The sequence below is a fragment of the Silene latifolia genome, chromosome X (assembly GCF_048544455.1).
Source record: "Silene latifolia isolate original U9 population chromosome X, ASM4854445v1, whole genome shotgun sequence".
Classification (NCBI taxonomy): domain Eukaryota; kingdom Viridiplantae; phylum Streptophyta; class Magnoliopsida; order Caryophyllales; family Caryophyllaceae; genus Silene; species Silene latifolia.
The window spans coordinates 339,233,666-339,304,396 of record NC_133537.1 but is presented as its reverse complement, the minus strand read 5'-3'; the positions used below and the strand labels follow the sequence as shown (position 1 = coordinate 339,304,396).

General features: G+C 37.9%; 5 protein-coding genes and 4 long non-coding RNA genes across 12 annotated transcripts; 1 reads left to right on the top strand and 8 right to left on the bottom strand.

Annotated features, from left to right (window-relative positions):
* Nucleotides 1–6,710: 6,710 nt before the first annotated feature.
* LOC141622630 (protein neprosin-like) lies at nt 6,711–9,696 on the top strand. The gene is made up of 7 exons (XM_074438644.1): nt 6,711–7,371; nt 7,467–7,544; nt 7,703–7,858; nt 8,103–8,258; nt 8,433–8,486; nt 8,573–8,710; nt 9,199–9,696. Exons 1-7 carry the CDS (start codon nt 7,264–7,266, stop codon nt 9,574–9,576), a joined length of 1,068 nt encoding a protein of 355 aa, XP_074294745.1. The 5' UTR covers nt 6,711–7,263; the 3' UTR covers nt 9,577–9,696.
* Nucleotides 9,697–33,193: 23,497 nt separating this feature from the next.
* On the bottom strand, nt 33,194–35,005 carry LOC141622625 (uncharacterized). Its single transcript, XM_074438639.1, has 2 exons — nt 33,732–35,005; nt 33,194–33,441 (listed from the first exon to the last, which is right to left on the bottom strand). Exons 1-2 carry the CDS (start codon nt 34,882–34,884, stop codon nt 33,407–33,409), a joined length of 1,188 nt encoding a protein of 395 aa, XP_074294740.1. The 5' UTR covers nt 34,885–35,005; the 3' UTR covers nt 33,194–33,406.
* A 4,767-nt stretch (nt 35,006–39,772) lies between these two features.
* On the bottom strand, nt 39,773–41,294 carry LOC141622624 (uncharacterized). Its single transcript, XM_074438638.1, has 5 exons — nt 41,130–41,294; nt 40,947–41,058; nt 40,614–40,792; nt 40,421–40,541; nt 39,773–40,159 (listed from the first exon to the last, which is right to left on the bottom strand). Exons 1-5 carry the CDS (start codon nt 41,237–41,239, stop codon nt 40,025–40,027), a joined length of 657 nt encoding a protein of 218 aa, XP_074294739.1. The 5' UTR covers nt 41,240–41,294; the 3' UTR covers nt 39,773–40,024.
* A 49-nt stretch (nt 41,295–41,343) lies between these two features.
* Nucleotides 41,344–46,954, bottom strand: LOC141621019 (replication protein A 70 kDa DNA-binding subunit B-like). The gene is made up of 11 exons (XM_074437744.1): nt 46,694–46,954; nt 46,509–46,611; nt 46,304–46,431; nt 46,146–46,224; nt 45,931–46,042; nt 45,550–45,728; nt 45,342–45,462; nt 42,817–42,972; nt 41,763–42,030; nt 41,424–41,605; nt 41,344–41,379 (listed from the first exon to the last, which is right to left on the bottom strand). Exons 1-11 carry the CDS (start codon nt 46,947–46,949, stop codon nt 41,344–41,346), a joined length of 1,620 nt encoding a protein of 539 aa, XP_074293845.1. The 5' UTR covers nt 46,950–46,954.
* Nucleotides 46,955–47,399: 445 nt separating this feature from the next.
* On the bottom strand, nt 47,400–50,198 carry LOC141622622 (uncharacterized). Of its 2 annotated transcripts, none has more exons than XR_012533041.1 (4): nt 50,120–50,198; nt 49,865–50,011; nt 48,178–48,245; nt 47,400–47,522 (listed from the first exon to the last, which is right to left on the bottom strand). It is a non-coding gene; the product is annotated as an uncharacterized LOC141622622 (long non-coding RNA). The 2 variants fall into 2 exon arrangements; XR_012533042.1 differs by having other exon boundaries at nt 49,944–50,011.
* Nucleotides 50,196–54,525, bottom strand: LOC141621018 (uncharacterized). The gene is made up of 4 exons (XM_074437743.1): nt 54,507–54,525; nt 53,576–54,460; nt 50,576–53,466; nt 50,196–50,360 (listed from the first exon to the last, which is right to left on the bottom strand). Exons 1-4 carry the CDS (start codon nt 54,523–54,525, stop codon nt 50,196–50,198), a joined length of 3,960 nt encoding a protein of 1,319 aa, XP_074293844.1.
* Nucleotides 54,526–54,551: 26 nt separating this feature from the next.
* Nucleotides 54,552–64,793, bottom strand: LOC141622621 (uncharacterized). 3 transcript variants are annotated; one of them, XR_012533039.1, is made up of 8 exons: nt 64,732–64,793; nt 64,526–64,587; nt 62,995–63,118; nt 62,806–62,896; nt 62,613–62,718; nt 57,551–57,607; nt 54,694–54,818; nt 54,552–54,620 (listed from the first exon to the last, which is right to left on the bottom strand). It is a non-coding gene; the product is annotated as an uncharacterized LOC141622621 (long non-coding RNA). The 3 variants fall into 3 exon arrangements; XR_012533038.1 differs by having other exon boundaries at nt 63,009–63,118; XR_012533040.1 differs by lacking the exon at nt 64,732–64,793 and adding an exon at nt 64,681–64,710 and having other exon boundaries at nt 63,009–63,118.
* A 1,178-nt stretch (nt 64,794–65,971) lies between these two features.
* Nucleotides 65,972–67,175, bottom strand: LOC141622620 (uncharacterized). Its single transcript, XR_012533037.1, has 5 exons — nt 67,139–67,175; nt 66,758–67,007; nt 66,566–66,645; nt 66,282–66,404; nt 65,972–66,087 (listed from the first exon to the last, which is right to left on the bottom strand). It is a non-coding gene; the product is annotated as an uncharacterized LOC141622620 (long non-coding RNA).
* A 303-nt stretch (nt 67,176–67,478) lies between these two features.
* Nucleotides 67,479–68,471, bottom strand: LOC141622619 (uncharacterized). Its single transcript, XR_012533036.1, has 4 exons — nt 68,251–68,471; nt 68,097–68,145; nt 67,950–67,995; nt 67,479–67,553 (listed from the first exon to the last, which is right to left on the bottom strand). It is a non-coding gene; the product is annotated as an uncharacterized LOC141622619 (long non-coding RNA).
* Nucleotides 68,472–70,731: the final 2,260 nt, after the last annotated feature.

The window sequence follows — 70,731 nt, the reverse complement described above, 5'->3', positions numbered from 1 at the left end:
CAAATATAATGTAAAAATATTAATATTTTAATAAAAGTCTTGATTTACCTTGACCCAACGGGTCGACCTGTTCAGATCGAGTCTTGACTCCAAAATAATGGGTCATTTCGGGTTCAGGGTCAAACGGGCCGTCGCGTCGAAATTTTTGGACCTTGACCCTGAAAAACGGGTCGGGTCGGGTCAGAATTTGACAAGTATAGTAGACATCCATCAAAATCCACACTTTTTATTGGGGATGATGGTAATTTTCACCCCTTTCGTAGTAACTTAAAACCGTTGTAAGAAACACTTATTTTTTCAGGTTATGGCCTATGGGTCAAGTTCAGATCTTTACTTTGTGTGTCCCGCTGGAGTCGAGTCAGGTCCGGTATATTTTGTCATCTCTACTTTTAAAGCAATGACCATTTTTTTTATATTCTAATTATCAATTATCAAATTATCGAAATAAATAAAAACCGGGAAAGTGGTAATTAGACCCCTTTATTTTGATGAATTGTGAAATCTAATCCCTTAACTTTTCAAAAATGTGAAATTAAACCCTTTGTTAATTTTTCGGTCAATATCTCACCGGAATTTCATTTTCTCATCAATATCTCCTTCATATAATGACTTTTTCTTCCTAAGGAACACAATTGCAAATGATATAGCCAGGTATACAACTACAAATTTTCCGACTTACACAAAGAAAATAAAAAACAATGAATTGTACATTTACCAACGACTATTATGTTTATCTTTCTCAAATTATGGTACTGGAAATTCTAGTTTATGACAATCTGCAAATATTCCATTGAGGATAAGGGTAGAATTTGTATTCATAATAGATAATAATTACTGCGCAACTCCATTAATGCTTAACATCATGAGAAGCATGAACTAATTACATTCTCCATTTGTTTCAATTCCAAAAATTAATTGATAAACCTAATAGAAAAGTTAACGGTGGTGGGTATACAAGCTAACAACAATACTCACTACAAATTATTCAATCATAATGAATAAAATTAGTTTTTCAATATAACCAAGGATGAGAAAATGAAATTCCGGTGAGATATTGGCCGGAAAATTAACAAAGGATTTAATTTCACATTTTAGAAAAGATAAGGAGATTAATTAGTCCAATTAAAAGTTACGGAGTTAAATTTCACAACTTATTAAAGTAAAGGAGTCTAATTAACACTTTCCCGAATTAAAAACTAACTACATATGAGTGTGAACATTTGGGCTTACTTTATAGTGGGCTAATCATTAAGAGCCCTTTATAACATTTGTGTTGAAGTTAACCCTCACAAATTTAGCGACATGTATGATAGGGCTGACCCATAACAACTATAGCTCAACACATAAACTGGCACCTCATTTTTTTTCTTCGCTTTTCAGCAACTCTTTGGGTAGAGGTGGCAATTGGGCTAGTCGGGTTAGGTTTAGGTCGGGTCAGACAGGATCGGATTATATCGAGTCAGCCAACCTTTTTGGGCCGGGTTCGGGTCATTATCAGGTCATGTCAAAATCAATCTTTTTATCGACTAAACTAAAGCGAGACCTAGACCTATAGTCTAACCCCACCATCCTTGTAATTCGACACCCTACTTCCTTACTACATAGCTTGGTTGTACGATTAATTTGTTTGATAGGCTTAGCAGCGCTTAAGCGACAAAAGCCCCATCACTTACTTTCTAGTATCTACTGGGCTGAACTTAAGTAAGAGCCCAATGCCCCTATTTAACCATTTGTGCTGAAGTTAATCCTCACAAATCGACCGACCCATAACAGCAATAGTTCAACAAACACTCTGATAAGTGGTGTTGCACTCGGGCCGGGCTGACATGGGGGCGGAGCGAGCTCAATCGGCTAGGCCCTGAACCGGCCTGTGGAAGAGGCGGGCTGGATGATTAAATAACCTGGGTCAGCCTATGGCGGGCCGGACTAGCGGGGCTCACATAATTTTTTTTTTTAAAAAATTCCTTAAATAGCGGGCTAAGGGTGGGCCGGGCTGGATATATGGAACCCCGTCCCGGCATGTGTATTAGGCGGGCTTTGCATGTCGATGGGTGGACGGGTCGAGCAAGCTTACCCGTTCCTTTGGTAAGCTCTACGGATTGGGCTTCTCGCAATGGTTGAAAGGGGATGCTTGATTGGGCTTTCACTTGAACAAGGCGTTGTGTTGGGGTTAAGGAGTTGAGTGGTCAACTATACACAAATAGGTTCCCCAAAATCTACCTTCTTTCCCTTGTCTTCGACGATTTCTCCATCAAATGGTTCATCACTTAATAAAATGGCCTCTATATCAACCAACTCTCCCTTCAACAAGCCTAACTCACAATATAATGACTTTGATTAGGCCGGCCACTATTAGTGGGAGTTCGGAACATTATTTATAGTGAGAAAAAGTTAAAGAAAATAATAATGTAGGAAGCCAAATGAAGTTAGAACCTTAGAATGTAGGAAGCGAAATGAACTTGCTCGTATGTGAAACATATTACCATGGACGAACAAGAATAAATGGGTTCCGGGAGTTGCGAAATGAACTTGCTCGTATTTACCTTCTGCAGCAATATAGACCTTGTAATTGTATCTTGCATATTATTGGGCTGCAGAAGCATGAATTAGGACTTAATTACTCTGGTTGGCATGTACTTGCTTTATTCAATAAAATTGTACTTGTAGCATTGTTGTTGAAGTTATCTACTACTTTCTCAGGTTTTGAATTCCCCAATTGTGCAAGTTGCAGTTGGGAATCGACTTCGTAAACGGTTAGATGCGAGGTCTGTAGTGCAGTTGGTGCAGAGTTTTGACGCTCCTACAGGTACCACGGATCACTTACTATAGCTTTAGACCTTCGGATAATTCCCATGCACTCACTGTTCTTTACTATGCATTCCCATGAGTTTTTTCTTTTTCGTGGCTACGCTACTTGTTCAATGTTACTCGAGGGTTGCCTTCTTTCACATTTCCACTCTGAAGACTGCTTTGTTCTTAGGTTTATATAGATTGATTACTAGTCCTTGCAATGTATCCCTGCTACAATTCTTTCTGGGGAATAAATAACCTGTCATTCTGTCAATGATCCTTAAGTTTCACCATTCAGAATTTCTCGGGACTTTAGAAGCATAGTTGCTGAGATGCTATTATGAGAAGACAGTTTTTATGTACCTTTCTTGTCATTTGTATGCCTTTTTTTGTGCGGGGATGGGAAATAGTGTAAGTCATTGTCTAATATCGTTGAGTGTTAATCCTACAGCCAGCATCAAAATTGTTTACTTGAGTACTAAGCTAGTTGGCATTGTACGGTTTAGTTCTAAACATGTCTTTGTTCTGACAGGTACAGTTGCATACCTCGAACAGTCTATTCCGTTCCCTTAGGATGGAAAGCAGGTAATTGTTAGCTAAGTGATAGCTTCTGACTTCTTTGACCGTCACGACCTGGCTGTGCTAAATTATTTTTCTCTTGGTACCACCATTAATTTAAGTGAGTGTCTTACTGATTCTGGTCCTACTATGCCTGTATTGTAAGATTTAGGGTTGGTGGAGTGGAGGATTTGGGTATGGTTTATGGATTGGCATCTTGGTTGCATCTGGATTTTCTGTTGTTCCAGTGCCGTCGAATGTGTGGAAAAGAGAGCTTGAACTTGCTGGAGGCCGAACCAGTAAGGTAAGCCGTTTTATGTCAGTCGTAATAATTACGGTGTACTAATATACTAGCCTTGCTAAGATCTTCGTCATGCAACTTTACCCTACGTCTGGTCAATTTGTTACTCTTCACTAAATGTTGTACGGAATATCTACTTTGGTAGGACGAGAGCAGGGAGCTCGCGACACAGCTATTCCCCAGTTTGAGCACTTGAAAAGGAAAAAGAACCATGGTATAAATGCTATGTTTTAATCATTTGTTTCTATATGTCGAAGAGATAATTCTGTCCGTTTTCATAATGAGGTACCTAAATTCAAGAGTTGGATGCTAATTTAGGCCTCTACAGTGCAGCATGGTCGACCTGTTTCGATGTTTTCTGTCCGTTGCATATTTGTGGTAGACTCTTATTAGGTGTCTCTGTAGTTTAGCTATTCTGCTTCCAAGTGCTACGCATTACGCATGATAGTTTGAGAGCTTAATTGTCCCCCTCTCATCTTGTACACGGGCGTTGCATCTAGGTTGTCTTACTCTTTTTGTATCTTGTAGACGGTGCCACCTAGGCCTGGCAATCGGGCTGGGCTCTGACGAGATCTCTTTGGGTCGGGCCATTTTCGAGTTTAAAAGAAATTGGGCCTGGTTGGGTCAATTCAGGTCAAAGAGGTCTCTGCTATACTATAAGACGGTCATAGGGTTTAGGCGTTTAGTCCATGCAGAAACGAGTCGTTTAACACTACGGGATCCCAAAAAAAAGCAAGGGTTAAAAAAACTTGAAAAAATGATTTAAAAAATTTTTTTTTTTCACAATTCTTGTATAACATCGCTTTACATGCTTAAATTACATATATTCAAACGGAAAATGTACTCTGTATACCATATCAAATTATCAATGATGGCTATAGGAAAGGGAAATTTGAGTGTTGATTTTGAAAGTCGAATGAAAGTGATATAATTTACCTTAGTAATAATTAGGTTATTTTTTATATAGTAAAACTATCTCACAATGTAAGATATTCTCACGCAATAGGTGTTGTCACTTTAGTTACTAAAACCTCTATATAACATAACCTAAAATATGGTGCATTAGTACAATATCTACGATAGTCTTTATATCATATATTTACTCCGTCCCGGTCAATTGTTGTTTTTTTATTTTGGCACGAAGACTAAGGAAAGAGGAGGCCAATTCTTAAATGATAACAAATGACTAAGACACTCCAAAGTGGAATAGGACAACAAATGACCGGGACAAAGGAAGTCTCAATCAATGACGGCTATAGAAAAGGGAAACTTAAGTGTTCATTTTGAAACTCGAATATATGTGATACTTCCTCCTATCCATTATATATTTCCCTATTTTGTTTTTCGGATTATTCGGGTTTTGCTCTCATCTCTACTCCTGTCTACTTCATTACTACCTATTGTTACTAATTACCGTTGCACCAATTTCAAATCTCGATTTTTATCCCAAATTATCTTTCTGTCTATGAAATTCAATTCACATCCTTAAGATCCTAGCCCTAGCGAACCAAAAAATATTTGTCTTTCTATGACATTTGTATTTCATTTGAAATTGGTGTACGTGTAGTCCAATATGTAAGATGATTTGTTTAATGATGTACATTTTTTAATTTTATCGTCTCAATTTTTTTTAACGGTCTTTAAATTTAATAAGCGTGAAAAAATTGAAAATATCCAACAGAGGCCCACTCTATCTGCTTTACCCGGTAGATATGGATATAGAAGGATGAAAAAATATTAAATGGATAAGGATGGGATATGAATTATGGGCAAATTTGGGGGAGCGAAAGCGAAAAGGCTACAGTTACACTCGGTGTGTAGAATCTTATATACACTGCGAGTAACATTACGACATGTGGCAATGATGGAATATGAGATAGAATATTTTTTAAGTTTGATTTTGTCAAAATTTGGGAGCCAAAATTCAAAAAATACAATTTCAAATTTAAAACTTTCCTAAATTACTATATACCATAATTATTTAGATTGTTTAAGATATTACTCCGCATTTTTTTTTGAAGATATTATTTTGTGAAATTGTTTCATGTTTTACGTTTTCTTCTCTTAATAGCAAAGTTAATTGTCTCCTTCCTCCTCCCTAGTCTAAAACAATCTGTCTACTCCACGCCACCCACGCGCCGGCGCCGGCAACGTCTCATGTCGGCCACCATCTCTTGCACCAGAGGGGCCCCTCAATCCAACGGCGCACCGGCGTACCTACGACTTCACCAGACCACCGCTCACGTGGGAGCACCGTTTTACGTCTGGAAAAAAAACGCACTCAAAATGAAGACGATATTATCATCAAATGGTATTTATCTCAACCTTGATTTTCAGCTAACAATTGGCGATGAAGGTAAGAGAATACTGAAGATAGATTCATGGCCTCGTTGTTTCGAAAGCGGATGAACAATGCTGCACAATTTCACACGTCTTACGAATTTAATCACTGGTGTAGTGGTGTTAGCATTAACTTAGCAAACCATTTTTCATTGGAAAAAGCCAATACTCTAATTGAAGACTATTACATATCACTTAATCGAAATTAAATTAATGTAGTTTATTAATGAAACGGATTAATTTGACGAACTATACAAATCTTGCGCTATTATTAATCAAATTTGAAGATAGTAAAAAAATTGACGTTATTAATTGATTTTCGCAAATATTACGCTGGTAATCGGATGACTTTTTTGTTAAGATGTAAATTTAACTATTATAGTAAATATAATTATTAATTATGATACCATATAAATATATAATTAATAAAGATCTTTAAATTTTTTCTTCCAGTGACAATTTTTTTCCCTCCAAACCTCTTTATAAATTCCCTCCATAAATACAAATAGATTCCTGCACATGTCAAGTTTTAATTAGCGGTGTATAGAAGATTCTATACACCAAGTGTAACCGTAGCATCTTCCGGAGGGAAAGTGAGGGCATGACCCAAAAATTTCAGCTAAATGTAAAAGTTAGTTTCCTCTATATGTAATTTAATATTACTAGTGTAGTCTTTAAGATGATTGACTTTATTTTGCTTTTTGGTCTTTATTAACTTTAAAATATGAGGAAATTTAATGATTTGCACTTTTTTCATTGCTTATTTTTATCTATTTAAGATGTATTTTTATTTCCAGTATTCTATAGAAATATATGTAGTCTTTTGCGATATTTAACCATTTAAGTATGTCTATAAAAGAGTACAAATACGTAAGTAAACGCAAAATAATATTAGAATTGCGCCAAACAAAATTGTGCAACCCCACACCAAAATTCCTACATCCGCCCCTGATATGAATGACGACCTATTAAATGAATATCGGATTTGGATATGGCTCCACCTTATCCATATCCTACCCATCGTCACCCCTAAATAGTTTATCTTAGTCAATTATCTCGGCCATAAATAAAGATCACAAGTTAAAGGTTACAAGTTAAATCTACCGTTTATGTTTTTTAGTCTCCTATAACGGAAATTTTAGTATTTCAATATATTATTTCCCTTATTTGTTTATTATATTCCATATATACTTCTCTTGTATGTCTCCAATAAAAGGAACGTAACCTTCCTTATCATCATCATCATACATACTCGTAGAATATAATTTGTAATCATGGAACTTCAGAGAACGGCAACTATTTTATTAATCTTATGTTCGTTATTCTATAATGGAGTTTGTCGAGTACCGATCGTCGAGTCGAATACGGTGACTTCTATAAAGGTAATTTTCTTAGTCGATTCGACTATATACGATGGTTACACCCGTATTTTATGTAATGTTACTTATGTATTAGTAGCGGGTTTTATCCTTTGCAGACGAAGAATGGACAAGTTTATAATTGCATTCCATTTGCCAAACAACTTGCTTTTAGTCATTCTTCAATCAAGATTGAGGTATGTAAGCTATCAATTTTAAATATTAGCTTATTAAACTAAAAATATTATTTTATATTTTTATTAGGCAATTTTGTTGGGCCTAATTTATTGATTTAGACTTAACTATATATCGGTCTTATAGAACAATTTGTGAATTTTGTTTGTTGTATTCACAGGCTCAAAATAACATCCTTAAAATTCAAGGCCGAAATCACAGCAATTTTGGGCTTGAAGAGAGTTGTCCCTTAGGGACTGTTCCAATTTTGGACGGCATAGATGCAATCGATCAACAACAATTTATTCCTCCGTTCTTTCAGCCTAAAAGTCATTGCGTAAGACGGTCTTATAATGATAGCCTGTTTTATTATTAGATATAATTTTCCATAATTCTTTGTCAACTTTACGTTACTTTTAATATAAGAGTACATCAGTAACCTTTTTATTCATTATTCTTTTTTATATACTCTGTTTTGCTACCAAATCACCTTTGATGTCTTTTGTGAGACCGTCTCACACTTGTCTTCGATTTTGAATTGGCATTTCACATGAAAATTAATGTTATTTGTTTGGAAACAGAATGCTGTAGTACATACAAAACCAGATGCTGCCAAGAAATTCTTTGGAACCCGAGCTTCCGTATGTCTTTATAAACCGAATGTGCAAACCACTCAATGGTCGGCGGGTCGGATGAAGCTTTCAAATGGGCCGGACAGCATCGAGGCGGGTTGGATGGTCAGTTAAAAACACTTCCTCTTGCACAAACTTTGATTTAAGAAAGATATAACCGTTGAAATTGAAACAGGTCAAATAGATTAAACAGGACAAAGGCATAATACTTTGAGAGTTGAGACTAGCAAAAACAATGTTATTTAACCTGTTTTAACACGATTTTTTTGCTTGACATAGGTCAATCCTACCGTGTTTAAGGATTCCGAAGCTCATCTATATGCAAAATTTTCTGTAAGCCTCATTTTTCCATAGAAAGAAATGCTAGCTACATTATATCCTTGAAAATAATTTTTTTTGTTAAAATCATTTTCATATAGGCAGGTAGAAAAGGATGCATCAACACACAGTGTCCAGGTTTCGTACAAGTTGATACGACAGTTCCTCTAGGTCTTATTCCGGAGACATATTCTCAAATTCAGGGCGTTAAATGGACCTGGGACATAACCATCGAGAAGGTAATACTCCGTAACTAAAATTATCCGAACATAACATACACTTGTTTTCAAAGCTAACAAAAGTTGACCCGACTAGAAAAAACCCAAAATTGGGTGAATTGAGACCGACCTGTCTCGATGTTAAACCAATAACAATCTTATTTCTCACAACCCAAACTGTCATGTCGCCTAATATTCACTGAATTTGCCGGACGAACTAATAATGAATTATCTTGGTTATTTTAGCTTAATGTTCAATTAATTACACCTATATATATATACTTTAAACATGAAATTATCAATAAAAAAATAATGTCATAACCTGAACAGAGTGTGACTGAACCGAAACTGATTCAATAATGACCCGACTCGCTTTGACTCAACTCATAATTGAACAAAACCCCTATCAACCTGATTGTCACATTGTTATTGTTATTGTTATTAATGCTGCCCATAGCATTACTAACAACAATATGGTTTGCTTGATGATATTGCTAACATTATTGTAGCATCGAGACGATGGAAACTGGTGGTTATCAATTTTTGTGGGAGGCGGAGCAAAAAAGATTCCGATAGGATACTGGCCTAAGAGTTTATTCACATCATTAGCCGGAGTAGCATCACAGGTAGAATGGGGAGGGGAGATCGACAATCCCGGAATAAAAGAACCGCAACCTGACATGGGCAGTGGGAAGAAAGCACACTATAGTACAAAGTTATCCGCATTTTTCGAGAAAGTTACCGTTGTGAGCGAAAATTCACAGACTCTAGACCCTAGTGATACCGAAAAATATGAAGATTGTATTCCGTTTTATAACACTTTAGATGATGGTAACCAAGGTAGTTATTGGGGCCGTCTTATGTACTATGGTGGCACACATTGGTGATCGATGTCTTAAAATATCGGTTTATGTTAATAAAATGATCGATGATGAATTGATAATGTCCTAAATAAGTACGGAATAATATTATACAGAGTATTATCTTACAAGATGTCCAGAATCATCAAATAACTGATCTCAAATGGGTGAAGGGGTTGTTCTAACTTAACTAAAGGCCTCGTGTTTGAGTTCTAGATATTCAAAATTGTTGAAACTCATGAGAGAGCTTTATCATCCTACCCGACTTGAATCCGGACTAACCGGATGGTCTACATAAAAAAAATATATATCTTATTTATTAAAGCAACAACCACAGAGCTGAGGTGTCGCTCTGTGGTTGAAAGTCAATAGGTCAAAGCAATTTTTTTTGTTTCCTTAATTTCAGCACCCACATTAGACAACCTAATTAATTAGGCATAATTTGATACTTGCTTTCTCTCTCTTAATTCTTCAATGTTCAATTACAAAATAAATCAGCTTCAATAATATGACTTTTATACAGTATTACATATACAAATATTAAATATAAAAGGTTAGTTTATACGATTTTGTGATTAGAAATTTCAAGATATGGGTGTATTCAAAAGGCAAAGTTTTGGAAAACAAAAGTAATATTTTTGACCCAAGTTGTAATATTGCTTGACAATTATTTTTTATGTTGTATTCATGTAAAAAGCAAGAGGATTAACTTAATATTTTTTTAGAGAAAGCAAGAGCAATAATCAAAAACTCAGAAAAAATAGGAGAGGTGAATTAAACATTTTAGGAAGTACAATTAAACAAAAAAAAAACTAAAACTAAAAACGAAGGAAAATCAGAGGTTTGTGAAGGACTAATGAAACGAAAATTAAATTTGATTTCCACAAACACAAACACATCTCAATGACATAGTAAAAATACCATGAAATACTTCAAAAAGAAAAAAAAAACGAAACAATTACTGTAAAAAATAGGTCCATAGTCCATACCCTGACACTATTTTTGAGAATAAATTAAGGGACGACTTTAATCCTTATGTATTTGTTAAATCTACAAACCTCAAGATTTTAGTACTGAAGGTACATGTTTAATTGGCGTTTGTCGCGGATATGAGGCGGATCGGAAGTGTGTTAATCGCATTTAAAGTAGAATATAGAATCACGATAAACGTGTATAAGGAATTTTGAGATGCTAAGGAAGTGGGAAATGAAGTTGTTATTGAGATTTAAGTGAGAAAGATGATGAAGATGGCAGATTAAAAATAGAGACATGTAAATAGTAAGAACTGGTGAAGATGAAAGGTGGCGGATGGTAGGTTAACAAATACTGTATTGGATTTTGTCTCATATTTCTAGGGTGAATGAATGATTATGGGTTTTCGCCAAATTAACGGATCATGTTCATATGTTTGGGACACGGGACACCCCAATAATTATCAAACAACTATGTATTTTACTTCACAAATTGTTGTGTATGACCATTTTATGCATAAGACCAACCCAATATTACAAAGTCCAAGTAAATTAGTGAATATAATTGTACAAAAATATTTTATTTTAATAACCCAATAATTTATTTTGATAATTTGTACATTTAAATATGTTGGTTTTCATTATAAGATATCGGGTTATCAAGATAAAGTCAAAATATACATAAAATTACATGTTATTTATGGGCTATTCTCCTTTTGGGCTAGTCCTATACTATAAGACGGTCCTATAGGAGAGTTGTTGATTTTACTTAGACCTGTGAAAAGAGCCGGGCGGGTCGGAATACGAGTCGGGCCAAAATGCAGTTCGCGTTAGATACGGGTTGAGTTAAACGGGTCACGGGTAGAGTTAGGGTCAAAATACTGGTTAAGAAATAATTTATAAGTCCTTTTTGTTACAACTATATTAAAAATATAATTATATTCATTATTTATCGCACTTTGTATTAAGATATTTATAAAAATGAAATTATTTTATAATTATTTATTATTTAATGATATAAAATTTATATTAAATTGATTTTTACATTCACTTTTTAACTAAAAACCTTAAAAACAAATTTTTTATATTTATTTTGTCAAATATAATATTAAAATATTAATATTTTATTAACGGGTCAGACCAAGTTTTACCTAGAATAACAGGTCATTTCGGAAGTTCATTCCAAGTCGCGGGTCAAGAATCACAGGTCTTTGACTCTAAAAAACCAGGCCGGGTTTATGAATCGGGTCATGTTTTAGCATGTCTAACTGTTAATGATAAAACGGTACACTTATTGAAAATACGGACACAATTAACGAGTTACTTGAAACCATGCTCGATCAGCAATAGAAGATCGTGAAAAACACATTGTTCCGGGTGTGATTACGGAGCAGTGTTGTTACCACGTGAGCTTGTTGAATGATGACTTGGCTTGACTCTTCCTTTCGGCCTCTCCTGAAACAAGGAACAAACTGAGGGCTCTGCTTGTTACCGAGCGTACTCACTCCGACGCTCAAGTCAGTAAACTTAAAGGGATTAAGTTCTATGTAACTTGGCAAAGTATATTGTAGAGAGATAAGGGAGTTTATACCAGATTATGAGTGGTTTAGGTTATATTTTGGATCCTCTTCTCAATGAGAGAAGTGGAGTATTTATAGACTTTCACCTTTTGTCACGTAGTGGCCAAGTGGCTAGCAGGTGGAAAGACCGTTCTACCCTCGGCCGATGGACCCATGGCAGGCCGGCCGAGGGGTCTTGGATATGAGTACGCGGATATGTATCCCGGTACTAGCCGTCCTAGCCGGGACCCAAGTGACAGCCGACAGTCGCACGGTTAGGGCCGATACGTTGACTTGCTGTCTTTTGTCTTTGACCTTACTCAACATGTTGACTCGGTCAGCGGGTGGAGAATATGCCCCATCAATTTGCCCCCAGCGTAGTCTATGCCGTGGTATGGGCTCCGATGTGTGTTGAGCGTATATTCTGCGCATGTTGAATTTGTCCATCGGCTTCTTCTTCCTCGGCTTGGTTCTGCTCAGGCCGTATCATACTATCCCCCCTCCACATGGATGTGTAATGGACATCAGATGTGGAAAAGAAAAATGCGATGGCTGAGACCGAGGTTGAGAGTGCCGTGTGCTTTTGATTGCCCCCAGCCGGTGCTGCCAAGCTTGGTTGAATCAGCGGGCCGTTTGGCAAGTAGATACCAAGGAGCGTTTTGAAGAAGATACGTCGATTGGCATTCTGTCAAGGAGCGTGTTGAAGAAGCTTGGTAACTGTTTGTCGATTGACATTCCATGGCTGCATGCTTGACACGTATCTCGGCGTTGATTGGTTGACGCCTCATGGGCTTTGCTCTGATTGGTCGGATTGAGTGGGCTTTGCCCTATAAATAGGGCATTTACCCCCTCATTTTGGCCTTCCAAATTTTATTTTCTCAAAAATTTCCTCTTGCTAAGTTTCTCTTTCGCAGAGTTCCTTTTTCTTTCTAATTTCTCGAAGCGTTACTCGGTGTAACATTTTCTTCCAAGGTAATCAAACAATTTCTTCAATCTTTTTTCTTGTTAAATATTCGTTGTCAATCATGTCTTCTGCCAATGCCGGACCCAGACCTCTCGCGCGGGGAAGAACCGTCGCACCTTTATGAAGAGGAGCCACTGGCCGTCGCCCCGATAGGGTTTGGGGGTCCTAGGTCGCCGTCTCCTGAAGTGGATGATAAATATCTCGAGGATTTTTCTGATGAAGATGTTGACGATGATAATGATGATGAGGCGACCCCATCTGGTTCGAAGAGGCCGCAATTCTTGGATCACGGCGACGCCTGTTCGATCAATCCTGATCGTTCTTGGACGAATAAGTTCGCTAGTTGCTCCGGCCCTGACCTCTTTGAGGATCATTACTCCTTCGGCAGGGGATATAAAATTGTTATCCCTGAGGATGGTCAGTTGTTTGTTGCCCTCCGGAGGGCCATATCGGCGTGTACATCAGACACCTGGAGTATGGGCTCCGGTTTCCTCTGAATGTACACGTTGCTGCCATAATCAAAGCTATGAACGTCGCCGTGGCGCAACTGCATCCGTTGGCCATTAGGACGATTGTGAGCTTTGTATGGGTTTGTTTGTTCAGAGGGGAGGTTCCAACGGTGAACCTATTCCGCCGGCTTCATCATCTGCGGCAATTCACCCAGGGTGGCACGGGGTGGTACAGCGTGCAGACGGAGCCGGGTTTCATTACCGTTTCCAAGTTGACGTCTTGCAAGGACTGACATGGGCGGTGGGTGTACGTCGAGGTGCCGGAAGACTATCCACTGCCGCGGTTATTCCAGAGCCGCGTCAACTTGCGATGCGAGAATATGGGGAGCGTGAGAAGTATGTCTCCCGGAAACACATCAAGATGGACGCCGCGAAGGTCTATCTTAAGGAGGACGAAAGGCGGGCGATGGGGTTGTTTGTGGCTGAGAAGGATGGCACGCCGAAGGAATGGATGCCCCCGACGCAGATCATTCTTCAGGACGAGCCGCTTTGCCGCGTTGGCCTCATACCGGCCCTCAACCAGGGTGAGTAGGGTCGGTGTGAGGCCCTTTTTGTTTTTATGCTTCTGTTTTTGAGCTTTGTTTTACTTCTTTTATCTAACTCTTGTCTGGTTTCTTGCAGACCGGTTTGGCCAGGATCTGTCTGTGGAGATCCTGAAGAGGTTGGGGCTTGACAAGGACGGGAAGGTTGTTCAGCAGCATCCTAAGGCTGATTCGCGTGATCGCAGACCGGCCCCCAACGAACTAATGGAGGAGAAGTTGAAGGCGCTGGACGTGACGGCGGCTCAAGCGCGGGTAGCTGGTAACGTGTCGCGCCGCAAACCAAAGACGACGTCTAAGGCGGCGACGGCGTCAACTCCGGCTCAGTCTTCTATCCCCGTGATCCAAAAGCGAAGAAGTGGTCATCGATGTTGAGGATGAGGAGGTCACCGTTGCGAAGGGTCCTCCTCCTTCGAAGAAGAGAAAAGAACCAATGCCCGCTACCACCGTCACCGAGGCGGGGAGAAGAGGGACTCACCACCCTTTATTTAAGAAGGTCCAGACTGGTACGGATCTAACCCATGGCTCGGATTTAGGGGGTTCTTTAGGCATTCCCGATGATAGGCTTTCTGGCATGTCAATGAATGTTGACATGGATGCTTTGTCTGAGTTTTTTGTAGATCAACCGTTGTCGGCCGTCGTTCTCACTGAACAGCAAGTGGGGAAGAAACCTGTGCAGGCTGGTGATCAAAATGTCACCGTTGACACTTCATCCCAGAAGGCTTCCCCTGCCCAGCTTGTGGCGGAAGGCACGAGGTTGTGCAAGAAGCTGGCGAAGTGGAACGAGCTGGCCGGTGCTCATATTATAGAGCAGGAGAAGGCCGTGGCTCAATCCACTCCTGAGCTTGACCGGCTTAGGCTTGAGCTTACCGCCACTAAGAAGGTGGCCGGGAAGGCGAAGCTGGATCTTCTCGATGAGCGGAGGCTTAGGGAGGATGCTGAGAAGGCGCTCTTGGCTGAGAGAGCTAAGGCCGAGTCTGATGCCGCTAAGCTGCTGGAGGAGAAAGCCAAACTTCAGGGTGCTTTTGACGCTGCGGTTTTTAGGAGGGAAGAATGGAAGTCTCTGCATTCAACTGAGGTAAAGGCGTACAAGGGCACAAAGGCTGTCCTTGCCCAAAGGGAGGAGGACATTGAGATGCTCCAAACTGAGGTCATCCCTAACATGTGTGCCCAGTACCGGGACCTGGCCGAAGAAGCCACCAGGGAGGCAATCAAGAGGCTCGTTCCTGAGGGCTCCTTCCCGTGGCAAGAATTTGACCGACTTTTGGATGAGATGGCCGATGCTGCGGAGAAGGCAACTGCGGAGAAGGCGGAGGCGGCGAAGGCTGCTCAGGAAGCTGAGGCCAAGGCGGCCCATGATGCAAAGGTGAAGGAGGCCAGAGAGGAGGCTGAAAGGGCAAGGGCACGTGAAGCTGCCGAGCCTTCTTCTGGGCCGGCCACCGAGGATGATGCTGCTGCTGCTGATGAAGAGCAGCAACAAGCATAGGGAGACGGGCGGTCGTCACCAGACTCACCTGGCCCTTCGGATAGCTTCAGCTGTTCGGGGGCCAACTATTGAGCCTTTCCTCCCTGCCATCTCTTTTGGCGCTTTCAACTCTCATGTCTGTAACCTTTTTGCTGTATCTTTCTCTTTTTGTACAACTTTGGTAGGTTGAGTTTAGGCTACCCCTTGTGGGGACGGCCGTCGTCTTTTTTCTTGTACTACCTGAAAACATTTAAATAAGAGTTTGTTTATTTTGCCTCCGGCTTGGCCGAGGTCTTATCTCATTCTCATCTGAGTTGTCTTCGTACGTTAATAGTTGAGCGCTCTTTTCTTTTTTTTCGCTTTTACCCTCGGCTTGCCCGAGGCAGCTAGAATGCGTATCTCAACTGTACTTAACGTTTTTTTTTTTTTTAAACATGTTGGCATGTCGGTCGCTTCCTCTTACGCGCACGGTCTTAGCCGAGGCGGTCAGATTTGCTATCCCAATCACCGTTGTGAACATGTTACGTATCAGCCGTTGTGTCCCCGTCATTCTTCGGGGTAACGGCCGAGGTGTTCGTATCTGTAGACGTGTTGATCGCTTCCTCTTTCACTCTCGGTCTGGCCGAGGCGTCCGATTTGCGTTTCAACAGTGCTTATACGTTCCTAAGCAAGCTGGTCGTTGTGGCGAGTAACAACTTGCTGTCGGCAAGTCGCGTTTCCCTCGTCACTCCCGACTTTGGCCGAGGCAACCGAGTTTACGTTTCGACTGCTCTACGTATCTATATACGCTTTTGTGCATGTTGGCATGTTGGTCGCTTCCTCTTACGCGCACGGTCTTAGCCGAGGCGGTCAGATTTGCTATCCCAACCACCGTTGTGAACATGTCTGTAGTGACTGCCCGGCTTAATTTGCGGCGTCTACTCTGGCATGACTATGGAGGGGACGAGTAGTTTGATGGAAAACTTAGATCACTTTTCATAATGTATAATCATGCGTCGGGGTGCCCACAATGGTTTTGGACACCTCCGCCGCTATATGAAATATTTCCTTAGATTGTCCGTGTTCCAATGGCTCATTAGAGGAACACCCTCCATGTCTGTCAGCCGGTATGTACCCGGCCTCATTTCTTCAACCACTTTGTAGGGTCCTTCCCAGTTGGCCGTCATTTTACCATGGATGTTTCCTTTGTTGGTTGCGGCTGACTTTCTTAGGACTAGATCTCCTACTCTTAAGTCTCTTTTGTGGACCCTACAGTTGTATGCCCTTCTCATTCGGTTTTGATATACCGCCAAGTTGAGCCGTGCCGTGTCTCGGCTTTCTTCGACCAGGTCTAGGGAGGCTCTCAGGCCTTCCTCATTTTCGGCTGGGTCAAAGGTCTGTGTTCCAAATGTCGGCACCAATGCTTCAATTGGCAGGACGGCTTCAGACCCATAGGCCAGGTGGAATGGACTGTATCCCGTTGCTTCTTTCTCCGTGGTTCGAAGTGACCACAGGACGCCGGGTAGTTCATCAACCCACCTTCCTTTTAGATCCCCAACCTTCTTTTTTAATCCGTTCAATATCGTCTTATTGGCTGCTTTCGCCTGCCCATTGCTCTGAGGGTGGCAGACGGAGGAGTATGCGAATTTGATGCCGAGCTCTTCTAACCAGTTCATAACCATGTCGCTCCAAAACTCTCGGCCGTGGTCAAACACCATGACTTGGGGCAATCCAAATCGAGTTATAACGTTTTCCCAAATCACTTTTCTCACGGTCGCCGTGGTCTTGGCATCTGCGACGGCCGACCCATTTGGTGAAGTAGTCAACAGCAACGATCAGATATTTTCTTCCTCCGGAGGCCGTTGGAAATGGCCCTAATAGATCCATCCCCTACTGTGCAAAAAGAAGGGGACTAAGCACTGGTTGCAGGTCCCGGGAAGGAGCATGTATCACCGGAGCATGCATTTGACAGTTCTTACACCTCTTGGTCTTAGTTCTGGAATCTTCAAGCATGGTAGGCCAGAAGTAGCCGGCTCGGAGAGCTTTGTTGGCTAACGTTCTCGCCCCCATGTGATGTCCACAGATGCCTTCGTGTATCTCTGTCAGTATTAGCTCCGCGTCGGCTGGGCCGACACATTTCAAGAGTGGCCTTATTACAGACCTTCTGTATAATTCTCCTTCGAATACCAAGTATCTGGCGGCGATCCTCTTTATCTTCTGAGACAGACTGCGGTTCCCCGACAACTCATTTGTTAGTTTGTATTTCATTATCGGAGTCATCCACGTCGTCTCGGCTTCTATGTCGCCCACCATGCAGAGTGTGTCAGTAATGCTTTTAGCATTCCTGATATCCACTAGCACGGTTCGGCTGACGTTCTTGGTGCTTGAATGGCAAGTTTTGAGAGAGCGTCGACTCGGTTGTTCTCGGACCTGGGGACGCATTGGATTTGGAAAGATTTCAGTTTTGTTGTATCAACTTTCACCCTTTCCAGGTATCTTATCATCCCATCGTCTCGAGCCTCATACTCTCCTCTGATTTGGTTAGTCACCAATAGCGAATCTGTCTTCAACACAATGTGTTCTGCTCCGGCAGCTCTAGCCAGCTCGACTCCTGTTATCAACGCCTCGTATTCGGATTCGTTGTTTGAGGCCGAGAAGGTAAACTTCAAGGCATACTCAAACTCGTCTTCGTTTGGGCTGATGATTAGGACGCCGGCTCCTGAGCTGTTCGTCGTGGAGGATCCGTCGGTGAATACTTCCCATACTCCGGGATTCGGTTCTTCTTTATATGTGCACTCGGCCAGGAAGTCTGCAAGTGCCTGCCCTTTTATCGAGGGCCTCGGCTTGTATTGAATGCCGAAGCCGGATAGCTCTACTGCCCATTTGATGAGCCTGCCGGATTTTTCGAATTTTTCCAATGCTTTCTCCAATGGTTGGTCGGTTAGGACCGTCACGGGCTGTGCGTCGAAGTAAGGTTTTAGTTTCCTTGCGGCGACGACAATGACAATGAAGGCCGCTTTTTCGATCGCTGGATAATTGCTTTCGGCGGCCCGCATGTATGGTGACAAAGTAGATTGGGTGTTGCTTTGCTTGTCCTCTTCTCGACTATTACGACGATCGACCGGCCGAGGTAACGGCTATGTATAGATATAGCGTCTCCCCAAAGATCGGCCTAGACAGGGTTGGGAGAGTTTGAAGATGAGCTTTCGATTGCACGAAAGTTGTGCTCTGTTCCTCCCCCCAGCTGAAGACTTTATTCCCCTTCAACACTTTGAAGAATGGGGTGCTCTTGTCGGCTGACCGGGAGATGAAGCGGGCTAGAGCCGCCATCCTCCCGGTCAACATCATAACCTCTTTTCGGTTTCTCGGCTCCGGCAGGTCCAGTATTGCTTGGACTTTTTCTGGATTGGCATCAATTCCCCTGGCACTGACAAGTACGCCGAGGAACTTACCTGCCCGGACACCGAAGTTGCATTTCATTGGGTTAAGTTTCATCTTGTATTTCCTTAGTGAACAAAATGTTTCGGTCAAGTCGGACAAGTGCTCGCTGTCAGACTTGCTTTTTACAATAGCATCGTCGACGTAAGCCTCGATGTTTCGCCCTTTTTGATCCTGGAACACTTTGTCCACCAGCCTAGTGTAAGTTGCGCCAGCGTTTTTCAAACCGAACGACATCATTTTATACATGTATGTGCCGTGTATGGTGATGAATGCGCACTTAGGCATGTCTTCTTCGACCATGAACACCGATGGTACCCGAGAAGGCGTCGAGCGGGCTCGGATAGTGTAGCTCATTGCGTTGCGTCTATTAAGCTATCTATTCGAGGCAAGGGATAGCAATCTTTGGGGCATGCTTTATTAAGATTTGTAAAATCAACACACATCCTCCACCCCCCTGATGACTTCTTCACCATTACAACATTAGCTAGCCACTCAGGGTAAGTACAAGGCATGATAAAGCCAGTGGAGTTCCTCATCCTCTGCTTGACAGGGCGAGCGTTGGAGAGCACGTTCAGCTTGTGAACGATGACCTCTCGGCTCACGCCTGGCATCTCGGCGGCTGAGTACGCGAAGACGTCTTTGTTTTTCCTCAGCAGGTCTAGGAGACCGGCTCTGAATTTTGGCTCCAGGCCGACACCGACAGTTACGGTGCGTCCTGGGTCAATTTCTACTTGCTCGGTCTCGGCTCCTTCTACCATGCCGACGGTGTTGGTACTCATCGGATCACCCCCCTGTTGTAAGGATGGGCTCTTTCCCTTCTCTGATTTCTTCGCCACTTTGAGGGATTGCATGTTGCACCCTCTGGCAGATATTTGGACATTGATAATTTCGTCTCTCTCGTCCTTTGAGACGAGCTTTTGTGCCTCCCCCCGGTCCGAGACATACATTAATGTCAGGGCCCGGATGGACATTACAGCATCGGCCTCGCTCAAAGTAATCCGTCCTATCAGAACATTATAGGCGGACGAACCATCAATGACCACGAACTCAGACCAAACATTTTTAGCCGCATCGGCTTGGCCGAACATCACCGACAATTTGATTGACTCCAGGGGTACCAGGCCGGCCCCAGAGAAGCTGTACAACGGGTTGGTGCAGGGGCTCAGGTCCTCAATCTTCAGGCCGAGATTGAGGAAGCATTCCCTGAACATGATGTTCGTGTAGGCGCCTGTATCAATTAGGCACCAATTTACCAAGTGGTTGGCTATGTCCAGGTGGACCACCAGCGGGTCGCTGTGTGGGGCTACGACTCCTTCGTAGTCTTTCCTTCCGATGGTCATATCGGGGATGGTGGAAGCGGGGGTCGCTGTGGTGGGCACAAAGTTGATGGCTTGATAAAGCTCATTTAAGTGCCGTTTGTGCCCATTAGCTGACCCACCGTTCTCGTTTCCTCCGATAACCACCTGGATCACTCCCATCCTCTGGGATACTGATTTCTTCTTCGCCTCGTCGGAGCTCGTTTCCGGGGTCCCAGCTACGTACTTGCCGAGTGCCCTTATTCGGATCAGCTCCTCGATGGCATTCTTCAGATGCCGACAGTCGTCGGTCTTATGGCCGGGCTGGCCGTGGCAGAATGCGGTTTCGTCACTCACAATTACCTCAGGTTGTTTTGACATCTTCTTAGCTTTTTGGGTGGGTTTTGTTTTGTGTTTTTAAGGGATTTGATTAGCTTTTAGTATCAAGTCCCCACAGACGGCGCCAATTGTTCCGGGTGTGATTACGGAGCAGTGTTGTTACCACGTGAGCTTGTTGAATGATGACTTGACTTGACTCTTCCTTTCGGCCTCTCCTGAAACAAGAAACAAACTGAGGGCTCGGCTTGTTACCGAGCGTACTCACTCCGACGCTCAAGTCAGTAAACTTAAAGGGATTAAGTTGTATGTAACTTGGCAAAGTATATTGTAGAGAGATAAGAGAGTTTATACCAGATTATGAGTGGTTTAGGTTATATTTTGGATCCTCTTCTCAATGAGAGAAGTGGAGTATTTATAGACTTTCACCTTTTGTCACGTAGTGGCCAAGTGGCTAGCAGGTGGAAAGACCGTTCTACCCTCGGCCGATGGACCCATGGCAGGCCGACCGAGGGGTCTTGGATATGAGTACGCGGATATGTATCCCGGCTGGCTAGTTGTCCCAGCCGGGACCCAAGTGACAGGCCGACAGGCTGCATCGGTTAGGCTGTCAGATACGTTGACTTGCTGTCTTTTGTCTTTGACCTTACTCAACATGTTGACTCGGTCAGCGGGTGCAGAATATGCCCCATCACACATAAATGGTTATAGAAAAGCGGTCTCCTAATAACTAGATACCATCTCATACAAATTTGTATGATCTTACCAGTGATAAGTTTATTTGTCAAAATTAATGTCATGTTACTAATCGTACTTATTGAAGCTTCGAAGTAAATCATTTTACTTTTCAATAACATAATTCGTTTCATTATTAGTAACTTGATTTTTTTTAGTAGTACAATTACTAAGGCAAAGGAAGAACTCATACATAGCTGATAAGAAGAAAGATGACATGTTAACAAGTATTTGGACGATTAATACTTTTATTTCGCTCATTTGTTTACCTCTGTTTTTGACACAAAGACTAATGAGAGGTGAAGACTATGTGTTATTGTTGTTGAATAATAAGTGCACAATATGTTACATGGACACCTAAATATGAAATAGGTATACAAATAAGCGGGATGAAAGAAGTAAATTATTAGTCTATATTTTATCATCTTTATATTGTATTCTATTTTACAAAAAAAAAAAGATCACATTTTCTTACAATATCTAATAATAACAATTTTTGAAATGACATACCCGTGTAATTTGAACGGGTTTAAGACTAGTTACATTTGCAATTGTACCAAATTGTCTTTTATTAAGTCAACGGTACAAACATTTTTATTAAGTCAACCGTACAAACATTTTTGTTGTCTAGGACTAATCCTAGACGGGGCCTAACTCTACCTCGGCGGGTGCCGGTGCAACCCGCCTGTCCCTCCCCTGCCAACAATAATATAATAGAAATCCTAGGACCACTATACCCATAACGAAGAAAATGACCGCTAGGATCACATAGGGTATCATATTAGTGTCTCTCTCGCGGTCACCTGGGACCCGGTTTGCCGGGTCGTTCTCGTCCGCCGAGGCGGCGAGTACAATCGCCGCCAATAACAATACCTGAAAAATAAATTCATAAGGTCTTTTCTAATTTTTAGTGATAATAACTTATATTTAAGTTGATAATAACTTCCATTTAAGTTGATTTTTTTTAGGAATACTTTAAGACGGTTATATAGAAAAGTTACTCGATATATAACATATGTGGGCCATTGGGCTTAAGCGCTAAAAGTTTTCACATAAAATACTCCATGTTAGGTTGTGGCCTGTAGGGTTAGTCCATGCAGTGACTGCATAAGAAGGTCGTTCAAACACTAATCCGTAATACGGATCTAAATTGATTAATAAAAGATCATTTTATGTATAGGACTAACTGAATAACAAAATGCCCACATAAATTATTTAATAATTTTTGAAAAAATAATTTATATTAATAATTTGTAGATTTAAGTATTTATCATAAGACAGGATTATTAAAATAATGTTAAAATAAGCACAAGTTTTGGGCCATTCTTCTATTGCGTGAGTCACATGGCATAGAATGGTCGTACAAGGAGTTGGGATTACAAAAACTTACATAAAATGATTGTAAATGTCTTACAAAAACTTAAAAAAAATAAAATCATAAGACAGGATTATTAAAAAAAATTCTAATTTCTAATAGTATTTCTAATATGCTATATTTATTGACAAAATATTTGGTTCGATGCTCATTTCAAGGGTTGACTCTTTATATGTATGAAAAACGACATATGCTATTGTTATTATGCTTAAATATATAGTTCGAAAAAAAAATATATATATACGTTCGCACACCAGGGAATAACCAAAAATCACAAAATCTCATACAAGTGGACAAAAGTAAGGCCCATTATACCCTGAAAGCCGATATTAGCCCGAATGGATTGGTCTTAGGCTGACCAAGCGAGCCCGTACTTGTAGTCCGAGCTGACCTGGCCCACTCAATTGGGCTGTTTTTGAGACATCCGATTAAAAACTTACAAAGGAAAATTACATTTTCCGGAAAAAAAAATCAAAAAGTCAATTAAAAACTTACAAAGGGAAACTACATCCTCCAGAAAAAAAAAATCAAAAAATCAAAGTTGAGGCTCATAAAACTGTTTGCACCTTCAAAGTTCAGATTCTGCTCTAATTTTTCAAAATAATCATTCTATTAATGTATTTTACAAACTAATAAAATACAAATTATCATTAAAGACGGACTTTTCTCTATTTCAAAACTACTAGTGGAAGAACAAGTAGAAGAGCAAGTGGGAGACAATATCCCCTAAACCGAACCACATAGCTAAAATTAATAAATTATCATACCAATTTCAAAATAAATTGTGGCGAGATAAAGATAATCAAAGATGTTACCTTTACTAGGTAGCGACAGCGTCCAACCATGGAACAAGTAGAACGAATTCTGGTCATCTTCATCGTCGAAGGCTTTCCGTAATTGCAAATATTTCAGGTAAGTAAGTATAATAAAATGAGTTAAACACTTCAACTCCGATCCTTATATAATAACAATTCACATGCATGGATTAATATGGCCTCGTTTATAGCCTATAGTAGATGTGACTATGTTAATTGCATTGATTTCCTTAGCTTAGCATGAGTGCATAAATTGGTTTTTTTTTTGCTATTTTTGTTTTGTCGTATTCTTCTAGTATTGGTCATATTTAGAAGCGGTAGAATCAATAAATTAAATTTGATCATGACGTCCGGTTGATGGTAATTTACAACCGAGGTATAAATCCGTCCAAATCAATAATTTTTTTGGGGGATGGGGGGTGACGGTGATATCCACTCTTTTGTTGTAACTTACAAGTTACAACGGTTGTAAGCAAAATTTATTGAGCTTCGGGTTATGGGTCAAGTACTCAAGTTCAGATCTTTATTTGGGTGTCAGGGCTGATATATTTTGTCATATCTACCTTAACCAATGACAATTTTTTTTTAATAATTTAATTATCAATTTCAAATTATCAAATTATCGAAATAAATTTAAAAAACTATTCTCTTCCGTCTCGGTCATTTGTTGTCCTATTCCATTTTAGATGTCTCGGTCATTTGTTAATTTATTATCCTTTCTATTTTAGGATTGTTGTTGAATAATTTGATCTTTCACACTCAATTTGGTCCACTTATCATCTTATAATTGACTTCTTCCTTTTTCGTTGGTCTTTATATCAAAACCAAAAGATAACAATTAATCGGGACGACGGGAGTAATTACATGTGGGTGGGAACATTTGGGCTTACTTTCTACTGGGCTAACCATTAAGATCCCTTTTATATCCGCGTTTGTGCTAAAGTTTAAACCTCACAAATTCAGCGTCCTACATGATAGGGCCGACCCATAACAACAATAGCCCAACACATAAACTGATACCTCACTTTTCCTTCGCTTTTCAGCAACTCTTACATAGAACGATCTTATAATATAGCACTGATCCAAAAGAGGAGTAGCCCAAAGATAATCTTTAATTATATTTATTTTTTAGTTTTATTTTAATATCCGATATTCTCGTGATTAATAGTGATGTATTTAAATATGCAAGTTATCAATATAAAATATAGTGAAAATTGTAAGTTACCACCTACTATTTCTCGTATTTTATAAAGTACCATCATGTATTTCATTTATTACAAAATACTGTAGGTGGCAAACAGGTCAATCAGATCAGTTTCGATTCAGGTTCTTTCGGATCGGGTTATTTCGGTTTATCTTTTTTTTCGATTTCAGTTCGGTTCAACTCGGGTTGGATTCAGTTTTCATTTATAATCGGTTGTAGATATTTTGGGCCGTTTCAGGTTCGAGTTGGGTCAATATCGGTGCAAACAAGGTTCGAGTCAGGTCAATATCGGAGCAGATGAGATTTAAGTCAGGTCATAATCGGATCGGATGTCAAGGGATTAGGTCTTTATTCAAAACGTTGGATATAATACGAATAATTGTTTTTTAAAAAGTAATAAATAATGTTTTTTTATATAACTACGATATAATATTAATTCATTGACGTCAAATGAGTGACACTCATGTACAAAAAGACACCCTAGATGTGACGCCTATGTACATTCGGCTCATTTTGGGTTTTAATGTTGGGTTTCTGTCATCAATGTACGGGTTGAAATCGGTTCAGGTATATATCGGTTCGGATTAAAACAGGTTCAGGTTGAAACAGTTCAGGTTCATTCGATCTGAGGTCTATTTCAGATATTACAAATTCGGTTCGATTTCGAATCAATTCAGGCCGATTCAGGTTTCGGGGGTAAAATTCAGTTATATCTTTCGGGTGTACGGTCAGATGTCGATTCAGGTATTTTCGATCGGTTTTTCGGATTCGGTATACTTTTACCAGGTGAAAATATCACCTACATTAGAGTGTATATATCCCAACTCACACCGTATTTCACACCCGATCATATTTTTACTTATTTCTTGACTCGGGTACTAACTAAACTAACAAATTAGCTTAATTAACCCTCCAAATAACACTTAAAACTCATTTATACATTTCAACTCTTTCAATCCCCAACATAAATCATTGTCTTCTTCCTTCCTATCTTCATCTTATTCCCCACGATAGCTGGTGTTTCTTAGTCATCCCCCATTCTCACATAAAGAAGTAAGTTATTCGACTTCATTTGTTTTAAACTTTTTTGGTAAGATGGTCAAAATTAGGGTCCGTTTTTTGGGTTAATTATGAAGATGATTGAAGTTCTTCTGAGCGGCTTAGCCTGCTGATGACGCTGATGCTCAATTTAGGCCTGATTAGTGATGGTGCAGGGTAGTGATGGAGAATGTTCCTAATTTGATGTTTTGATTTTTAATCTGGGAAATTGGGTATATGGTATAATGAGGGGTAGTGACTAGTGAGTTTGTTTTGATGAGTGTAAGTAATTGTTTTGGTGGAATGGTGGGGGTGTGATTTGGAGGGTTAACTAGTCTTAAACCCGTGCAAATTGCACGGGTTTGCTATTTCAAATTTGTTATTATTAAGAACGTAAGAAAATAATGAATTAGATTATTATTGTTTTGATATTCTGTGTCATAAATACATGTTAATTTAGGTTGATTATTATTACCTGCACAATCGAAGTTTAAACCATAGTACATACAATATGCTTGTTATATAAACGGTTTCAGCTACTCTCCTATAGGACCGTCCTATAGCATAGGACGGGCCCAATAGGAGTAATTAGCCCATTTGAATGGTTTTTGAGAAATCAATCGCATAGGTTGTATAATTAAAAAGAAAAAAAAAGAATTTGCTGAAATTGAAAAAGTTACCCTCCGAGCAGTAAACGTGGAGACGGATGAAGAACCGTTTTTCATCAAAATTTGTTCAACAAATGATTCAACAATCAAATTTCAAGATCGTAAATCAAAAGGAAGTGTAATCATGTGTGTATATAAACTATCGAGATGGATGAGAGGAATTGTGCAGTTGAGGAACAACAAAGTATAGATTTTCATCAATTAATGGCGATGAAGAATGTTGAAAACGCATTTGAGGATGCTGCATGCGGGTCTCAAACAAAAGCTGAAGGTAAAAATCTTCTTTTTGGTCCATTTGTTAATCAAGTTGTTTTTTTGATAATAATGTGATGAAACCAACTTTATTTAGACATCCTACCTAGCCTCCAAGTTTTAGATTGAATACATAATAATTAAAGTTGAGAACTTGTTAGGTGAAAAGCCAACATTTTAGGTCAAAAACTCGGCAATATACATTAAATCAGTTTTATTGTTGGTGAAAAATTTTTAGTGTAAAAACTTCAACTTTTATTTTCGAAACTTGACGTTCTATTTATCTGCTTGATTTAATGGTGTTATGTCATCGAAACATTTGTTAGTTTTGTACATGTTTTTAAGTTTTAATGTCTAACTCAATTTACTTGTTATGATACTCTTAATTATTGGGTGAATAGAGAACAATTAAAGTTGAGAATATTGTCATTTTTTTGTAGACTAGTTTTAAATTGCGAGAGCTAGAAACCTGGTGTTTTATGTTTATAACACGGTAATGTTTGTAAATTTTGTATTTTTAGTTTGTTGTGAAAAAGGAACCTTTTAGTTATAAAACTTCAACCTTTACTCTTGAAACTAATCGTTTTAGTTATGTTTTTGATTTAATGCTGGCCTCTTAACATGACTTTTATGTACAAAACTAACACTTTTAAGTTCTTACCGGAATGATATATTTCGTCATTTTTAGAGTACGGGGAATAGTTATACTTTGAAAACCGATAGATTTACTTTAAAAACTTATCATTTTAATTATTTTCTTAATGTGATTTGTGGCGGACATAGCGTTTTTTACTAGTTTATATACAAAACTGACCTTTTTAAGTTCTATTCCCCAAGTCAATTTATGTGTTATGATACTCTTAATTATAGGGTAAATACAAAACAATTAAAGTCGAGAACATTGTCAATTTTTTTAGCCTAGATTTAAATTGTGAGAGCTAGAAACCTTGTGTTTTATGTGTAAAACATGGTAATGTTTGTAAGTTTTGTATTTTGTAATTTTTTTTGTGAAAAAAGAATCTTTTAGGTATAAAATTGAACGTTTTATGGTAAACAAATTTTGCAGTTGGTGAAGCTTTTTTCGGGAGAAAACTTGAATTTTTACTTTTGAAACGTCATGTTCTAATGTTCTAGCGATGTTATTGATTTAATGTTAGCCTCTTAACTTAGCTTATTATTTGTTAGTTTTATGTACAAAACTGACCTTTTTAAGTTCTTAGCGGAATAATATATTGCGTCATTTTTAGAGTATGAATTATATTTTGAAAACTTATACATCTACTTTAAAAACTGATCGTTGTAATTATTTTCTAAATGTGATTTTTGGCAGCTGACATATCGTTTAATTGACTAGTTAAATGTACAAAATTGACCTTTTAAGTTATATTCTCCAAGTCAATTTGCGTGTTATAATACTCATAATTATAGGGTGAATACAGAACAATTAAAGTTCAAAACATTGTCATTTTTTGTAGCCTATCACAAGATGGAGGAAGGAGTTGAAATTGGAGTTCTATTGCTCTAAATCAAAGCCACATTCTGACTTTGCTTTGTGAGGTCTGTTGAAACATGCATCAGAGGTAGTTGAAAAGGAAATAGGTTTCATAACTGACACCACAGAACAACTCAAACATTTGAGTCGGCAACAGATGAAGAAAGGGTGGTAAAAGTGTTGGATCCTATACCACAATGGGAAGAAGCAAGAGAATAAAAGGTCATTTTAATAGGAGAAAACGAAGTTCGGGTTCAACGTTAAGAAGACATATTGAATTAAATATTGGGACTTTATTTTGTTTGGTTTTGTAAGGGACATACATTTTAAGTTGAAAACTGATTCTTTTATTTGTACTCATGTTATTTTGTTACTGCCTTCGAGTCTACAACCTAGTCATTTGTTATCCTGAGATTTAAATACTTGTCAGAAAGATTATACAAGTTGTTGTGCTGAATACTCATAAAGTTAATTTGTATGTACACATGGGTTATTATGTTAGAAATGTATCCTTAAGACGTTGCTTTTTCTTCTTCAGTTTATGTTAGATGACCTTTTTTATTCCCAAACTCATATATTTGATGTTACTAGCTCTGACTTACTAACTTGCCTGATAATTACTAACTTTAATATTAAAGTTGTTTTCAAGTTAAAACGTTATGTTTTCAGTTTTAAAAAACTAGTTTTGAATTGTGAAATGTGATATTATTAATATTAAAAAACACAACTTGTAACGTTAGCAAAAGATACATTTATAAGTGAACGGAAATATTAGTGTTTGAATAAAAATATTAGTGTTCATGACCAAAAAACAAAAAAAATAAGAATGCAAAACCAACAAAATGAACTAGACATGCGCAGAAGTACTTAGCACAGAGTCACGCTTGATCGACATCATATTTTCGCTACCCTTCCTGACTTTTTTTGGTGCGGCTACCAATTCCTGTCGCTTATTTTTCTTTTGTTTCTCAACGTCAGTCCTCATATTCCGCTTCGTATCAGTGAATTGAGCGACTTTCTCTAGAACTTGTCCTCTAATATTGTTCATGTCACATGTAACAAGCCGTGCCCAAACTGACGCCCTCGTCGTGGGCCTTGAACGAGCTCGAGCTATGGGGGTAAGGAAACTCTTGGTGCATATGGATAACTCATCTTGTGTGAGTTTTGTCCAAAAGGAACAACTTCTAAGTAATAGTCTTCGACCTCTTGTTCAACGTTGCATTGATCTTATCAAGTTAGACGGATGGACAGTACAAATTTACCATGTTTTCCGTGAAGCCAATAGAGCAGCTGACTGGCTCGCTAATGAAGGGATCATAGCCAATACTAGTGTCACATATTTCGAGCAACCTCCTGACGGCCTTCGTACGATTCTCCGAGAAGACATTCTCGATGTAGCTATTCCTCGTTTAGTTAATATCTAATTTCTCTTTGTATCGGGGCTTTGCCCCTCTTTTGCACCAAAAAAAAAAAAAAAACTGACGCCCGATATAGACGCCTTTTGAGGGACTACAAAAACACAAAATTTAACATGGTTAATGAAACACGGGTAACAAATGTCATTAAAATCTTGTGCTATCGGGAAAAAATAGTTCTACTACAAAGGAGTTTGACAACCGGACCATGAGCATAGCATTATTCGACCATAAAGCTCGGGAAGAAATAGCGAAGATATCAAGCCATTTAGCTACAGTCCATACCTCATCCCTCATCCCTGGAGTTCTCTCTTCAGCTAAGGAGAACGAAAACACAAGAAAAGCACAGCCAAAGCAACACAATACACTTCGAGCTCATATAGACAGAGTACTATAATACCTCATAAAACATACCATAACCACAGTAATTTCCCATATGCTACATACCATTTTCACTTTGGAGTAACCCCACAAGATGTGGTCGCAATCTAGGCATTGTTGCCATGTCGTATATAAGAAGTGAACAGTTTGTATTAGAAACTCGTATTCGGAAATGTATCGTTTATTATTCAGACGGAAAATTGTGTTTAATACAAAGCATATACTAAGCTATATATACATGATGCGAGATTACGTATTTACGGAAACAAATATTTGTGCAACAGCTATATTTATATACATGGTAAGGATCAATCAAGGATGATTCTCATCCCTTGATTGTGTATGTGCAACGGCTCTTATGGGAGCAAAGGACCGTTGGTCTATTACCCCCCCTCAAGTTGGCGCGTGGAGGTTCGAAACGCCCAACTTGGGTAGTAATTCTTCGAACTGAGCACGACCCAAGGCTTTAGTGAAGATATCTGCTAATTGGTGCTTAGTATGAACGTAGCTAGGAGCGAGCACCCCCTTTTGTATTTCATCACGAACGAAGTGACAATCAATTTCAATGTGTTTAGTACGTTCGTGGAAGACGGGATTGCGGGCGATGTGTAAAGCCGACTGGTTGTCACAGTGAAGTTGGATGGGACGGCTTTGAAGGACACCAAGAAAGTCAAGAAGGCCTTTGAGCCATTTGAGCTCGCAAGTAGCATGAGCCATGGAACGGTATTCTGCTTCAGCTGAGGATAAGGAGACGGTTTTCTGTTTCTTAGTCTTCCATGATATTGGTGACGTGCCTAGAAGTACGAGATATGCCGAGATAGAGCGTCTCGTAGTCGGGCAAGCCGAGTAATCAGCATCACAGTATGCTTGTAAGTTTAGATCACTAGTAGCTTTAAGGAGAATCCCTTGACCTGGAGCGTTCTTTAGAAAGCGAACAACCCGTAGCGCGGCGTCCCAATGATCCGTCGTTGGAGCATGCATGAATTGAGCAAGTATATGGACGGAGTAAAGGAGTTCGGGACGCGTAATGGTTAGGTAGACGAGGCGTCCCACAAGACGGCGATATGGTTGAGGATCTTGCATAGGTGGAGCCGTGGAGATGCCTAGTTTGTGATTTGGTTCCATAGGGACAGTTGCCGGTTTGGACCCTAGTAAACCCGTCTCTGTTAAAATGTCGAGGGCATATTTGCGTTGAGAAATAAATATCCCGGTGTCATTGCGAGCTATTTCTAGCCCAAGAAAATATTTGAGGATCCCCAGGTCTTTCATGTGAAAGCATGTGCTCAAGTAATCCTTGAATTTTTCGATTACTGCTGTATTGTTCCCACAAATGACGAGATCGTCGACGTAGATAAGAACATGGACCTCAATGTTGGTTTTAACCATAGAAAATAGACTATGATCGTATGGGCATTGCTTAAATCCATAAGAAATAAGAGCGGAAGCTAGTTTTGCATACCAACATCGAGGGGCTTGGCGAAGACCGTATAAGGATTTGCGCAACCGACAGACTTTCCCATTGGTGGCGGCCGAGAACCCAGGTGGGGGTTTCATGTACACTTCTTCGGAGAGGTCACCATGTAAAAAAGCGTTATGAACGTCCATTTGATGAAGTGACCATTTCTTTGCGGCTGCGATGGCTAGTAGAGTACGAACCGTGACTAATTTGACTGTGGGAGCAAACGTTTCATGGTAATCAATTCCTTCGATTTGCTTGTTACCCATGATAACCAAACGTGCTTTGTAGCGTTCTATCGAGCCATCCGCATTGTACTTGATCTTATACACCCATTTGGAGCCAATGGCCTTTTTGTTGGGAGGCAGAGACTCAAGTGTCCACGTGTTATTTTGTTCAAGAGCATTAATTTCGAGTCGCATTGCTTCTTGCCATTCGGGTACCTGCATAGCTTCGTTAAAGTGTCTAGGCTCGTAACCTTTGGTCACGGCCGATAAGAAGATTTTGTGGTTAGTAGAAAACTTAGCATAGTTAACAAAGTGAGTAATTGAAAAAGGAGTACCTGATGATGTCGTTGTAGCGTGTGAGGTGGGTGAGGGACGAGTGTGTTTGACGAAGTCCTTGTGACGGGAATTGGGGAACTTGACGCGGTGACCACGTCCCAAATCTGATTCGGGGTGGTGGTTTGGGTCGTTGGTGTTAGTAGCGTGGGATGGAGCCGTGTTGGGGACGGGTCCTGTAGCTGCTGGATTGGTGTCGATGTCGTGTGTACCAGCGGAAGTGGTGTCACTGGCTGGTTGTGTATTTGATGGGGTCGCGGTGGTGGTGCTGGGAGTGGGGTTAGGTTGTGCGCCGTGAGTGGCAGTGGGCGTGGTTGAGGCAGCCGTGGTGTCGGGGTTTGGGTCATTGGTGACCGTGTGTGTGTTGTTTCGAAGCAAGGCGAGCTCGTCAATTGGTGTTAGAGCATCCTTTAAAAAAGAAGTGGAGTCACTGGTAGTGTCGTGTAAATGTAAAGATTGATAGGGAAATTGGTCTTCAATGAAGACAACATCTCGGGACTCAAAATATGTCCCGGTATCAAGATCGTAAAGACGCCATCCCTTCTTTCCAAATGGGTAGCCAATGAAAAGGCATTTTCGACTTCGAGGGGCGAATTTATCATGTGAGCGATTTATATTACGAGCGTAACAAAGACAACCAAAAATACGAATATTTTCCATAGGAGGTGGTTTATTAAAAAGTTTTTCGTAGGGAGTTTGACCATGAAGGAGTTTTGTGGGAGTGCGATTTATTAAATGTACCGCGGCTAAAATACACTCACCCCAAAAGAAAATTGGTAAACTAGCTTGAAATAATAAGGCACGGGCAACGTTTAAAATGTGTCGATGCTTGCGTTCGACCCGGCCATTTTGTTGAGGCGTGTCAACATTTGATCTTTGAAAAAGAATACCATTAGTGTTGAAAAAATTACGAAGAGACATAAATTCAGAGCCGTTATCGCTACGCAAAATCTTAATTTTCTTTTGGAATTGACGCTCAATCATAGCAAAAAAATTTTGTAAGGTTTGTTGTGTGTCACTTTTGTGACGTAAAAGATAGACCCATGTGGAACGTGTAAAATCGTCAACAATCGTTAAAAAATATTGGGAACCACAGGAGCCGTTTGGGGAATATTGACCCCATAAATCGCAGTGAATCATATCAAAAGGAGCAATAGCATTGTTTGAACTTAAAGAAAATTGTTCACGAGTTTGTTTTGCTCGAAGGCAAACGTCACAAGTTTTACTTAAAAAAGAAGAAGATGCAGTACGTGAGTCTTTATTAATAAAAGGTAAGAAATGAGAAATATTTGTTGAGGGATGTCCCAACCGTCTGTGCCAAAGCTCGACTGTGTTATTGAGGCTTACAGAAAAGGCTTTGACCTCGTCAGTGCGAACACCTTTTAAGTAGTATAGTCCCTCACGTTGCTCACATGCTCCAATCGGCATCCTCGAGGAACGGTCCTGAATAAGACAAAGTTTTTGTGAAAATTGAATAGTTAGAGAATCGTCAAGAAGAAGACTTGACACGGAAATAAGATGGCATTGTAAATTAGGTGCATATAAAACATCTCTTAAAATAAGACGGGAAGAGAGAAAAATATCACCACATTTGGTAGCTTGCGTTATGTCGCCATTTGGTAAACCAACAGAGAGAGGTGCAATGTTTCGTATATTAGTAAAATGTGAGAGACATCCCGACATATGTCGAGATGCTCCCGTATCAACAATCCAAGATGATAGAGGAGTCTTACCATTGAGGCGATCAGTGGAGGCGGACTTGTGTGATTCCCACAAGTGTTTGAGCTCTACCATCTCGGCTGGGGTCATATTGTTGATGTCGAAGGAGCTAGTAGCCGGCTGTTGAGAAGGAGTAGATGACTGCCCCGCCGCCATGTGAGCACGGGGTTGTGTGTTGGTCGTGTTGTGGCGGCGTTCCTTGCCACGGTCAGGCTTGATAACCACGGGATTATTCGGGTCACTAGTGTCAACAATAATACGGTCTCGCGGTCTGTCCCCCCACCATTCCGGAAAGAGTCCGGTGACACGAAAACAAACTTTATAATTATGTCCAGACCGGTTACAAGCGATGCAACGAGTCCTGACTATGCTAGGAGCAGGTGGGTCATTACGAGGTCCCCCTTGTCCCCGACTTCCCTGATTAACGCGAGTAACGAAAGCCATGGGTTCAGGTTTGGTATCGACGCGTTGAACAGTTAAATTACGAACACCTTCTTCCTGTAAAAGACGATTATAAGCAAAATTTAAATTGGGAAGAGGATTGGTACCAAGGATGTGTGATCTAGCGTTGTCAAAGCGCTCATCGAGACCAATTAAGAAATCCCGAACCCGCTTCTTCTCCCGACGCGCATCCATAACTGTGACCCAATCACATCGGCAGGGGTCACACGAGCAGGACGGAAGAGGATCATTCTCAAGAATCTCGTCCCAAAGAGTGGTGATGCGGCCATAGTAAGCCATCAATGACTCCGTAGGACCTTGTCGACAGGCCATTAGTTCGGCCTGCAAGCGATACACACGCGCATCATTCGCCTGGCAGAAACGGTTGCGGATGTTGTCCCATACCTGTTTAGCTTCAGGTCGAAGAGCAATCTGTTTTCGAACGTCGGACTCGAGGGCATTATATATCCAAAGAGTGACCAACGCGTTTGCAGACCGCCATGATTCGAATTTTGAGTCCGAATCAGACGGTTTAGTGATTGTGCCATCGATGTATCCCAATTTACCCTTTGCGAGAAGAGCAAGCTTGAAGGATTGGGACCATTCATCATAATTATTGCCGTTAAAAGCAATTTGAGTGATCTTACTGCCGGTATTTTCGACATGGATGAGATTATATGAGGATTCGTTTTTCGAATCTTGAGGTTTTTCTGTAGAATTTGTCATGTTGAAGATGACGGCGTTTTGTGTTTTTTTTTTTTTTTTTCGAATGAAGAAACAGAGGAAGCAGGGTAATAATTTCTATAGGATTATTAACCTAGAACCTGATACCATATTAGAAACTCGTATTCGGAAATGTATCGTTTATTATTCAGACGGAAAATTGTGTTTAATACAAAGCATATACTAAGCTATATATACATGATGCGAGATTACGTATTTACGGAAACAAATATTTGTGCAACAGCTATATTTATATACTCCCTCCCATTCACAATAAACCTCCCATTTCATTTTGGCACAAAAATTAAGGAAACACACTACCCCACCATATAATTAAATTTGGACCACACAAATACACTATCCCACTATACAATTAAATTTGGACCACACAAACACTTACCAAAAAAGGAAATAGGGAGGTTATTGTAAATAACCGAAAAAGGAAATGGGGAGGTTTATTATGAATGGGAGGGAGTACATGGTAAGGATCAATCAAGGATGATTCTCATCCCTTGATTGTGTATGTGCAACGGCTCTTATGGGAGCAAAGGACCGTTGGTCTATTAGTTTGTGTACCTCCTTTTGATTGTTGTAGTTCAATTAGTTATTTCAAACGCATTTGTTTTGATGTAAAATACATCACTGTTTGGTACATTAACAATAAAAAGTTGCATTTGCCGTTTATAAGACGAAAGAAAAAGAGCGTGCTATAATATTTGAGAATGAACAGAAATTATTATGGGCATTAAAATTGAACTATAATTGAGTTTAAACTTTACTGAAACTTTTTTCGACAACGAATACCAAAATCTTGTCAAACACTTCCTACAAATCAATTTTACCAGAACTGAACATTCACTTCATAAACTCAACATTAGAATCAAGCTTTATCCCCATCAATTTCAACCCCCCTCAGCAATCATCTTATTGCGTCCTTAACCCCCTTCATATACTCCTAAAAAAATCATTCACATCACGCTCAAGAAAAAGCATTCTTACACAAGTGCATTGCCAAAGACGGTACCTTTGTACCAAATCAACCTCATGCATATAGGAAATAGAAGAAAAAATGTATGTAAAACAATTTAAAAAAATTAAACAAACCTTGCTTGATAAATTCCTCCTTTCCTGACATTGTTGGTGATTGGTAAGAGGCTATGAAGTTGCAGAGATGAAGAACACCAAATAATTGCCGTGAAAGTGATGAACAATTGTGTTGATTTTTTTTTTTTTTTTGTGCTGATGAACAATTGTGTTGATGACAACAAAAGAATTTTTAAATTTGGGAGATAAACGGTTAAGCAACTAGTGGGGTTAGTCGTGGTTTTTTTAGGAAGAAGTAAGAACAGTCTTGCTTTAGAATATGCATTAGGTTTATTTTAAAAAAAGGGATTTTTTTTGGGCTATTCAGAAATTGGGCTGGTCTTATGTTATAAGACCGCCCTATACAACAATTTGTGAAACGGTTTTGTCTACTTATACATGTCATGAAATTTCATTAAGCGTGTACAACATCATATACATATGATAAACCGTATTGTATATTTTAACTTACCCCTTCAATATATTAACTTCTGAAAATATACATTTTTGACTTATATGCAATGATCTGAACATGGGTAGATATACATTATCACAATAATAATTATTGTTATTTACATTTGGGTTGAGTCATATACTCGATGTAGGTCTGTTAAAACTTGACCCGATCCGTTTTTTTAGGATAAAAAAACTCGTAAATTTTGACTCGCAACCCAATTGTCCCGAATTTGAAATGACCGGTTATTTTACGGCTAACACTTAACCTGACCCGTTGGATTAAAGATAAATCAAGAATATTATATAGACTAGGTAGTATCCCGCGCTTCGCGCGGCCTGTTTTAAAATTTTATTATTATAATTGAAGAAAAATAATATAATTTATATATGACCTTTAATATTTTTAATAATAAATAAAAATAAATCAATTTTTCTCAAATTTAATTTTTTAGGTTTAACTTCAATGTTTTAAAATAAAATACATACCATTTTAATCTCCACTAAACTAAAAGAATAAGAAAACTCAATGTTTTTCCCGCCTAAATGCATTCTCCTATAAGTGGGCCTATTTTTTTGTCATCTTAATTCGCTATCATTCAATACATTAGTGGGCCAACGAAAAATTCAATGTATAAGTATAATTGTTTTTTCCGTAAAACAAGAAACTCGGTGGGCCCCAAACATTAATATTTTATATTAATATTACCTTATTTAATACTAATAGAATTCCATAACTGTATGCGCAATCTTTGCCACAAATAAGATATTCAGTATCCTATATTTCTATACACATAAAAGTTCTAGCTCCAAACATTATAGTGTTTGTATAAAGTATAATATAGATTATAGAGTATAATAAAAGAGTATAATTAATACAAATAAAATCTCTTATGATGTATAAATAAATTTTGATGTATCAATAAATTTTGCCTTTTTAAATAACGTACATACTATTATAACTACAACCCATTTATTTATAAATAAGTTTTGTCTTTTTAAATAACGTACATACTATTATAACTACAACTCATTTATGTAAAAATTAAAGCTCAATTAATTTAACCCTCACAAATACCGTGCTTTAGCACGGGATCTCAACTAGTTAAAACTAATAAGTGATAATTAGTTATGTATGATCAGTATTTATAAATTATTTGTGGTTGATCAAAGATCATATTAATTAAAATAAAATTTATTCGTATAATGCAACAATCGACATTAAGTTCTCAAATTATATCATTTCACTATACGTTATGTTCTAAATCAATTAATATTTGTTCAAAATAATGTGAATATAATTTTATGTAATTTTTAATTTTTATGTATAACGTGTGATATTTATGTATCAAATATATAGAGTTCAAATTTAACTTATTCAAATGTTTTCATTGTGTCTTACATGGGTTATGTTTCAAACATATCTATAAGAATTGCACCTTTTGTATTTTTAAACAACTATATATAAATGTTGTTTAAGAGTTTACTTTTTTGAGGTTTAATTCAAAGTATTTAGAAGATGACATATAAAATATTTAACTAAAAGTAATATTTAGAACATCATAATCAATATTTATACTTGACGTATACATATTTTTATTGAAGATATTAAAGAAAAATATAATGACTTTTCTACTTTTTCATGTCATTTATAATACTATATTATTTTATTGAAACATTACTTTTGTTTTGATCATTTAAATGCACTCACATATATTCATTTTTTCGCAATATATTTTTTTTTCATTCTCACATAAAAACTTATCTTTTAGTAGTTTTTTTTAAGTTATGTTTTTAAGAAATAAAATGACTCTTCCTTATATATTTTTCTTAGGATTTAATGGTTTAGGTTTTATTACTTTCTCAAAATGTCTTTTTACGTAAACATAAAATACTACACTCACTTTAATCATCTCTACAAATAAAAATATTTCAATAAATATAATGAAAATTATACTCAATTTGAAGCATTTTTCGCAATGAACGTAATTATTTACGTTTTAGAATTTATATCTAAATAATTTTTTAATAAATTTAGTATCAAATCACCATAATTATTTAATTTAATTTTATAATTATAATTAATATTTTACTGAGATTTATACAGCATTTATTATGTTTATATTTAATGTTCAGCTGTAATTAATACTTGTATTTAATGCTGGGTTGACACGTGGCGCATCCACAACGCTTCAACCCAGTTTTTCTTTAGTCATAAATAAAATGAAGAAGAATAATACTCTGCGCTTTGCGCGGTCTGTTTGAATATTTTATTATTATAATTGAAGAAGAATAATACTCCGTTCAATTGATATATGACATTTAATATTTTTAGTTATAAATAAGAATAGTTTAATTGTTTACAAATCTTACATTTTTAGGTTTGACTTCAAAGTTTTCAAATAAAATACATTCATCTTTTATTTGTGTATAAGTAATATGTGATAGTTAGACATATTAATTAAAATAAAATATATTCGAATGATGCAACAATAAATATTATATTCTTAAATTAGATCATTTCACGTTACATTATTTTCCAAATCAATTAATATTTGTTCAAAAGGCTGAATATAATTTGATGCATTTTTTTCAATTTTTTTTATGTATAACGTATGATACTAATGTGTCAAATATAGGCTCCAAACTCCACTTATTCGAAGGTTTTAGTTGTTCCTTACATGTTTGGTGTTTTTTCGCACGATCAGTTTGTATATGCTAACTATATAAGTAATAATTTATATTTTTCTTGCGTATAATTTTTATCAAACTCGGTCTGAAAAGAATATTGTATTTAGTTTTGGGATCCATTTTTATGTATAAAACACGCTTTCATTTAAAATAGCTTACAATTAATTAACGCTTTGTGTTTATTAGTTTGTACGTAGTTATATAGACACGATATGTAACTACCACATAATATACATAACCATCTCGCTAACTTAACTTAAAATTAGTAAGGTTTTCGTTTTTTTATTATGTATATTTCTTAGATTTGAAAGTAAGTAAAGGCATATTCTAAAAGGAAAAAAAACCATTCAAATCTCAAGAGGTAACACATAACTTTAAGGACTATGTATATTTCTTAGACTAGTCGCTGCGCCGCGCCCTACCGGGCGCGGAGCCTCGATTTGAGTATCATTTGCAATGTCTTCAACGGTAATTGGGTTTAGTTAATGTGTGATTTGTTTTAAACTGTGAACTTTTTTTTTTTTCATGTAGTTGCCTCCTACCATTTACGAAATTGTATGGCAGTGTTATACTACTACATTGGTCAGGTTAAATGTTATAGAACATCGGTGCAGCTAACTGCATACGTATTGGAAAGTCGTGTTTATCAAAGGATTAAACCGTTTTGCCAGAATTTAGTTAAGAGAAAAGTACGAATATTTACAATTAGTACAACCTAGGCTATCTTACACGGTAGATGCTTTTACCGCAAAAAGTAAGGTTGTCTAGTTATCATATGTTACTAAAGTTCCGCTACAATCCGATCTAATTGTCTCAAGGGTAACTAACCCGAGATGTTTCGCGCTTATATTTGAAAATGTGCCTTGGAACAGACCTGCTTCAAAATGAGTCAAAATAGTCTTTGCATATTTGTTGTTTAGGTTAGAGAGATTTTGTGGAGCATCCACTTCAATTCTTGAGTTCTAGAGAGAGCCTTAGTTGGCATGACTTTAACGTACAACTTAGTCGTCTTAAATTTGTCTGCAATGTCTTTGAGATAGGCCTGTTTACCCTGCATTGAATGAATGCGTATGAGTGGTTAGTCAGCGATAAATTTATGTTGTACCGTTAGGATGCCTTCTTAATCTGGCTTAAGGGTTACTGCTTACTGCATGTGAACTGCCTGTATTATTTACGTAATTAAATCAGAATATTTGGGTTGTGTGACTGTTTTGATATGTGGGGAATACACAGGGTTAGGGATTTCTATTTCCAAAGGTGTATAGGTGTGTTGAAGACACATGTGTTTAAGAAAACTGCATTTAAATTATACCTGTTCAGTCAGAGAGTGGAAGGCTGCAGCTTTCATTTCCAAAAGCATTTCTAAATTTTCAGTGTATGCAGATAGAGTATACTCTCCAGTTCCGTCTGCAACTTGAAATGTTGCTGCCATTCTGTACACGCAAAATATTATGCAATTAAGGAGTTAAGTTCACAGGAGTGTTTTTCGTGTTGTGAGTTAATACCTTGGAGTGGAAACGACATTGTCCTGCAGACAATCATTACACAGATATGCGACTCCTATCTCTTCATCGTTGCCAGTGCCACAATTACTACAACCATGGTACAAGTGCACATCTTTAGGGTCAAACTGGTACAGCGTAACATGTAGCCAGTGGTGTTCTTCCTGTAAAGTGTTGTTTGCCTGTAATTTTAAAGAAGTTACTGTTTGTTGGCGGCTGTCGTTTGTAATCATTTTCTGAACATCACCGTGCATATAACTCTAACGAAACGCCTAGTAATGCAGGATTACATTATGAGAAGTGTCGCTATTTAGTTTTAATATATATTACACTTACACTCTTTTTGAGGAGTGTTTCAATTCTTGTTATGGTACGATGGATTTCTGGAAGGCGGACTTCAAAGACATGTTGTCTTTTTCCTGCTAGTAGACTTTTGTTTTGCTTGGCCCTGTAATTTTACTAATTGTTAATTGTGTAAAGTGTAATTAGGGTCATGGGTTTTGATGCACGAACTCTTACCAAGTCCTGAGCAATTCAGCCTCTTCTCCCGGCGGATCTAACAGGATGAATGTTGAATGCGTGGTACAAAGGGAAAATCCTAGAGTTGATGGCATGGTTATGTCAGTCATGAATAACAACTACTGCTACTCTAATTTCGTTTTCTTGGGTTATGAAATTACCTTTTTGGTAGCTTGGCATTAGAGTCGTAAAGGCTACCACAGAAAGCTTGGTGCTATGGACTGATGCCAAACATTCTTGCAAAGGCGATCTGCCCAAGCCGTTATTATCGAATCTGTTCATGGCTGCACATGCAAATTGCGATTTAAAAGTTTTTTTGTGATATAGTTTGTGTTTATAAAAGTGGATATTATCATCAACTTGAGAATTCACTGACCTGTGATCGACAATCATTACTTCACAAGCATCGGCTGTCCGCTCTATGTTGGCAGTGGTTTGGCAGCATCGGTCAACATATATAACAACTCCTAGCACATCTAAACTTTAAGCCGTAATTAATTATGCATTCAATAAACAAAAGGTTTTTTTAGTATCTTTCTTTTTTGATGCGGGTGCGTGTTTATGTGTGTGTGTGTGTGTGTGTGTGTGTTAAGGCTCGGACTATGCTGTATAGTTTAGTCCAGTTTGGCTTACCATAGCGGTCTTCAAGTGCTACTTTTCTGGGTATTGATCCAATTAATACGAAATTAAGTGCCTTAGGAGCTTCTTCACCAGATACAGGTTTGACAATGGTATCTATGTTGAAAAAGATGTCATAAATCTGACCATCAGGATTCTCTGAAGTTGCATCAACGTCTAACTTTAGTTTTGCATTAGAGATGTCGTATTCTAGGTTGTCCTGAATAACGCCTTGAAAAAATTCTAGCTCATGTTCGTGTAGGAAAGTCCTCATTTTAGTACCCTGCAATGCACGCAAACCTTTTTAGGTACACTTTTTTACTGCATACAAATAGTAGCCTGGCTATGCAAATCAGAATGAAATATGAGCAGGGGTAATTTGTTTCAACAGTTTTGGTAACACTGTGTTTTGGTGATAGCTAATCTATGGTATATATTAGTTGTTTAGGATTTCTAAATATAAAGATTGTGAAGGTTGCTCTAAATCTAGTACCTGACTAATTATCAGGTAAGAATTTGTGTGCATAACTCTTAAACTCTTTAATTATAATATGGGTTAGATGTTGTATGCCGTTGGTTCTCAAAGTTAGTAGGAGGCCTCCACAGTACTTCTAAAAGTCCTGCGTTGCCTCAAAAGCACCTAAATACAAGGCTACTAAAATTAGCCGCTTTGTTGAATTATGTTAAATGAAATTGATTAAGCTATGTCAAACAAGCCCAAAGCGTAAGTAACTTTCTGAAAATACTCTGAGACAGGAAAATCATGCAATCAATAGAGACACACCTAACGCCATCTTTTAGCATATGACAGAAATCATATCAGTACTGACTAAGATTAATCTATGTGGCTTACCGCCGTTTTTACATAAACTGGCTGCACCCTTTTATTTGATAGTTGACCATGGGCTAATTGACTAAGGCTCGTTTAGCTATTAAGTTAGTTGGTATATGGCTGACATATTTATAACTGCTCTTAACCATTCAATGGTAGTTTGCATATAATTCCGTTCATTCCTGATTCTAAGTAAATGTATAACATATAGATCGTAATTTAAATTCTTTAAATTACCTCTTCATCTTGGAATGTAATTATTTGTAGCTCCAAGCCTTGGCCATCTGGTTCAGAATGCACATTTGTTTTTTCAATGACTTTAGCTCTAATAGTGTAGGGGCCAGTTGATCCTGAAAGTTCCTTGATGCGCTTTCGCGGAGGCCTCATGATGAGCTGCATAGATTTGCAAGCGTCAGCCGATTACAAAAGGGATCATATTTACTTAAACAAACGGTTCAACAATTGTCAGAAGACATAGTTGTAAGTATATATAATTATGTGGCAAGCATATTGTGGTTATCATCCAGGTATGCAAGCCATAGTGTTGGTGGTCTCTACATACATTTTTCAATACTATGCTATCAACGTATTTATACGACTGAACTAATGCTATAATCGAACACCTAATGTAAGAGCAAACGAAGTACGCCTTAGATACGGTCGAGAATAGAAAAAATTGGTTAAAGGAATAACTGTTTGTAGCTTACTGGTTTCTGATTAACTCTTATATATTTCTGAATTAGTATTGTTTTGATAATGGCAGAGAAGCTCCTTTTCTCTTATTTTTCTCTATCTTTATATATATAGATATATATAAATGTTTCTTGTTTCAGACAAATAATTAAAAGTATACTTTTGATATTGCTCTGCAAATTAGGCTTTAGGTAAATCTATTGAAAGTTTCCTAAGATATTGTGTGCCATACAATCTAAGATGTAAGTAGGGCTACCCTATAAGGTTTTATCCTTTTTTTTTTGGGTGGAATGTTACTTGTTGAGTATTGTATATAACTTTCTTATTTCAGGGGATTGTGTTGGAAGCATTGATTGTAGAGCTGCCATTTGTTGACCATTGCATATAATTGTCTTATTTGAGGGGATTGTGTTGTAAAGAGAGGATATGTAGTTAGTTTTGAACTTGCTGGTTAGATGCAGGGTAATTTTAGGTTTCATGGTATGGCTTGTTTTGGTTTGTGTAGGTAATGAATTAGTAATGTTATAGGCGTTTCTGTGACTGAGACGGCAAGCTACTGTTGGGAAGTTATATAGTGTGTTTTCCACTGTAAGAATGTACTCGAAGAAATTTATATGCTAGTGTAAGTGTAAATTAGCTTACGTTAAACGGGTTTTGTTGAAGGGTTTTTTTGGGTTTTATGTTGCGAAGGTATATTTGACTTTTTTACCTTAAATGTTCAGGTCAGCATCGCACAAGTAATCCTAAAGTCTAAAGTAATGCAAGATCATTATAGGATTACGAATACTAATGTATAGAGATGTTAGGGTAATAGTAGTAACATAGTTTTAATTAATTATTTAGCTGATTAGTAGTAGTTGATTGCATAAATAAAGACCAGGATTACTGAACACATAGAGATAGATTTTCCTTAATAAGTGCTTCATTCATAATTTCCAAAAGTGCACATTGTTTTTGGTAGTTAGGATCAAAGAGCCATAGCAGGATGCTCTTGGATGGAACACATGGGTAGGTAAGCTAAAGTGTTCCCAAAATATTGCAGACGCCCTATAGGCTTTATAGCACCACAATTTGTAGTAGAAGTGGTTAAGAGGCGTGTCGTAGGCTTGTTTGCTAAGAAAAGGACACATAGTTAATATTTACAGACATGCTGTTTACTAACAGCGGTGTTACTACAGTAGGTTTAGGTTAATTGCTTGTTGCCGAGCTGGCGGCGCCTTTCTTTTTTTTGGAAGGAGATGTAGCAGCTGCCTTTGCAGTGTTGCGCTTTGGGGTGGTCTGTGCGGGTGTTTCTGGTGTGGCAGCAGTAGTCTTTTCCACTTTGGGTGCTTTGAGGATAGGTGTGGCTGGTGCGGGAAGCACTTCAATCAGGGTAGTGTTGGGGACGAGTTTGGTAGATGCTGGTGTTGTTGCAGAAACAGCAGTGTCTGCAGTTGCTGGCTGCTCTTCAGATGTCACACTTGTTATTGGTATTTTCTCAGTAATGGTCATTGATGCCGGAAGTTTACGTAATGGTGGATATTCAGAACTAATTTGTACATCAATCAGTGTTTGGTTTGTCGGTTTCTGGATTGATTCCTCAAATTCCAGCTGCCTGGCTACCTTCGGAGTTGGTTTTGCAGGAACCATGTCTATCTCTTGTCCTTGTGGCACTGCATCTGGTATTTTTTCAGCCGGCATGGTTATGGGCGGGATAGCAACTACTTGCCGTAGAGCCCACTCCAATGTATTGTTCCTTGACAGTGCCGTCTTTGGTGAAACTTCAATTATGAAAGGCTGTTTTTTGAGGGTCTCAGAAACTTTACCAAATGTTGTGGTGTCCTCCTTTAAGAAATAACAAAGTAAAAGTTTAGGGGAGGTTGTGTTAAGGAGTAGCACGGGATTAGGTGTCTAATAGCTGTTGGAGTTGTTGAATTGGTGGATATAGGGCGGTAGTAAATGTGCTACACATGTAAGGGTTATATTATTGTTGTTTTCGCAATTACAAAGGATTATAATGCGTACAGATGGCTTTTATGCGGAGCCGCAATCTAATATGGAAAATGCGTAAACTGAGCTTTGTTGCATACCGAGTGCTGAAGGTGGAATATATCTGATGCAGACATCTGGAATAGAATTGTAGTGTCTGCTGTAAATGCTGTAATTTCCAATTGGTCAGTGCCATCAGATACTACACAATTGAATGTGATCCTGCATTGTAATGTAAAGTTTTAAGTAAAAACTGGGTGAGGTGCATGCATCCAGTATTTGTGTTGATAGTAAAAAGGGCTAGCTTACCGTGGCTCAGACAATACTCCGTCTTTTGTACAATTCTCGCATGTGAAGGACTCTCCAGCTGCATAATCTGTCCTTTTGCCGCAGTGGGAGCATCCTAAATATGCGTTAATTTTTTTAAAATCTGGAGCAGGTATGGTTACATTCAGTTTGTAGCGCTCATCCTGAAGTGTGTTCTTGGCCTGTTTGATTGACATGTCAGTTATGTGTGCAAAAGTACTTTTGCAATATGTAATTAAGGCAGCAGTTGTATTGTTTCCGAGCAACATGTTTATGCCATATTTGTAATTGAGGGACTGTTTGTGTAATTCTATTAACCTGTGTTTATTTAGGTGTTACGAACAAACAGTATGTGTCATCAGTTGTGTGTTCTTTTGTTAATACCTTTTTATTTTTCAGATTATTGAGGTTCACAATGGGAATCGGCATGTTAGGATCCCTCACTTTGTTGATTCGTGTTTGAAGATCGGTCAGAAGTTCCTTGCTACGACCCACCCTACAATCAAAGGTGTTATTTTTACAACATTCTGTGGGATATTCACGCACAAATGGCACGATTTGCAATAAATTAAAAAGTTGTTCGTGTTAAAGTGTCATACCATTCTTTAAGGTTATCTACCTTAGGCCCTATAGGGTTTGCATCAATTAGCGTTGACATGGTGCCTGTCAAAGAGAACCCTGCAGTATACGTGACAAACTAACATTAAAGTTTGAGATCATTTAAGAAATTTATAAAGGCAAAACCAGCATGTAATACCTCTATAAGTAGAAACCCGTAAACCTGTGAATCCAACAACTGGTAGTGAGGTGACCAACGATGCAAGTTGTTCACATTCGTTACCAGATAGTTCATTCCACGCAGATACTACAATTGGTTGCTCAGTCCTGTTACATGTGTGACAGTGTCAGTACTGAGGTGGGGTTACAGGTCTAGCTATTTATGGAAAAAATAGAGACATTACCCATGGTCAGTAATCATAATCTCTCTGACAGTGTTCTTACGACCTTGTTTAGAAGTGACTTCTCGCGCGACTGGCTCCACATAGAGTAGTGTTCCAATGACATCTGTAAGGCGTGGTATAAATATGCATTCACAAATACTAATTTATAACTATGTATAAATAGCTGCGCATGCCTTCATACTCACCAAATATGTCATAAGAGTTAGCTGTCTTTGGTACTTGAGAGACACATAGGTATTCTGGGAGGCATGATCCAGGCGCGGACAGTGGGTGGATGAATGTCTGGCGGCCAAACCCCATTGTGTAAGGCAGTTCAGTAGGATCACGCCTGTACTGGTCTGGCAATGGTCTTATGGGAGCATTTGCGATCTCGTAAACCCCATTATAGACAAGGGCATCTTGGTGTCCCGAAATCTGATCTCCGAACAATGTGCCTCTCATTTTATTGCCCTGCAAAGCGGGAAATATAAGTCATTCCAGAGATATAACTACACATATATGGAATGTCCAATGGAAGATGGTTTCGAGGTATCTAGGTCTACAACTACAACATGCGTAATAGGCTTGAATATTCGGAAATACATGAGGTTAATTCCACAGTTTTCCAAACATCTGTATAAGTTATGCTATACCCAATTCACTTTCTACCTATTCGATAGAGAGAATGAAAGAAAGGGAATTTAAAGACAGCTTGTGTGAATGTGCCTCTTTAATTTTTAAAACAGCAGGACTTAAGTTTGTGCTCAAACATTAGAGTTTTTTCACAAATAAAAAAATGCCATATAAACACCTTTAGCATGCAATCTATAAGCAGAAACAATGTCTGTTAATAACACTTGTTGATATAAAAAAGTATTGCCTTATCATCTTGCGAAGACCACCATGCTGGTAGAGCACATCTCTTGCAGACTTTTGGGGTTTCCCTTTCTGAACAACTTTTACTTTGACCTTGTAATTTGTGCTGTTGGTGTTGAGAGAGTCTAGGAACACCCTACCGTCTGCCATGATACTTTCCTGGTTAAGAGGTAACATAACTATATGTTAATATTGGAACTGTACAGTTACTGTGAGCGTTTGGGTGGTTGCACTCTGCAGAAGGTAATAGAAAGACGTTTCTTAGAAACTTATTGTTTAAACCGTATGGGCTTCCTTTAATCTCTATTTTAAAAAAAAACTGTGGATTAAACATGCTTAATGGGAGGTCAAACCTTAAAGGGAATTCTCAGTAAAGATTACAACTATGGTTGTCATATTTATTTCCATTTACTTTAACTATTCATCAGATGAAGGCTGTATACCACAATTACACAGGGATCAATAATAAATACGGTTTTTACTGTGGCTGATTCCTCCGAAATTATGTATCGACTCTCATAATTTCCATTTATTGAGGGGAGTGCTAGAAAGTTTTTCTATATACAACAAATAGATAAAGAAAGATAACAGCTGCAAAATGAGGGAAAACACTTGAACATCTCTAAGACTGGTTTATATCAGTGACTCTGTTTGATAAGAAATAATCACCACTGAATTTTATTTACAATTACAAAACGTAAGCCATCAACTCCTAGTACCATGTATACGATGAGCGATTTGCTGCAATTTGTCCGGCAAAGAAATGCAGAGTTAAATTAAAAATAAACAGAGGTGACTGGTTTGAAGCTCGTACCTAGAATAAACTGCCGTTTAATGGTGTTGGTAACAGCGATTCCTCTTTGCAAATATCCCAAACTTCTTCTGCAAAATAAGGTGTATGAGTTTGTTTCTAGAGGGAAGAATTGAAAAGTGGTCAATGCTACACCTTTAAGGAATTGATTGACATAGAGTGTTAACCATTACTCTAGCTAGTACACAGTAGGGTTGTAGTATTGGATTTTTGAGTATATCCTGGGATTTTGGTAGGGTAGTGTGAGTATGTGTTATTAAAAGCAACAAGTCTTGCTATAGACGGATATATCCGTTGATATTAAGCGACGGGTCAAATAACCTTAAAGTGGTGACATTTTTGGGCCCCACCACGCAAGTTGTTTGTTTAATGCATAATGTGGTATGTTACTTGGCTCGTTTTTAGTTATGAACGGATATTTGCCGTCTAATATGTGATTTTGTGTATTAAAAGTAATTGTACTTTCGGTTTGTTGTTTTTTTTTATTTGTTTCGTTGAATTGCTATCTATTTAAATTTTAAGGTATATCATTCGTTTGTTATCTATTTTAATTTTGCACGAATATTTAACAAATAAATAGTTTGTACAAACACTAAACGGTTTTTTATTTAATTCTTTTGTTTCATATATACTGATCATTATATAAAAAGTGATAATTTATTTACTTAATTACATTCAACAATTTTTTTTTTTCATTTTAATCTAACTCGACTCAGCCCAATTACGTATTTACAGTATTTTTTGCGTAACCTCAACCTTTTTAATATTCGTACTAAATTGTAATAGTTAGAGTAGAATTGAATGGATAGTAGTTAACAATTCACTGACACAAAAAAAGTATATAAGGAACGTTTTGAGGGTTTATGAAATAATTAGTGTGTTTTGTTTTTTTTGGATAGAGTTTTATTGATACGTTGTACTTTTATTTTATTTTATTTTTGTTTACGCCTATCTTTTTTTTAGGGGGCGTGTATGTTTGTACGTAGCTAATATGTTTGATGTACTTTTGAATCTCTACTTTTTTGTTTAATATTTTTACTATTGTTATTGATGTAGTCTTATACAGCTAAGTTGCTATTCAGTTGTTTCAATTTTAGACACTTGCAAATGCGTTGATGTGTCTTCTTAGCTTTAAATCAGCTCATTTTTTAAGCGAGTAAAGCTACGTTTTGGAGCTAAATATACATAATTTCTTATTATCGACATGCTCCATCGTTGAATTTTGCATTGAATCTTTCTTGATCCTACTATTAGTTGTTTAAATTTGGGAGTAATTCTTTCTTTGGTTTCTTCATTTGATCCAGACCATTAGCAGTTTTTTTTTTTTTTAGTTTTATTATTTAATTTATAACTATAATTTCCTATCTATGTTTTTTATTTTTCCTTTTTTGTTAATCTGTTATTTTAGTAGGTCGATAATGGCCGGTTTTTTTTTTATCTTGATTTGATCAAGAGGTTTTGCTGTTCTTAAAAATACGCTACCAAATGATTTCCATTTTTTTATATAAAAAAGCCAAAGGATCAACCATTAGTTTGTTTGGTGCACTATCCCGCCTGATCGGAAATAACATAGGTTGGGATAGTTCGCTAAATAATAACATTTGGTAGACTTAGCAAAATATCAGCAACAACACCAAACAAACCTAAAGCCACAATATAGCAGCATATAGTGTACGCGTGGCGCTCGTACTTTTTCTAGGATTTCAAAACACAGTCGGTTGGTTGGAAATTGAAGTTTCCACAGCCTGATGCAGGTTGCCAGGACATACATTGGACGGCCAGAGCATACTTTGTGGGCACAAAATTGTCACACCATTCACGTTAGGGCAACATTTACCTACAGATGTTGTACAGGAAGGGGAACGTCAGTTATTATTGTCTAACAAGTCTGGGAATATGGCAGCAGAAGACATGTATGCACTTAAAGAGAGATTTAGTTACTTACCTAACAAGTAAATGTGGCTATATAATTTCAACAAGAGAAAGAGCATCGTAAGACACTACATTTTTGACAAATGTGGTCAAACCTTTGCCGGGACACAGGACCGAAAAAAGTTACTTGACTTGCTTTCCGCGCTCTTGAAAGTGCAACATAAAGCTGCCCGTGAGAAAAACATGGGCGTGGTAGGTACACAGCAACCTGGCTTAAAGTCTGCCCTTGGCATTTGTTCACCGTCATTGCAAAACTGAGTTTTAATGGGAACTGATTCCTCTGAAATTGAAAAGGGTAGTTAGTTGAAGGACCTGGTCTAAGTTTGATCCGTGGTATGAACACATGATCTCCTGTATGCTGTCCAGTCATTATTACACATTCAATTGAGTTTGGTAAAAAACGCTTGCAGATCAGGCGGGTCCCATTGCATAAACCAAATGATGGTTGGAGGTTTCGGATTAAAATTACAGGACAATTTATCTTCAATACAAGTTCGTGAGGACTCATTCCACCAGGATTAAGCTTGTTGATAAATTCGGCTGGGTAAACCGCACAGTTGTCATCTAACATCGAATCATGGCTTGTGTAGGTTACAGGCTCACCTGGGAACTTGTCAATAAGGACGCTGTTGATGGCATCCACATCTTCGTTAAGTGGGGTCAGAATTGCCCGGTTTGTAAAAATGTTAGAACCAAATGTGTCACTGTGGTAGAGTTCTGGAAATGCAACGACAGCCAGATCAGTGATAGGGTCTACATTATCAAGCGTCCACAACTGTACAAGTCCAAAGAGAAGTTCTATATATTCATGTTCTTTGGTTTGTAACTGACCGTTTCCAAGCGACAGCAAGAAACGTGCAAACTCTGGGTCGGACTGCGCGCGTATGTTTTCAGTCAGTCTAAATTTTTGAAGTTGTGGCCAAAGAGGAGAGCTAACCAAACTTGCCTCAACCACTTCTTGTTGAGACTTTCTGGGTAGTATTGGAAGTGTTTGTCGAAAATCCCCCCCAAACACGACTACTTTGCCTCCAAAAAGCTGGTTTGGGTCACACAAATCCCTGAGAAGAATGTCAAGAGACTCGATATTCTGCCTTTTAGACATAGAGGCTTCATCCCATATTATCAAGCTTGTAGCAACTATCAATGCTGCCAAGCTACTTTGTTTAGGAACGTCACATGCCAACGAAACTTCACATTCCAGAGGGATTTTGAACCGTGAATGGGTAGTCCTGCCAGTGGGGATGTTTGCTGCGGCGATGCCTGATGTAGCTGTCGGCAAGACAATTTTACCCATAAGACGTACTTCAGCATACAGTGCGTTGTAAAGGAAGGTTTTCCCAGTACCACCTGGACCGTCCACAAAGAATGCGCCAGGTTTAGACCTCTGGACATGTTCCATGATTGTTGTGAACGCTTCTTTCTGAGCATTATTAAGCTGTGCCTTACACAATTTACATTCCTCTGGTATCGGTGCATCAAGGGCATCTACTATATCCCGGGTACGTCTAATTTCATCATCGTTGCATGTATCTAGGTGGTCTAAACCAAATGTTGCCATGGTCTTGCCCATTGCTTCTAGATACCGCTCAACTTCTCGTGCCGTAAGTTGACTTACTTTCTGAGGGTGGTCTGGGTATCTATGGCGAAAGTCTTCAGATAATGAATCATAATGTGTCTCCCATAACAAACAAGGATCTTTTGGGTGGGAAAAAATGAGCAAAGTTGAAAACAGGCGTCGTAGTGCTGCAGGCATTTGCACTGCGCATGCTTCTGCCATGCACAACTCAGCAGCATCTTGTTCTTCTAAGAGACCGTGTCGGAGTGCTGCCTCTTGGAACGTTGCACACGTATACCCTTTCACAGTCTTTAATGCTTCGAATGACGTAGGGCCTCGGATGTGTAGAAGCAATAACCTTAAGAAGAATCTTTCGCCTTCGGCCGGCGCCACAAAAACGAGCCTACCAATCACAATTACCTTGTTTCTCCGTTCTTCCCAAGTTCTAGTTCTGGTGTCCCAGCGGAAGTGTTCTGTAAATTCGGCGTACAGAAGGCGTGGGCAGCCTTTTGTGGCACTTTTCCTGAAAAATTCAGTTAGGGGAGTGCGTGCTTTCTTTTCATCAGCAAGAACATTAGCCAAGTTATCAGTTGGCCTTAGCCGTACCGTCTGCATGTTGGGGAGGTGAACTTGTAGAGGCATTACTGGTGGGTGGGTTTCAAATAGATCAAATCCAAAGATTCTCCATGCTGCTTCGCAGGGAGAAACCCATCGCCCTGATTGAAACTGCGAAATTTCATCCACTGTCTTAGGATCATTACTATCCGTAACACTGAAAGAGATTCTGTCATGACCTTTGTATATGTATTTGTATAAATACTTAACAGCATGCATTGTCGAACATACTTCGACATTCAGGTGGCAGTCGAAGAGGGCTAGTAAATAGGGGTTATAAGGGATTACCCATCTGTTATCCATTTTGTGTCCTCGAATCAGAGTTGTTTTTCCTGTGTCGCGCCTCTTATATTCTGGATAACCAGCAATATTGGTTGTAGTAATAATCGAAAAGGACTTTGGGTACTCATACTTGCATTTGCCAGAGGTCTTTCGATGCTTCATGCATGAGCATTCAGGGTTGACCTGGCCACATGGACCGTGCATCATATGTTTCAGCACAGTCTTACGTAGGCCAGGGTTAGCTGTGGTAGGAATTTCAGCACATACAAATTTGTCAAAATCAGCAGGACATTTCAGCCTGTACCCGTCTTTAAGTATGATGAGGAAATGCACGTGAGGTAGGCCTCTTTTCTGGAATTCAACAACATACACGTAAGCAGCCACTTCTCCAAAGATCTGCTTTTCAACTATTTGCTTCTTCAGAGCCAAAAGCTTGGCCCGGAAAACTCTAGCTACTAAATCTGGTCGGTTTTGCGCTTCTTCTCCTGGAGCAAGAAGTTCTTTTATTTCAGGCCAGCCAGCGTTGCATGTCATAGTGACAAAGAGATCTGGCTTCCCAAACCTATGTACCAGGGCCATTGAATTGAGATATCTCTTTTTCATGTCTCTAGGTCCACCTAAAAAGGTAGGTGGCAGAATTACTCTTTTACCTACATTTGTTGCGCGACATTCTCCATTTCCAACAGTATCAATGATTCCCTGGTACAATTCAGCTCTTATAGTTTCTTGATTGTTTCTGAAATAATCGAGCCTTGTATTCTCTATCTTAACATACATGTCAACCACATATTGTTGCAGACATCGGCCACCTCTTAATAGCATATTTCCGGGGCGGTTTTGTAGCTTGTAGCTGTAATATTGTCGGCATGATATGACTTTATCCTTGGGACCATAACCTTGTTCTGTGCCTGTGTCAACATTGTGGTCCATTTTTTAATTTAGAATGTATATATTGCAATTTCTAAAACAAAGTTATATATGTAAGGTTAATTTTAAAATCTTTGAATGGGTACATACGGCGTAATTCATTTTCTAAGAGGCCCTCAACTGTCTGGGTGAGTTCTAAGTGAGGCCTGGCATCTGGCATTTGTGTTTTTGAGGTAGACATGTTTGGTGTGATCTTTCGAAGGCCCTGTACCCATCCGCATTCTCCAGCGGGAAAAAGCAGTGGGTACTGCAAAGGATCATAACATCCATAATAATGCATTATCCTGTGTGCTTGATTATCTTTTGCGGTGACAGTTATGTGAGGAGTGCTAGACTCGCTAGAGGATGAACTTTCAGCCCAAATCACAGCGACCTCATCTGACGTGGGTGCGTTATACACCCTTTGGTCTAACGCTGTATTTCTGCTTAGCAATATATTGGTATTTTCATCAATGGGTAGTTCTCTTAGGGACCGAAAAAATCGTGCGTAAGGGTTTAACTCGGTTATTTGCATTAGGATGTTAACTATATCTGGCCTTACCTCTGGAAAGCAACCTGAACGATTGAGCGCTTCATGGTGGCCATCATAGAAATAGAGCTGCAGATATTTTGGCCTACCATTATGTGGGAGCAAAGTAGGGACGTGATGATACATTTGCCCATGAAGCTGAAAGACATAGATACCTTTGTATGTAGTTGCATGGAAGGTCCCGCCTATTGAACTAAATGCAAAGAGGTTGTTGTACATCCTTGCAAATGTTCGGAAGTGAACGGCGTCTTCATCAAAAGAAGTATACAGTCTTACCAGCTCAGGAGGGTAATCATTTGTAGGTAATTGAATTGTACCGTCTCCACAAAGAGAAAAAAGCCGTTTCGTATGCAAGCTTATTCGCCAAGCACTTTGGACAGAGCTTACGGTCGGCGCTTTAGTGGTTTCCAAAGGCAATGGATTGTCCACATGTGCAGGAGGTAACCCTGTTAAAAAAGGGCACCATAGTGTGTAAGTTTAAGTATTGGCTACTATTCTCTAACATCCACATTACCTGTAGATCAGTAATAGAGCTTACGCAATCGATTGATTTGGGCTCTCCTTCTCTTTTTTGGGCGTGGTGGTGGGAGTGTTTCCGGGGTGTCCCTGCAAACAAAGAATATGGGCAACCTGTAATAAGTATCGTAAAAACATAAGGAATATAAGGTGAAGGCTATACCTATTTCTACTATCAGGCTGTCGAAATGTTGCTCTTGATCGTTTCCCACGCATAACTGGTGTAGGTGGTGGAGCACATAGGCTGTTGTTTGTACATGGTGGCAAGGCGTTTGAGGTGAAAGGATACTGCACCGATAGTAATGGCAAGTTAATCTTTAATATAGATAGGTAGAAAGCCAGGATTTGAGCAATGCAACAAACACCCAAAGGTAGTAATTAAAGAACCTGACTGCCAGGATCCAATTACAAGCTGCTATAATATCAGAAGGGGAACATAGGAATAGTAATGTAATTATGTAAGCCACTCAGTCTATAAATGTATTATGCACCTTCGGACATGCAACATATATACGAAGATTACCACAGGACACCAATTTAGGATTTAGGTGACACATGCCATAGCAAAAGGCCTGTGTAATAACTAAACTTGATTTCAAACCTGCTTTCTATTAATCTACTAAATTACACCCTTTTAATTTAACAAACTTGTTTTGGTGTAAATGGTTTTAGTTTGTCCAATTACTTGTTAGGCGACTATTTGTGCATCGTTAAGCGTTTGATCTGTATTGTTTTAGGTACCGAGGATACGTAGGCTCCAGATGTGGCCTCAACTATTCCTATGGTTAATGGAGTAATTTTTTCTTTTTAAAAAAGTTTGATTGTATTACTTCCGCAAATGTTTTTTTTTTGTAATTATTATTTTTTGGTTACCTGTTGTTTGTTTTATTGTTCTAGTAAGAGGATAGGCCCCTGTTTACATGTGCTAGGGTAGCATAACCAATTTAAAATCGCGTAAAAAAATTAGGGGTGACTTATAAGCATTACTAAGTTTTTAGTTTTTTTTTTTAAAAGAACAACATAAGTAGTATATTCGATTAGCAAAAAGGCGTCCGCCTCAAAATACATCACATTGAATGAGCATACGTGCAATATAGGCACAGCAAACCACACATTTATAGTGTCATAACGTTACAGTTCGATATTTCGAACGCCTAGGATAAGTACAAACAAAGCAGAAATGCATTACACCTAAAAACGATTAAGCGAAAGATGGTGCCAAAACTAAACATATTCCATGTCTGCCTACGGTAACCCATACCATTCCTTACATAGCTAGTCACTATCCTTTTTTGAAGCGGTCAAACATTTCTTCAACATGTTTAGAAACTCTAAAGTACCGGGGGCTTAGCTCTTGCAGTCGGACGTGAGATTTGTGCTCGCAGTTGAACACGCTTTGATTTTTTTAGGGGGTGGAGGAGGACCATTAGGAGGAGGGATTTGGAAAGCCTTAGCGCGTGGAGTTGTAGCCCCTTCCTCAAGGAGCAAACATGAAGGTTCAAACTCTTCCTCTATGCCTGTTAGTCGTGCCTTTGAAGCAAGGTAGGTTTCTCGTGCTAGCGCACAGTTAAGAATGACACGATTAGTGGCTGGAGTATCATAGTTTGCATCTATGATTTCAATGTTAAGTATTGGGGCAACATATTCAATCACTTTCTGGCTAATTCATGTTTTGCGCTTCCGAAATTTGAAACAGCCACTAACCATTTCCTTTTTCCCACTAATTACTCCAGGGAGTGACACGGTAATAAATGCAGTGTACCGTTCCTTCCCATGGCGAAGGGTATCCATTGTAGTACAGTGAATGGGGAATTTTTCAGTCAGGTGCCTTAACAGGGTAACATAGTCAAGTGTGACTACTTTGCGGGGTCCTGGCAAGGGCTCCTGAAGTTCCTCATTCAGCGGGAGGTTAGTATGGCCCTTCATAAGTTCTTCTAACTCTCGCTTTTTCAGGTTGTAAAGGCCGGCAAACCTTTGTGACAGTTCCCTTTTGGTGTGGGTGAAGTCCTTGACAGTGACATTATATTTAGTCATTAGATCACGGACAGCCTGCATAGCCGCATGTTCACACGACTCTTCAGGAGTTAAGGCTGGACCGCCAGTGTATATAAAGGCAACTGGTTCACCCTCTGTGCGGATTGAAAGGTGGACGCTATTACCTCCTTTGGCAGCGTAGCGATACTGAGGGCTTGAGAACCGAAGGCATTCTGCTATTTGCTCTAGCAAGGGTTGGAACGGTACTACTACTTGTATAGATGCAGGACCTAGGACCTGTGATTTTATTAGTTTCCTACATTAAAAGACCTGGGAATAGAAAAACTTGTAATGTCCTATCTCTAAAATGAATAAACAGGCCGGTGGGCGACAAAGATCGTTAAAACGCAATAGGTGTATAGAACAGCACTTCATAGTTTTGCAATGGTATGGGGTTGCAGGAAGGCAGCTGTTAATTATTTTTTGTTTTTTTTTGAGAAGTTACATTTACATTTTAAACTAAGGTGCGCTATGAGCTAGCATTAGTATGTACAGTTTATTGCTTATCATACATACACAAGTTAAGTTTGTTTGTACAATATTTTTTTGTCTGTTTTCAGTACACATTATGCATTCGTTTATTCTGTATTGTCCCTTTTAAGGATAAAACTTCAGGCCATGGTTATTGATGTTTCAGTTAGACAGTTTATTTAGCTGGCCTCATATACCCTACTATGAAAAGTCGCACATTTGTAGTTACACATTAAACATGCTACACACAACATAACACAGACAACTCATTCACTTTTAGCATGCATTTTCCTCTTAGGTAGTACTTGCAGAAATTCCACAAACACACGAAAGAAAGCACTCTCTACTTCTAAGGAAACGGTAACATGGTTACCAGAAAACATAACATAGACAATATTTTACTTGAAATGCAGTACGTAAAGGTTCGTAGAGTACAAGAAATTGTATATGTGAATGTATATATACCGACTACTGAAGCGCGAATAGGGTAAATTAAGCACGTAAACAGACTATACCTTTCGTGAGGCAGAAGAAGAACCCGGTGAGTTCCCAGCTATACTTTCCCAACTCCCCTGCATTTTGCAAGTTTTTCCAAATTATTTGAGCCTGAGTACATAAAATAATTGCAAGGATAAACCCCCACACTTTGTTTATATATATATATGCATATACAAGTACAATGTAATGTTAGGTGTAGAATGTAAATAAAATAATACACTCACACTCTAGTTTTAACTACAGCCACTATCTCAAATGTATACAAATTATAGGTCAATATGTAAAGTTTGGGTTTAAGAATTACCCATTACATATGTCCAATTCAATATCAATGTCTAGTTAGCCTTTTTGTTTGGGAGGTGGGGCTTATTCTAATCCCGAAAAATGTTGTCCAGATTACTACCACCAATAGTTGGTAATTGCAATTGCACATTATAGTTATAAATTAAATATTTTGTACAATACAGCGCGCATTTCAAATGTACACAAAACATTATACGATGTCAGGTTGCGGTGAAACAAGCCGTGTCCTTTATATCGTTTTTAATTTAATCAGAAATTTCATGTACCGGTAAAATTGTATTTATTTAGTAAAGCTTAGTCGTTCCGAGCTGGGCCGTCTTGCCTCAAATGCGTGTATATCTGTGTTCAGACAAATCGTCTGGTACATTTGGTACCATCAACTGTCAAGATTTAGTTACTTAAATCATGGGCAAATTGATATGCTTTTGTTTGTTAGGCTCAAAAGAAAAGAAAGGCTATTATGTCTTATAAGTAGTACCATTGTTCAATGGAAAGATAACTTATTCATTATTGTCCACCCCTCTATGCATGATTCAGGGGATTGTGTTATTGTGATAGAATGTGATATGTTATGGTGCCTTACGTGATGCAATTGGTACCTTTTTTTTTTCCTTTTTTTTCTGAAAATATTATATGAGGTTTGAGGAAACTTGTAATCTAACTAAATCGCGAGTTACAATAGTAATCACCAGTTACAATAGTACACACTCTCTCGATATTATAGAGTTTATGTAAAGTTTGTTGACGTGCTCTTAGGTAACTCCCGCGATATTATTAAGTTGAAGTAAAGTTACAGTTTGTAATATTTGTAAAGGTTTTATTTATATAAAAATAAGTATATATTTTGATAGTAATAATAATAATTATTTTAATAATTATTATTAATAAAAACAGTAATAGTAATAGTAATAATAATAGTAATAATAGTATTATTAATAATAATAATAATAATAATAATAATAATAATAATAATAATAATAATAATAATAATAATAATAATAATAATAATAATAATAATAATAATAATAATAATAAATTAGTTGCTTGTGTTTTAAAAACAAACCCCAAAGCTGTAAATCTTCAAGGATCCTTAAGCGATTTGGTTAACTCAGATGTAAGGATCGAGTGGTATTTTCTTTACATTGACTCAATATATAAATGTAACAAACAAACGTATAAGTCGTCAAGACCGTAAGAGAGTAATTCCAAGTCATTAAATATAGAGTATGCCTTTGTAGCGAATTTACACACGTATTCAGACAAACGTGTAATTCCTAGTGGCATTTCATGAATGGGCCCCATTTTCATTTGAAGCCATGCTCCTATATGCAGGAAGCAGTGACATCTGTTACCATTTATAAAATTTACAAATACAAATCCAAAATCTGAACAGTTCAGGGTGTAATTTCGGTAAACCAGATTAGTTTGGCCCTCTAAACGCCCAAGAATTATAAACCGGCAAGTTGTTTAGCTAAAAGAGACAATTAGCTGCACTTGTTTTAATGTTTGTTCACCGGGACAATGCCCAATGTCCATTACATTAAAAGTATTTAATGCAGGCATTTAAAGATAGAATAATGGACGCAGTCCTCCGCCAGCAGCTGTTCCCACAGCTGTTAGGGTAATGATAACTGTTGCGTGGAACGTACATTCCTTGCGGTATTATGCTGAGGCACTGATAGCGTTGTTTTTTAAAAAACCGAGATCATTATCGTGTACTGTGGGCGCATCTGTTTAAGGAGGGTTAAGGGAGGTGGGGAGGGACATGATCTTGAACATATCAGGCCACTGCTATTCTGCAGCTTATGTAAATGACTCAAGGATTGCAGTAAAATTCTTCATGTAAGGCCTTTTGCATCTATGTTAAATTCAACTTATATGGAATATGCATCTACAAGTGGACGTAGATGCAGTCTTCAAACATTTATGAGTAGACATTGTTCATTCAGCCTAGTAGTTTCAACAAAAGTGTTACTAAATTCAACGGGTGATGATATGCAACTTTCAAAGTTATGTAGGTGGCCAGTGTCAATGGACAGGAAGGTGCAGATGACAATTATTTCCTCTTTTTTTTCAGGAATTGTATTTTTTTAAAAGACAGGGAAAGCACACAGACGTTGAAAGCATGCATCAGAAATAAGTGTAAGTAGCGCGTGTAAAAATAGGGTGAGCCTATTGAAACGGCTAGATCAGCATACCTGATAAGTGTAGTGCACATATTCCCATAATAGCAAACCTCACTATGCAGGATAGGTTGTTGTATATACTTAGAGGTAGTATATAAGCGTCTAACGTGAGATGTTTGGAATCTCTTGAACAGTCTCACTGCTTGCGGCCTGTTTTGCGCACAAACAAAAACTCGTAAATGGTAGATGTAACAGTCCTATTTACCAAGTCGTGGAAAAAGTAGCAGAGTGTCGGGTTCTTATCCAAAGAGAGTAAACAGATATGACACCAGAAATCAAAGTCAATGCTAAAGAAGCATATAGTGCAAACAAAGAAACCGTAAGATAAAAGTTACCATTGATAGAACGCTTGCATACATTGTTCAAAAGCAGATTTGAAATTCTTTAAACAGTTATAGTTCAAACCAAAGTCGAATGACTTTCTACTAACCAGACACCCTAATTTACAACTGTCATAGAAGTGCCTAAATTCCCAAAATAAAGGACACCATGCTATCCTTCGCACGACAAGACAAAATGTTAGCATACGGAAAGGAAAGACTTTCCTAACCAAGAGAGACCGAAAACACAAAGAAACTACTTGTCACTAATACATTACTATAATTTACATGCCCAAGAAACACCCCGAAAACCTTCCAAAAACAAACAACTACAAGCTATATTACAAAGGCAATCTTCCAAAGAGTTAGCCTCCAAAGACTACTTATTTGCGTAGTTATTTGTCAAACTCTAGCAATCGGAGTCATAGTACCCCTCACCGCCCGAGTTTTGAATCCCACATACTAAAGTCATCCATAACCTCAAAGCTTTCCTCATCTGACCACCCCGCCTCTAGTTGACGATGGAATTCAGCTTTTTCCTCGTCATTAGTAAAAGCCCTGCAGACACAATACATTTGAACCACCTTGTGCTCACGTTCAGCTGTTATCATACCCTCGACATTTTCGGTCACTAATTGCTTATTATAATCAATAAACACTTTTGATGTTTCGGTTCCCACCAGAAACATTTCAGCCCAAGCTTTACAAACCTCAGCCACATTCCGCTTATCAGCCTTGGCAAGCCTATCAAAGACATTAGACATAACCACGCCTAAACCAAGTGCTGGATGGTGAGTTGTAGTACCATCCTCTGGTTCAGCTTTCTTTACATCAGCATTTGTGAATATCTCTTTTGAATTGAATTGATCCTGCTTCCATTTAATGTAGCCTGCGATGAACCCCTTTTTATCCTCTTCATCTAAGTAGAAAAGGCGTGTGCATGTAAAAGGTTCCATATTAGTCCCTTTTTTTTGATTTTTTTTGATGCTGTGGAGTTATGATCAAAATATGTTTATGTTGAGGGATAGATTAGTGGAGCATGTTTAAGTTTATATAGTAGGTGAGGGGACAAGTTTCATAATGACTGATTTTGGCAACTGAAGAGTCACATATGACATCACTCCAACTAACTTAACTCCTTTGAATAGTGGCTGTCTTGTCAGTAGTTGGGATTTTGATGGTTTCCCTTCTTTTTTACTATTCAATGGAGTTTCTACACTGTTCTTTCACGTAACCCTTGATTTCGTTTCTAACTGCAACTGTTCATTTATTAAGTTTGACTTTTGTAATAATGCTGTGATTAATTATGTTAACATTTTGATTTAAGTTTGTGGTCATGGATTACGGTTTCTTTAGGTTTTTTTTCTCTTTAATTGTCATTAAGGTTGTAATATTGTTACATTTGCGGTCAACCGTTACCAACACTGCTACTGATCAATATGCTTAACAACTTTTAAATACACGACGCCTTTTTTTCATTTTTTTTCACAGGTTGAATTTGATGTAATATCAGCTTGCAACAGTCAACTGTCGTAATAACACTGCTATGTCAATAATCCAATATGGTTAATAGGTAAATATAAGTATAATGTACCATACATTATGTGTATTTGTGGGTTCTAAATATTATAAGGCGCATGGTGGTAGCCTTAGATTAATTTGTTGCTGCACAACGAGCTATTACTTGCCAGCACACACACTTCACTTCTAAATCTTTAGCTGAGCCTGCAACTCTTCCCGAACTTCGTGGTAGCCGCACTCGCATACTGATATGACCTAATCGTTCTGCTGAAATTGGTAGCATGTTTTAAATTTTCACGTGCATCAACGTAATAGGGAAGGACCCACATATCTAGATATCTATATATATCTCTCTCTATAAATAAACCAAATATATATATATATATATATATCTGTACACACACACACACCGGTACACGCAACCACATACAGACACAGACACAAACACACAGACACAGACACACACACACACACACACACACACACACACACACACACATATATATATATATATATATATCAAACACAGATTCTAAGAACTCACAATACCAACAGGAAGGGCAGAAGCACAAACTATTTGATTGGGCCTGTTGCCCTGATTTTTTTTTTTTTTTTGAAATATGGATACAATAAATATGCATCCGTAAAAAGAATGTTGCCAGCCGATCACTTATGGATATAATATTTAAGCGAAAGAACACAATGGAGTTACATGCATTCTTGGGCAGATTTAGCTGAAATTTACGTACCGTTAGGCAGCATAAAGGGCAGTAGATGTTGCTGTTAAACTTCCAAAACCATTATCCTGCATACTGCAGCCTCTTACTATGTAATCATCACTGCACACCATCCTATCTAGTAAATCAGAAACACTGAACATTAGATATAGTGTAAATCAGCCTTAGGGAACATTAAAGAAATGATTATTGAAACTTAACTGACCATGTATGGGCCAAAAGAGACGGTAGTATTTAATGGTAATCCTTGTAGCGACTGTTCAGAGAGGATCGCCGACTTGCCTGCCCTACTACACCTGAACATGGCATTACCTCGTGTTAGTATTAAAAAAACCATGGATTGTCCGACGCAGCTACGTAGCTGCGTAATAATTAATGAATATAGACAGCAGACCTTAAGCAAGATACCTATGGTAATATTGTCGACCTGCTACCCCAGAAACATGCCCTGCACGACCGCGCCCTGCCCGAAAGAGCAACTAACAGATATGGTTGACATAGATAATCCTGCACCAGACCTGAACACAAGTACGTTTATTACATTTCTGAAACATTTACTGGGTAAGGCCAAAATCACAAATGAACATAGCAAATCAGCCAGTTGAAGTGCGGTGTCCACGCTTAAACATAGAACCAACTACTGGTGACAATAAAGTAAGGTTTGTTTCTGTTCTAGAAACAAAAGTTTATAAAAAGTCAGGCGAACGTACGTTCAAGCGGTGCAGTTAGGTGCAGGTTAATCACCAATCACCGGTGCACACAACAAACCCCGCCCATGTCATCAACAAAGTGAATGTTCCACTGCAGATGCACATCAAGACTCTGTTTCGGTCTTATACAACCCATTTCGCCACCCATGAATACGTCAACATCACAAAGCAAGAAACAAATCAGAAATCGCAAGGCCTCACCGAAGCTAAGGGCATGGATTGAAGGGGAAAGATCAAGCGTGGGGAAGGTACTTGGGGGGTAACTATCCATAACCACAATGAACTCCTCATTTTAAAAAGGGCAAGGATTAACCAAAAGGACCTGCAAATTGATGACCCAAAAAGGCGCAACTTCAATACAGCGAACAACTGACCACACCCTTTAATCTCACAAATCTATTTTAGACTCATGTACACATTTACAACACCCATAACAGGCCCTTAAGCCTTAGCCAAAGAAGGTGTAACGGCAATAGACTCAAATAGAATGCACTGGTCACACCTTCAATCTCACCAATATAAATCTACTCTCGTCCCGTCCAACCTCCAAGATTTCGACTCTAGTAACTCTAAATTAGGCTTTTTTATTCAGTAACCCCACTGCAGTAGCTGAAACCATCCATACTTAGCCCCAATTAAAATCCCAAATAAACACCAAAAGGCGCTGAACTAATTATTTTCGAGATTCACACCTACAAAATTGTGATTGGTAATCCGGTAAATAGTTTTGAACTGCCCTAGAATTGCCCTTAAATAAATTCGTATTTGCGATTAAATCGTATAAAATCACAAATAACATTGCCTAAAAGCTATCATCGTATAAGACGACTCCTTTCAGCTTGATTGCAATCAAATTGCACCATCAGTATATTTGTATGGCCATATAAGCTAAAAAACAATATGATATAGCAATTACCGTCATAAGTAAACGCACTATTAACACAACAATATACACATTGATATCTCATAAACACTGTAAAAATTTATTTTGGGCATTAGAATGTTAGGAGGAAAATAAAATGAAAAGGGATTCAAGTTCATTGTACGTTAAATATAACCCATCTCGAAGAAATTACGTAACCAACGTCTATTTAAAATTAATGCAGAAGCAATTAAAAAGTAAAAATCAGGAACTCCAACAATTTAAAAGGGAAGTAATCGTACTATGAAAGCATTTCCAAACCTGTCTTAAGTGAAACATAGTAGAACTAATACCTCCTCTTATCAATTACATCGCCACCTCGAACCAAGACACCTCCAACCACGACGACAACAACCTGGTTATTAAAGCCACCCCGATTAGCAATCAAGCACCCTAGGAAGTCAACAATTACAATAAGGAAAAAAGGAAATTAAAAAAATAGTTGTACCAAGACCACAAAGAAGATTCAATAATCAACAAAAGCAAGATCGAGAATTACGTGATAGCTCTTTTTACATTGGTGTAAACATCGCCGCCCACATCTTTGGCCATCGCCATATCTAAAAAAAAGGCAGACCTAGCGATAATTTATAAGAACAATCTGGTATAAGCAAAGTTATCATTTGAAGTGTAAACTAACACAGCAATAATAAAACCTTTACGAAAGAATTGAACATACCTCGATATATTAAAACCTTCATCCTCACCGACAAATCAAGTCAATTGTAAAAAAATAAGAACAATGAACAAAACCAAAGATTAAGAAATTGTAACTACTCAAAGAATCGCAAAAAACCTAAAGTAAATTCAATTAATTATCTAGAAAACCACTGTTGATGATCTTATAGACACAAAAATGATGTGATGATACCAGGTAAGTACCAGGTGCGTATTGTTAAGATAACCCAAACTAAGAAACACCTTAATTCATGTTCATAAAAAGAAACTCCAGAAAAGCTAATGTGTAGAGAACAGACCCTTAGTGATGAAGGATAAATATACTGTGAGCTTTACTCTCGCCCGATAAAAGTTTATGTTAACTGAGGACAAGTTCGTAGGTGCTCTAAATTGTCAAATCATCCTAAATTTAAATTATCAATTTTATTCATGTTCTTATTCTATATTACAAAGAATAAAATCGAGAAATTTGAACAAAAGGAAACTAACATGAGCTTCATCTCGACAATCTTTAAAAATCGGTTCATAATCATCCTGATCTTAAACCACAAGTACAATTTCAAAGAAAAAGTAAATAGGCATTATCAACTCTAATTTCAGTTCAGTCAGCTCTATTTCTACGATTGAAGAACACTCAATTTCGTAATCGCTAAAAACCTAATACCACCAATATTTCAAAGCAAAGGGAGATGGGCACAAAGAATTCAAATTAGAGTAGTCAAGCTCAATTGCAACCAATATACATCATCTCTAAATGACTTCCTTATTTCTCTCATGATTCAGACTAAATTCTTATTCTCTCATCCTGTGTGTACCAAGTCTGCATAGAAGAGAGACATTTCACATTGTTGTTCTGACCTTCCTTATCCGGAAATTGTGTCGTCCTCTTAACCCAACTTCTATTTCATAAATGAGCTTATTATCTTAATTAACCCTAAACGTAACATTAAACGTCTATTTACCTCTCACCAACCTTCCCCTCACTACTATCTATGCCCTTACTACATGCTAAGATCAAACCACACAACACCCTGCAATAATACTGTTGTTATTACCTGACTTGTCACTGAAATTATGAATGCAAGGGTTTCTCCCATGTTAATAGCTCGGGTGTACTGGCAAGAGCTCCATACTTGTTTCCTTGACTCGACATTTCAGCGTGCTTCCAGATTATGTTCTGTGTTTACATACGGAAAACTGTAAGAGCAACACATTTAAAAGTACCAGGTAGTGGTTTTTCGCAACCCCAAAAATTGACAGATCAAATATCTCAGCGATGAGGTATCCCTACAGCGTGTTTTTCAGTAGTCCAACAATACCAATTACAATAAAATTACGAATATTCTTAACAAAGCCAAAAAATCACCTGACCTTCTGAACTTATCTGGTCTTCAATGAGCTCAGAAATGAACACCCTTGGCAAAGGACCCTTGAGATTTAAGGATGTAACACTCCAACCAGTTGGTGGATCCAGTCCCATTCTCACTTTGCAAACTGCAGAAGATAATTTTATGATTAAAAAAAGCAACTCAATTATTAAATTGGCAACACCTCATTTTATTGTTCAGTAGTCACTTTGTGCAATTCTCGACACGATTTTCATGATGGGTCAACCGTAAATAAGGGTTATAATGCACACATCACAAGAAATCTACCAGTACAGATCTCAATGATAACATTGCATATTACCTTGGACCTTCATTTCCTCCTCAAACTAAAATATATGAAGCTTCCACTGTTACAAAATGCAAAACCAAAATTAGAATCTCACAAATATATAAGATTGTACTTCAGTGCAAGGGTCTAACACTTTACTGCACAGTGAGCCCATAAATTGACAGTTGCACCTTACAGCAATTGAGGCCTTCAGGCACGGACTTTTGTTGTCCAGTTTTATTGCTTAACAGAAAGTAGGGGTGTAGTTCTGTATAATAATATCTTTAAAATAGAATGGTACACTGAACGACCTCACTTAAAGGACATTTTTTTTTTGAGGACCATGATTTGTCCACTGGAATCGACATCATGCCTTGCTGCGAGACACTCCATAACAATTGATCGAGCAGATAACCATGATCGTGCTTAGAAATGTACGGCCTGAAACAGTTTTTTTCATCGTTATAAATTAGTTAGCGAAAGGAAAAAAGGCTCTGATACTACTAACCATATAGTAGAAAGGATTTTGGCAAAATGAGAAAATCATTTAATTAATCAGTTCTCAAACTCACCTCCAAAAACTCGGTTCCGGTCAAAGCTATGGCCTTCGAAAGGCGTCATTTTCTCGTTCGGATGATTGATTGATCAGATCTGTCCAATTAAGATTCAGCCTTCCCACTCTAGATGAAAAGTACATATTGATGACGTATTTTGGCAAGAGATCTCAGTATTGTATTAGTTGATTCCGTTGTCTGCAGATTAACCGCCGCCCGCCACAATGGCCAAATTGTCAATACGAATTTAGCAAAGATAAAGTTATCCACTCAAAGATCTCACCACTCACAGGCACAAGTCAACCCCTCCTTCCCCATATGCAAGGTTCAAATACCTCAACAAAGTTCTTGTAGACACTAGAAACAAGTGATGCACATCCGGGTGTTCCCGATCAACTTCAAGCTGTTTCGCTATTATCTCTTTTCCATAATGCTACAAATCCAAAGATAAGTATCACTGGACACATTCAACTTAAATAAAACATTCCGAAAACATATAAAATCCCACTAACCCAAAATCGAACTCAAACCAATAATACTTACTCCTCTCGTCGCAATCATTTGTTTACCTTTGATTAAATACCTCTCACAAATAATATAATAGGTAAACAAATGATTGTGACGGAGGGACTACAAATTGTCGACGTCACTCAAATATAAAATCACTCGAAAAATATAAAATCATGCGAAAAAAGAAAGCGATTTCAATGAGACATTTCGTCGAGCACCTTATATACAAGAACAACACTGCTAAGTTTAGTACCAAATCCTCGGATTTCCAACCATCAATTACGAAAATTAGTTCAAAACTGGATGTCGAGAATATTACCTGAGCCAAACCAAACCACCTCGAAATGAGACATTTCGTCGAGCACCTTATATACAAGAACAACACTGCTAAATTTAGTATCAAATCCTCGGATTTGCAACCATCAATTACGAAAATTAGTTCAAAACTGTATGTCGAGAATATTACCTGAGCCAAACCAAACCACCTCGAAACGCAAAATCCAAACCCGTGAAACCTAGGGTCGAAGCTCCATCAATCAAGGCAGTGAAACGAGAACGGAACGAAATAGCTTTGAAATCATCAAAAGCAGCGAATAGAAATTCAGATTAACAGCCCATACCTAGGTTTTGCCGACGACACTCAATCGCAGTGAGAGAAACAAGAGAGGGATGAGAATAAGTGGTGGAGTGAAATGGCTGAGGGAAAAGGAGAGATTGTGGCTGTGATTTTAGGAAAAATGGAGGGACAAGATCTTGAAGAAGAATCCAACGGTGGAGGGTACACTTGAGGATGAACTATTCATAGCTACAGTAAGAGTAAGTTTACTCTTTTTAAAGGTTAGGGATTTGAAAGTAAGTAAAGGCATATATTCTGAAAGGAAAAAAACCATTCAAATCTCACGATGTAACACATAACTTTAAGGACTATATCTATGATTGTAAGGATTTTTTTATCCTTTGGATTGTACACCCTCTCATTCATTAAATCTTAAAGCTTTAACTTATTATAATACTTCATGAATAAACTCCAAACTGTAGAGTATACTTGAGAATTAAGAAAAATTACTAAATTGTGGTAAACTAAATAATATTTGGAGAACATCATACATATCTAATTATCTATAACTAACATAGAATCATATCAACATATGTGTATGATTCCACTTTGCTACTTTCTACAACATGATATGAATTACAATATTTTGAAGATGTGCTCCAAATCAAGTTTTGTATGCGACGATGCATTGAAGGATGATTATGCCAAGAGTGAAGCCAGTTTGATACACTTGTTTGATGGTTCATCTTAATTTAGGGAATAATAATGTTATGACCCATCATATGATTTTTAATGTGATTCAAGAAATTGACGTTTTTATAAGTATAGTGACTACTCTTGATGTTCAGTTTTCATTTGTCATCTTGTAGATCATATAAAAATATGGAGAAAGAGAGGGTTGTATTGTAAATCAAATTTTGTTTTGACATTTTTGTTTAGCATTTAGATACTTTTATAAGTAAATGATGTGCCATGAATCTAAACAAACACGGATTATGTGTTTAATAGTTTGAACGAAGTTGGGAAACTGTACATTGACCATGCATGAATTTGTAGCATTTGTTTCTCCTCTAATGTTAATACTCCGTATGTAACATTGTAACTTGCTTGGAAGACACCCATATACAAAATTACAAAGTATAGATACCTTGGAAATGTGCTCACCTTTTTATTCCAAGTCAATTTGTCATTTACTATGTACTAATTTGTGTAAATATGGAGATACGGAGTATTGTTGAAAATAGATTTTTGTGTTTTTTCAATAATTTTTTTTTTATTACCACATGTTTAATCTACATTATTTCAACACAACTTTATATTTTTCTTAATATCAATTATAATATTTTTTCAATAAAATTCAGTTTTGTTTTTAATAAATACAATGACTTTTCCAAATATATTTTTCTTAATAAATTTAATGGTCTAAGTTTTATAACTTTCTCAAAATGTTTTTTTTACGTAAATGTAAAACGATACTCACTTTAATCATCTGTACATATCAAAATATGTTAATAAATATAATGAAAATTATACTCGATTGAAAGCATTTTTCGCAATGAACGTTTTTATTTACGATTTAGAATTTTTATCAAAATATTTTTTTAAAAAATTTAGAATCAAATAAATATAAATATTTAATGTAATTTTATAATAAAATTTATTAAATCATAATTAATATTTACTGAGATTTATGATGCATTTATTATATTCATATTAAATGATTAGCTGTAATTAATGCCCGTCATTAAGGGTGTATGGGACACGTGGCGCATCCACAACGTTTCAACTCAGTTTTATATATATATATAAGATATAAGATAGTGTTCATATTTATATACTGCTATATTTGAAATAAAAAGTACAAAATCAAGTATTTTAGTATTTGAAACTAAGAAATTAATTTAGTTCTATATCACTTTTATATCATTTAATAATAATATTATTAAAATAATTTAATTTTTACAAATGCTTTAATTTAAGTACGATAAACAGTAAATATAATTATATTATTAATATTAACTATGATTTTATTTTTAAAAAAATATGTTTTCGACTTAAAAATTGCTCAATAAAAGACGTTAGAAACATTTTTTAAAATTTGTATTCTAGCTCTAACCCATAACCGATGTGATCCAACCCGTGTTTGACCGACCCCTATTCCGACCCTATTCTCGCATATAAATATCGGTATAATTGATTCATATGTGATGCAATTTTTTTTATAAAAATACGGAGTATATTCTTTGAAAACTTCATATTAGCAGACACAGCATCCCTCAAGCAATTGAAAGTATAAAACATTCTAATTATATAAGAATAGGTGATTATGAAATCAACTAAACAACATTAACCATATAATATTCACCAATACTAAATATACCCCCGGTTGTATAATGAGCATTATACAATCACTATACATTTATCCGAGTTTATGTGCAATTTATTTTTTATGTTGAAGTGTGTGAGTTCAAAAACTTTACAGCAGTTCAAATTCTTTAAAACAAAACTCGAATACTTTAGTACAGAATTCGGATTCCTAAATGAT

Excerpts from the sequence above, each read along its gene's own strand:
- LOC141621018 (XM_074437743.1), bottom strand. Across the intron at positions 53,467-53,575 it reads CTTAGAAAATGAATTACGCC|GCACAGAACAAGGTTATGGT; the intron begins GTATGTACCCAT and ends ATGTTGACACAG. Across the intron at positions 50,361-50,575 it reads TATTGAAGATAAATTGTCCT|TTTTGCAATGACGGTGAACA; the intron begins GTAATTTTAATC and ends ATTAAAACTCAG.
- LOC141622630 (XM_074438644.1), top strand. The coding sequence starts at position 7,264 with ATGGAACTTCAGAGAACGGCAACTATTTTATTAATCTTATGTTCGTTA. Across the intron at positions 7,372-7,466 it reads ATACGGTGACTTCTATAAAG|ACGAAGAATGGACAAGTTTA; the intron begins GTAATTTTCTTA and ends TATCCTTTGCAG. Across the intron at positions 8,259-8,432 it reads GCATCGAGGCGGGTTGGATG|GTCAATCCTACCGTGTTTAA; the intron begins GTCAGTTAAAAA and ends TGCTTGACATAG.
- LOC141622625 (XM_074438639.1), bottom strand. The coding sequence starts at position 34,884 with ATGACAAATTCTACAGAAAAACCTCAAGATTCGAAAAACGAATCCTCA. Across the intron at positions 33,442-33,731 it reads CTCCACTGATCGCCTCAATG|GACCGTTCCTCGAGGATGCC; the intron begins GTAAGACTCCTC and ends TGTCTTATTCAG.
- LOC141621019 (XM_074437744.1), bottom strand. The coding sequence starts at position 46,949 with ATGAGAGGCACATTGTTCGGAGATCAGATTTCGGGACACCAAGATGCC. Across the intron at positions 46,612-46,693 it reads TAACTCTTATGACATATTTG|ATGTCATTGGAACACTACTC; the intron begins GTGAGTATGAAG and ends CACGCCTTACAG. Across the intron at positions 42,973-45,341 it reads TATTCCACCTTCAGCACTCG|CTCATCATGAGGCCTCCGCG; the intron begins GTATGCAACAAA and ends AAATCTATGCAG.
- LOC141622624 (XM_074438638.1), bottom strand. The coding sequence starts at position 41,239 with ATGACTGACATAACCATGCCATCAACTCTAGGATTTTCCCTTTGTACC. Across the intron at positions 40,542-40,613 it reads AATGTCGTTTCCACTCCAAG|AATGGCAGCAACATTTCAAG; the intron begins GTATTAACTCAC and ends TTGCGTGTACAG. Across the intron at positions 40,160-40,420 it reads TCCACTCTCTGACTGAACAG|GGTAAACAGGCCTATCTCAA; the intron begins GTATAATTTAAA and ends CATTCAATGCAG.